Consider the following 71,386-nt stretch of genomic DNA (forward strand, 5'->3'; position numbering starts at 1 on the left):
ATGTGGGGAAGAGGGGGAAAAATCTTACAATGATATTCCACTCAATCATAATGAACTCTACTTGAAAACATTTCTGTACCTTTTCATATTCTTCTAAAATTCCTTTCTTCTTGATATTTCTCTTGGCTAGATAGATGGCTAGAAAAGAAAACAATGACATTTTCCATCATCATCATATTTCAGAACTCCCTTGGCCGCCTCTCTCTCTTCAGGAGGCTGCTGTGCTGAGGTCAGAGTGCTGGAGAGTGCTCAGCCCACCGGGTCCCTGCCCCTGGGGGTCCCAATACAGATGACTTAAAGGTCGTGACGACAACAAGACAAATGTCACAGAATGCTGAAAATAAATAAGCAACGTGTCGAGCACACCCCAAGGCAGAGGTGGGGATGAAGTATTTACCATAATCTGTATCTTCAGCGGGCCACTGCTGTGTGGGCCAAAAATATGGCGTCTACAAAAAAAAAAAAAAGGCAGAGAAACCATGCTTCACCCACTGGGTTCAGACAAAATCACCTTATCCCTCTCCACCACTTCTGCACTCCTGACTGTGAGGACATGAGGCCAACCATTATCTTTCAAATAAGTTCAGCCCCATGAACACTCAAGGTCAAGGCCAAGTCTCACCTGAAATCTGTAGAGACTGCTATCAGGCTTGAGAATGAGATTCTTGGGGTCTTGAAGGGGGTAAATGTAGCCATACTTGACAATGAAGTTACCCAAGTTCTGCGCCTCTGGGGAGAAGCAGTTCAGACATGATGTCAGGAGCAGGGGCTGAAGGAAGAAGCTCGTTGCCCCACTCCCTCACCCACCAAATTCCACGAGAGTGCCCTGTCCTCACATAGCAGCACCTAAGGAGTGGGGTGGAGGTTCCTGAACTTGACTATGGACAAGCACCAGCCGGGGAGCATGCCAAGAGGACCCCCAGGTCCTGTTCCCAGGACAACTTAGTAAGTCTGGATGGGAAGTAGTGAACCTAGATGTCAACTGGTACCGCAGGTGGCCTGCTGCAGGTGACTTGGGGGTGATGGCTGGGGAAGCCCTGATTCTTTGGATCTAGGTTCTTTGGATCTAGAAAAGATCACATGAATGGTTGCAAATGTCTCTGCTTAACCAACGGACACTTCCTCAATCAAAGAGGAAACAGGAAGGAGGCCATGTTTACTGTCAAGTGCAACTCACCTGCACCATGGGTCCAGATCTTTCCACTCCTACCCGCCTCACTTTAATTCCCACCCCACCTCAGTTGTTTTGGAAGCAAGGGCTTGTTTCTGGATTTGCATCAATTAAGGGAAAACTTTCCTGTTCTTTTTCAGAAACACCAGTGGAAGCAGGTAGCTTTTCGTGCTCAAGAGAGGGATGCATCCCTCTGCCTGCAGGCCCACCCTGCCCAGGGCCCCAACCTGCAGCCCTATCATCATTGAAGGTTTGGGATGACTTGTTCCCCAGACCCCACCCTGCAAGTCCCACTCCCTCCCACACACACCAGACCCTCGGTTTTCATGCCTTCTTTTATCAACAGCCTTTTTTCTAGGGTGAAGTCTGGTCCCCAGATTCTTTCTGCTCCAACATCCCAGCTTGAGTACCCTGATCAGACACACTGCCAGGTTCAAAAGCTGCCCGTGGCTTCCTCTCACTTATCTCCAGATAAGGCGGAATCTGTCAACCTGCTAAGTGGACTCCCACCCTGTCACCACCCTCCAGAGTAAGCTGATGTCACTCCTCCCAATCCCCCACATGACCCCTCCATTTCCTGTTCATTCCATTCTGACATCACTGCTCCTGCTAGTCTCTCCTTCCGGAAAGACCTTCTTAACTCTCCTTCCCCCATTCAGGAGCATCACTTCTTTCCAGAGCAGGGGCATGCAGCACCTATTCTGGGAAGCCTTTCTAGGTATTTCCAGCTTCCCACTATTTACACACTCTCGATATTTTGTATGTAATAATAACTATTTTGTCCCTAAATTATCATGCTTTTGCTTCTGATTATTTTATGCATGGAAGTGATGTCTCTCCAATTTTACAAGGGATTGAACCTACAGGTGTTTAACCACTGAGCCATACCCCCCAGCCCTTTTATTGATTGATTGATTGATTGATTGATTGAGACAGGATCTCTCTAAGTTGCTTAGGGCCTCACTGAGTTGCTGAGGCTGCCTCTGAACTCGCAATCCTCCTGCCTCAGCCTCCAGGGGCCGCTGGGATTGCAGACATGTACTACCAAGTCCAGCAGGTTTCTTAGAGATAGGCAAAGCCTCCATTTCATTTCTTGTGTGGTGCAGTGAGCACCGCAAGTCTGCCATAACTGCCCATGCAGGACGGACCCTCACCCAGGTTGGAGATCCAGAGACGCTGGATGATCCATTGTAGAACATCGCCTCCTGCAAAGCAGAGAAGTATCTGGTCATTGTCACAGCATCCTGACCTATCCTTGGACAGCCATGACCTCTTCTGTGAGGTCACCTGGCCAGTCCCTCCCGGCTCGGCTGTGATCATCCCCACCACCACCTCCCACTTGTATGTCCAGTGCAACTCTGAAGCCTGCAAGTCAGCAGACCTGGAGTGTAACCCGACCTTCACACACTCACTATCAAGCTCTGTTGTTGTGCTTATCTTTTACCTTACAAAAACTTGTGCTTGGACCTCCGTTCATCAGCCAGACAGCAAAGAAACTAAGACTAAACACTGGGAAAACAGACCCAAGGCCAGCTGTTGGAGGGGCTCTAGATAGAGCTGAGACACATGGAAGTAAAACAGAACCAAAGATGGGAAGAGAAGAGGGGGCTGAAGGCCCTGATGGCTCCCCCACACCCCATCTCCCAGGCAGAAGGCCCAAAAGGCAGAAAGCTAAATTCCAACCCAGCCTTCAGGTTATCGTGAAGGTGTTTTATCAGGGTCGGAGGAGGGTACCTATTTGAGTAACGGGTTTCAGGTTGATTTCTATCTTTGGACTGAGTGGGGCTTCATTTGTGCTCTTGCAGGAGGCCCTGCAAGTCTTAGAGGCTGGTCGGGAAAATCACAGAGTGAAGATGGGCATGGGGTGAGGCAGGAGAGGCTGGCAGGGGAGAGTCCAGAGAGGACGTGCACACCAAGGGCTCAGATTTATCTAAGGCCGAGGCAAGCAGCCAAGTTCCACCAATGGGACCCCACAGAAGCGCTCCCTGTAGGAGGGCAGCGGCATCTCGGAAGGCAAGGTGCTCTGGGAGCTCACTCAGAAGTCCTCTTCAAATGCCAATGGCCACTTTTTCCAACCAACTTCCTCGCTTTCCAAGGGCCACGTAGGGTCCCTGCCTGCAGGGGAACTGGCATAAAACACATCAAAGAAGAGAGCCAGAACTCAAGACCCCTCTGCTTGCCTCCTCGTGGCTGGACAGTCATAAATGACACTTCTCTCTTCCGAGGCAGGGAAGAGACGTTACTGGAACGCTCCGGGGAGGCCCCTGGGGTCCACTCACATGTTCCCTGGGCTCATCTCCAGATAACACTACCCTCCCTCCTGCCAATATCCCCTAGGGATGCTCTGCAGGCCCTTGGACTCACACACAAGGAGGAGACAGCAGCTCCATCCCTGTGGGGACCTCAGAAGGCCCAGGTGTGAATTAGAAGGTAGGGAAGGGTGGAGCAAGACAAAAGCCATTGTTTTTTTTTCTGCCAAACAGCACTTTGTTTTCCTGCTGATTTCATTAAAATAAAACAAACAGCAAGCAAACACAAACCTGACATGAGGCCTTCTGTGATGACCTTCTGGGAGAAATGGCTTCAAGTGACCCCCTGAGTCCTTTTCTCTTTCTTTTCTAACCCTTCTGCAGAGGAAAACTGTACTATAGGAATCAGAAAACTTATTCTGTAAAGGGTGAGCGAGTAAATATTTCAGCTCTGTGGCTCCTGACGCAGCCTCTGCATGGTGGATATTCCAACTCCCCCAGTATGGTGTGAAAGTGGCTGTAGACAATGCCTAGGTGCATGGACATGGATGCGTTTCAATAAAACTTTATTTACAAATACAACTGTGGGCCCCATTGGGCCTGTGTGACCAAGTTTGCCAACCCCTTTGTGGGGATCTGTTCCAGGCCAAGATTAGGCCACGAGTTACATCACCTGTCATGGCGTGAGGGACACTGGTGACCAGGACCCTCTGGTTCTGCATCTTGACCCCCGTCTCTGGGTTCTGCATGTCCTTCACAAGCGCTTCAATCTGCAAGACAGAGCAAGAGAAGTCATTTCAGAGGCTTTTCATGGCATTGAGTAGGATCCAAAGATACAAAGGAGGACTCTGGGGCGTCCCATCTGGCACAGGAACCTCGAGGGCATTGGGCAGCTTTGATGCCACCACCCACAGACGCAGACACCTCCCCGGCTGGGGGGCCCAGAGAGATTCCTCCTGACATGGAGATTCAGGGAGGCTTTTAAGAGCAGGTGAGAGAACGTCACTGTGAGGGCATGGAGGATGACACTGTCCCACGGAGCAAGAGGGACAGAGAAAGAGAGAGGGCAGATCATAGTGGCCTCGCATGCCACCCCCAGGTGTGGGTTTTATCAAGCAGCCATTGCCAGAGAGCATTTTAGAGGTGTGACCATGACAGAGAGAAGAACACAGAGATGGGAAGTCAGTGGGGTGACCCGTTCAAAGTCACCGCATGGTCCAGGCATAGACTGCTGGACTTCTACCCCGCCTCCTACCACTTGGTTTCTTCTCAGCAGGGCAGCCAGATGAGCCTTCCAGTTCAATTAGGATAATTCCTGGACCCTCTCTGCTTGGCCATTCACTGCCACAGCCATTTCTCCTGGAGTGAATGACTGGGCCGCCCTGCTGGTCTACGTGGTTGGGATCTCCTTTCTTCTCTGATTCTTGTCCTACCACTCCCCACAAGCTCCTTCCATATTGGTCCCCCTGCTGCTCCCAACAATATCAAACATGCTCCCAGGCTGCCACAGGGCCTTTGCTCTAGCTATTCCCTCTGCCTGGACCAGTCTTCCAAAAAGATCTACTTATCTCACGATCTCACTTCCTTCTCCTCTGAGGTCCCCAGGAGACCCATGCCGACGATCCAACTCAGAGCTGCAACCCTGAACTCCATGGTTGGCTCTCTTGATCCCCTGCTTACTTCTATAGAACTCACCATCTAACTTGCAAAGTGACTTGCCTATTTATTAAATGGTTTATCGTGTGGTCCCCTTGCTCTTGGAAAGTAAGCTCTGCAAGCACCTGTCATTAGACTGTGGTTGCTTGCTACTGTGTTCCAAGTGCCTGGGAGAGTGCCTGGCACACACAGGGTACTCCATAAACAGTCGATGCATGAATTAATAAACACATGAAAACAGCAGCGAGAAGATGGAAGGAGGCAAGACTCTCAGAGCCCTCGGAAGTGACCGTCATCTGCACTTGCAAGGGATCCGGTAGTTCAGCGAAAGGGCAGAGAAGAATGCCAAGGTCATGACCTATAGGACCAGAGTTACCAGTGAGCAAAATGGAAAATGCAAAAGAAGGACTGAGGGTGTGGCTCAGAGGTAGTCACCTGCCTAGCGTGAGCAGGGCCCTGGGTTCTACCCCAGCAAGGCAAAAAATGAAAGGTGGGGGCGGGGGAGGAGCACCTTCTGGAAGCACAGGCTGCTGCTTTGGTATGTGAGCTGTGAAGGGGCCCTGAGACACCCGCAGTGTCCGGCAAGGGACTGGAAATGGCTGCCCCAAGCTGAGAAGGACAAGGGTCAGAGCTATGAATTACAGAGTCATAAACATCCAAGAGAGTGTGGAGGCCAAAGAAAATCGACAAATTCTTCCAAGGAAGACTGAACTTCAGGAAGACGGCCACAGGACAGCTCTGATTGTCCTCAGCATCGTGTACCCCATGTTTACTGTGGTTTTCCCCATACATACCCAGCTGTGGCTAAGCTTAGTATGTGAATTAGGCCCATCAGAGATTAATAATGACTAATGATAAAATAGGACAACTCTAACAATATACTAACAGCTATGTGAATGCCCTCCCCCTCTCTTCTCTCCAAATAGGAATTTTCCATTTAGTGCTCTCAGGCCAAGGTTGATTGTGCATATCACATGGAATGAAGTGAAACCACTGGAGTTCGATCCCTAGTACCAGGGAAACAACCAATAAAGTGAAACCATGGATAAGGGGCCACTGCACAGGACGACAGGGCAGCTCAGGAGGCACAGTGACGAAGGCAGGTTCACGATATCAGCAGCACCTGTGCAGTGGGTCAGGAGGACAGAGCTCCCGAAGTGGACCTTACAAAGGTGAGCAGGACGTGGGCAGCAGAAATTGGAAAGGAGGGTGGGTGTCCCAGCAGGAGCAGGGCCTCAGAATAGGCACCAGCAAGCGGGAACAAGAAACCTCCCCCTGCCCCGGGTCCAGCGCTCTCTAGAGCACAGCTGGACAGATCCTCAGGGAGGGCTGCACCTCAGACCAGCCTGTCCACACCCTAGCCGGTGCCCAGAGAAAAAGAGCGCCCCAACTGACCTGCTTCCCCTCAATTTAACTGACTTGGTCATGTCCTCATTTTTCTCCTTTCATTTAACGAAATAGCACCCCAACACCCTACAGCCCATGACAATGAATTTCAGGAAGGGCCTTTTATCATTCGAAGGTGAACCCCAGGGTCCCACATCCCCTGTGGAGTTTCTTTCTCTCCCAACTGAAGGACTTGGGGCAACACAGTGACCTCTCTGAATCTCCTTCCTCCATCATAAAAATAGGGACCAAGATAGTACATATCCCACTAACAGATGTGCTTCTGTAATCTCATGGAATCTAATTAAGTAACTGCACAAGAACATTTTATAAGAAGAAATATATCACATATGTATAAAGATAGGTTGAATATCTCTTATCCAAATGCTGGGACCAGAAGTGTTTGGGATTTCAGATTTCTTTTTTTTTTTTTTCGGGGGGGGGCGGTTTCAGAATATTTGCACATACTGCAATGTCTTAGGGTGGGACCCAAGTAAATACACACATGAAATTCACTTAGGTTTCATTTACCCCTCATGTATATAGTTGTATATATGGTGCACACCCTGTGCAAATACCAGAAGGTGATTTTATATAGTATTTTAATAATTTTGTGCACAAAACAAGTTTCGACATGGACTTTTCCACTTGTGGTATCCATCATGTTCATGCTCAAAATGTTTCAGAATCCGAAGCATTCGAGATTTCTGATTTTGCCGCTTACCTCTGTAAGCATAAAGATGTATGCTTTATAAGGAGACACACATGTTAGTTGTTATCATCATTAATAGTAGCAGACTGAGCACTGTAATCCCAGCTACCCACGAGGCTGAGGCAGGGGGATTACCACTTTGAGGCCAGCCTGGGCAACTTAGCAGGATCCCATCTCAAAACAAAACGTCAGCAGCATTCATATGATTAATGTATTTTTGAAACTTTGTATGCACCGCCATGGTCAGATGCCCAGGAATAATAACCCAGTTTTGTTTCTCAAACAAAAACAGGTACTTCTTGAGCACCCAGGCAGTGCCCCGGCACTGTAGGGGATACAGCAAGGTAAAAGGCATACTCCCAGTCCTTGGGGAGTTGCAGAGACAAGTATGTGAAAATCAAGAGGGCAGGCACCATGGCGCACATCTACAGACTCAGCATTCAGGAGGTTGAGATGGAAGATCGCTTAAGCCCAGGAGTTTGAGACCAGCCTGAACAACATAAGGAGACCCTGTCTTGAGAATAAAGAATCAACAAAAATAAAAGCAAAGAGTCTGGATGCAGAGAGAGCTCAGTTCAAATCCCTGCGCCAGTTAAGATGCTAGAGGCCTTAGGTAAATTCCACTAAGACTCATTTGTGTAAAATGGAGATTACGATAGCACCTACATTATCATAGGGATGTTGTTAAGATTAAATGAAATTAAGCATTTAAAGCATTTAGGACCAAGCTATGCATGAAGTAAGTATTTATGAGATTCCAACTGCAGACTAAATTATACACCAAGAAATAAGAAGGCACTGATGGGCGTAACAGCCAGGAGAGGAGGATGGTGTGGTGCCCTCCAAGGGCGCGTGGCGTGGAGAGGCCTGAGCTTCAGGTGAAAGGGTGGATTGGGAATCCTTGCACACCGTGGGTGGGAGGGAAACTGATGTGACCACTGTGGGAAGTAGTTTGGATACACCTCCAAAATAACAGAAAGAAATTCAACAGTCCTGCCTCTGGGCATAGATCCCAAAGAACTGAAATCAGGACTAGAAGAAGGGTCTGCCCTCCATATTCACTGCAAAAGCTGAGGTGTGAAAACCACCTAAGTGCCTGCAGACAAATGGACAAAGATAACTTAGAGATACATAAGAAGAAAATTCTGCCATACACAATATGCATGAACTGTGGGTCATTACAGTTCATGAAATGAGCCAGACTAGAAGACAAATGCCTCCTGGTCCAACTTTATGAGGTCCCTTAAAAACAGACAAATTCCCAGAATGGTGTTTGCCAGGGGCTGGTGGGAAAGGGAATGAGAACTTGCTAATCAATGGATATAAAAATTTCAGTTATGACAAATAAGTTCTAGAAATCTGCTGTACAATATAATACTTGAAGTTAATAATGCTGTACTGTACATTTAAAATTTATTAAAAGGGTAGATCTCCTGCTAAGTGGTCTTACCACAATAAAATGAAATTGAAATTAAAATTAAAAAAGAGAGACTGACCCAGCTGTATGCAAGGTAAAGGCCATTCCAGGAAGCCCTGAATCGCAAACACTCTCCCTGTGTCTTTCCTCTTCCCTATACAGTCTACTCCTGCCTGCACCTGGAAGGCTTCTCGCCTTTCCAGGAGTGTGGGACAAGGTCCCAACTCAAGGCTGAGGGGTGGGATTTACTAGTTCCGTCTTTGATGCAAAACCAGCATTTGCTTTTGAACCCAAATCTCTAAGAAATGGGCTGAGATCAGGTCACAATCAAGACCGCTCCCAGGCACAGAGTGACTCAGCCGGCTAGCAAGACCCAAGCAGCATCAGGGACTCCCTGAGCAAGACAGACTGCAGGCTTCATCTGCAGGCTGTCCTGGCTCACGGAATTGTCTGGAATGGAGGATGTTCATTTCAGATCCACTGGAACTTATAGCCCTTAGCCTTCTGCAAGGTCAGAGCTTGTCAGAGTCTGGAGCCATGGTTCAGACATGAGGGGTGGCAGGAGACAGAGAAGCAAAGAGACAGGTGGGTGCTGCAGAGAGGCCGGGAGGCTGCTGCCCCTGGGGATGGCCAGGGGAGATAGTGGACTAAAAGCCCATATAAATCTGAGGGCTGTGGAAGTGACTTTTCTTAGAGTTCTTAGCCAACAATGCATCTTGGATTTATGTATTCCAAGAAGTCCTGGATTTTCTAATGTCAAACTTCAAGACTCCCCTCTCTCATATTAGATGCCAGAAGAAACGCTGTATTCATTTTAAATATTTTTATTAGGTGAAACAACAGCATTTTGTGGAAATAGGGGGCCCATATGGAATCCCACCTTGTAAGTTAGAAATCTGAGATTCTCAAAAGTCAGAGTTGATTCTTTGTCTTTGCATTTTAAAAAAATTATTATAAAGGGTTCGAAAATAACTTTCAGAGGAGGAATAATGAGAGTTATTTTAAAAACACAATGAGAGGAGTCAGATTTCTTTCTAGCAGGTGTGTCACCCTTCACAGAAAGAAGGAGCTGTGTCGGAGGGGGCCTCACATGGACCTTGGGAACATTTTGAGGGAGTTCAGCATGCTGAGTTTCCAATCAATTTTCTTTTTTTTTTTTAATATTTTTTAGTTGTCAATGGACCTTTATTTAATTTATTTAAATGCAGTGCTGAGGATCGAACCCTGTGCCTCACAAATGCTCTGCAAGTGCTCTACCACTGAGCCACAACCCCAGCCCCCTCCAATCAATTTTCTTCAGACTTTTCTTGATGCAAATTCTTGTGAGTGGTCTCTTCAATCACCTGAGCAGGAAATGGCAGGATTCTAACTCATGGCACTGAGAGATGCTGTCATACACTGAACTGTGTCCGCCCCCAGCCCCTTCAAGTTCATATTGTGAAATCCTTACCCCCAGTACCTCAGAATGTGACTGTTTGGGGACAAAGGGTCTTTAAGGTGAAATGAGGTCATGTGGACGGCCCTAATCCTATATGGGTTTGGGAGGCACTAGTAGGAAAGATGACATGAAGACTCAGAGAAAACAGGCCAAGGAGAGAATCCTCAGAATAAAACAACCCGACCACAACTTGCTCTCAGACTTCCAGCCTCCATAACTGTGAGAAAATAAATTTCTGTTGTTTAAGCCACCCAGCTGTGGTGCTTTGTTATGGCAACCTGAGCTGACTGATACAGACTCTTTTCTATCCTGAATCAGAAAAATCCCTTCCTCTCACAAAGAACACAAACTCAGTTGCTTCCCATGTTGTTCAGAAAGCCTTGCCTTTCTTCTCCAAACTGCTGCAAACTTTCCTACCAGCCTCCTATGACCTGCGGGGCATCCCTCTGGAGATGAGAGCGAGCCACGGCCTTCCCTGCCCTTGAACATCAGTGCCCCTCTTCCAAGCCACATCAGCTCCCAGCTCCTCACGAGATGAAGAATCAGCCCCATCGTGTTCCCAGGCAACACATAAATGCCACACAATCAGACTACCACCGAGCCCCATCAGGCCCTGAATTGGGTGTGGGGGGTGGAGGGGGAAATATCAGCCCCACAGTTCTTCTCTTGGATGCGTGACTGCAGGTGTGCCTGGGACCCTGACATCGTGAAGGGATCAGAAACGCTGGCTTTGACATCCCACCCACCAGGCCCACGCTGCTCCAAGAATTAAGAAGCTGTCACTCACTGCAGAATATCTCAGGGGCTGGAATTTTCCTTTAAGCTGGAGAAGGTTCCCAGGGGAACAATAATAATCATGACTTCCCCATATCGAGATGGGGGAGGTGACCTCACAACAGCTGTTGTTCTAACAGGAGGGTGAGCTCTTTCTAATAAACCCAGCCACAAGGAGTCAGTGGCCAGCCCACCCCAGCCTGCACCATGCCGTAGCCCCTGTGTGATGACCCCAGCCAACAACAGTGACGGGTGACTTCCAGGGACTGTGCTTTTATATTTCACACATCTCTTTTCTGCCCATTAAATCCGGCCTTATGAATGTCTGTTAACCCCCTCCTGGACCGTCAGGTTCTGGGTCTTCACTGGCACCTGCCTCCAACCTCCAGCATGTCCCCTGGCCCGGGGGCCCTCAACCACAGCCCCACCAACATTTTCAGCAGGATCACTTTTTGCTTAGGGGCTGTTCAGTGCATTGTTGGATGTTGGATCTCTGGTCTCTACCCACTAGATGCCAATACAAGCCCCAGTTGTAATAATCCCCTAGTGCATCTACACATTGCCAAATGTCCTCAAGGAATGTCATCTTTGTTGCACTTCAAACCGCCTGGGAAGCTTTCTTTCAAAGACCAATGCTTGCCGGGTGCAGTGGGGCATACCTGGAATCCCAGCAACTCGGGAGGCTGAAACAGGAGGACTGTAAGTTCAAGATCAGACTCAGCAAGTCTGATATTGAGGCCCTAAGCAACTGGGCAAGAATCTGTCTCAAAAAAATAATAATAATAAAAAGGGCTGGGGGTGTAACTCAGTTGTAAAGCGCCCTGGGTTCATCTCCAGTACCAAAAAAAAGAAAAATTCCTTAAGCCCCACCCCAGGCCAGGCCAACGTAATCTGAAACTCAAAGGACTGTGACTTGATATTGACATTTTTAAAGGTACATCCAGAGTTGGAAAGCCTCACACTGTCTCATCAGAATTATCCTTCTCGAATGTGAATCACCTCATCATATTCATCCCTGGTTGACATCAGAGAGCTTCTTGTTAAACACATAGAGCACCAAATCCTCAGCATGTCATAAGAAGCACTTCAGTTCTGGGCCCTTCTCACCTACCAGCCCTGCTGTCCACCAAACCCAAACACTTCTTCTGCCCTCTCTGGGTCAGCACTCCTGACCACTGAGCAGCCTCCAAAACGACCAGACTATTTCACATGTTTTGTGTTTTGTACCTGCCTAAAATGTCACTCATCTTCCCATTCTCCTGCCAAAAACAAAAGACTCGTTTTTCATAACTCGACTCCGTTGCAGGTCCCCCCGAGAAACCTGCCCTGATTCACACCTCAGCCCCCAGGTGGAGCTGACCTCTACCCCTTGATGGAGCCTCCAACAGTGTTTGCCATGGTGCATGGAACGTGTTTTTCTCCTAATTTACACATCTGCCTGTCTCCAGAGACTCTAATCTCCTTGGTATCCTAACACTGGGACTTCAGTGCTCCATTATCTACACTGAATGATACAAGCAAGTGATACCACTTTCTTCCCAGGTGGTCAGTGTTCCTCTTCAGCAAAATATTCAGTATTCCTCCTTCCCAAGCAAAAAGAGGAGGAGGAGGAGGAGGAGGAGGAGGAGGAGGAGGAGGAGGAGGAGAGAAATGGAGCCACACAGGAAAGTCAAATCATCTCACAAGGCTTCTTTCTCCAAAAAAGTCAGTCCTATAGTGAATCCCGGTAACTGGAACCCGCTGGGACGTAGTCCAGGACCAGAACTAAAGCCCACGGTGCTGGAGCCACAAGAGTCCACTCAGCTGTGTCATCAGTCCCCTGTGTGTCCTCAGCTAAACCCCCAGCAATGCGCCTGGGCAGGCTGGCCCTCCATCTCTTCCCACCACATCCTAAACCAGCCCAGGCATCACAGGTGGGCAGCGTCTGGGCTGAGGGGCAGTCTCCCCCGCATGGAGTATGAGGTGAGCACACAAAGCAAGAGCCTTAGGAATCGCAGAGGGAAGGGCCCTTGACTAGCTCCACTCTCCCCAGTGTGAGACACCGCCATGTCCTGGGTAGCTGGAGTTGGGGGAGGCACAGGAGACCTTGAGTGAACTCTCCTAGCTCAGGAAAAAAGAAGACATCCCTTCCATCCTCTTATTCACACCAGGAGTCTTCTTAATTTGCCAATCTGTCAAAAAGCAAACCACCTTCAAAAGTTTCCAAGGGCACTGTGGTCCCCTCTGTCTCACCTACCTTTCCACACTCCTCTCCCCTTCCCTCCAAACTCCATCCATTACTGAACAACCATCCTCAGACCCACCAGATTTCCTGAGCCTCCCTGCCTCGGCCCATGCTGTTCCCTCTCCTGGAACATCCTTCCCCCTCTCTGCTTGGAACGCCCTCATATATGTTCTTCAGTCCTCACTCTGTGTCCCCCAGACACACTGAGCCAGGTCTTCCCACAGACACCACACTCTGACCCACATCATGAGAATTTCACAGCACTGTATCACTTTGGGGACAGATGGTGGCCAGTCCTGTATTTTTTCCTGGTTCCATCACTTTGTGACTGTATGACTGGCAAGTGGCTTAACTTCTCCAAGTCTCAGCTTCTTCCTCCATAGAACAGTGACCCTCCCCACTGTCTGACGGAACAGATGAGAGGAGGAATGTGAGTCCTCTGCCAGGAACACGCACAGGCTTTGAACCGGTGGAGAATGACACTGCACCCAAGGCACATTTCAGGCTTCTCCAGAAGGCTAGATGTCACCTCGAGAAGGTGGACAGAGTGTGACAACTGTCCTGGGATGCCCAGGCTAGTGCATTGCTGAGAATCCCCTGGCACAGGCTCCCAACACCTGTCTTGCAGCCTTTTGCCCTGCTCTCACTTTAGGAAATCCGTGATGTGATCAAGGGACTCAATATATGCAGCAGACAGGGTTGTTGATGGCATGAGGCAAAGAAAAAAAAATATACTGGAGGTGGGACAGGGTCTGTAGGCACAAAGAAGGAAGTCACTCTGCTGAAGGGTCAACAGAACCTGCCTTCAGAGAGGAGTGGCTGGGAGTGGGGCATGAGAAGAGGAGGAGAGGGAGGTTGGCAGAGGGGAGATAGGACTTAGAGGGGGCTGGTACATGAAGGGGCATGGGACAGACTCCCAGAGAGCAGGGGAAGTCACTGAGTCAAGAGCCCCTGAGAAGCATCCTAAACTCTCCTGGTCTTCCACTCCTGGCGGTGGAGGGCAGGGGGAGGGAAAGCTGGAGCAGGGGGTGAGAGCAGCGTCATGAGTGGCCACACTGAGAAGGGTGGACGGAATCCTGAGCGTGGGAAGCCACTTAGGGTTTTGGGTGAAGGAGATCATCGTTGGTTTGGGAAAGGAAAACAGTGGGTGTATGCCATGGAGGAAGGGTACATCGAGTGGAAAGGGAAAAGTGGGGTGAGAGCAGAGGCCAGGGTGGAGGAAGGAGACTCGGGTGGAGGAGGGGAGGCTGGGGTGGAGGTGAGGGGGGACTGAAATGGGAGGGGAGGCTGGGGTGAAGAAGGGGAGGCTGAAAGCAAGACACCAGGTAAAAAGAGAAGAATCTACTAGATTCTCTTCCATCTTGATGGAAAAGAATGCCCAAGATTCAATAAAAGCAAGCTGAACATCTCCGGAAAATTATTCTCTGAGTCCCCAAGTCAGAGCTGCCCTGCCTGGGAGAAGAAAGCCGTCCTGGGATAAAACCCAGAAGATGGTGTTAGGCTCTCAGACACTAGACTTGGGCAGTTTCTTTGGCTTTGAGGAACTGGCATCTGTGATACTGGCTTTTTGGTTCTTTTCCGGCAGGACAACATTCAGCCACCCTCAGTGGACAGAGCGTGACAACTGTCCTGGTGTGCCCAGGATTGTCCAGGCTTTAACACATTTAGCAAATCGAAACGGTTGGTCACTGACTACGCCAATTTGCTTAGCTCCTGGGGCTCAGGGCAGGGCCCAGCTTGTCAAAAGCATTCAGCTAATTCTACTCAACAGGATAAGCCTAAGAGGATGGACACCACACGGCGAAAAGTGGCTGTGCTTCGGAAGGGCAGACGGTGACCTGGGACCTAATCCTCTGTCGATCTCTTCCCACACTCGATATCTCAAAAGCCCAGAACAAAACGAACCACTTCATCCCCAAACACATCACTCTCCAAGTGCTCTCCACCACCACGCCCTCCGTGTCCATCCAGAATGGACACCCTGTGCCTGGTCACTTGGTCTGAGAAAGCATTTACAACAGACGGGACAAGGTTGTGATGTTGCTGCCAGCCACTGTCAGAGGGAGATTCAAGTGCCCATCCACAAATGAGGGCTCTCTGCACATTGTAAACAGGGTGGCCTTGATCCTACCGATCACATCATTTTCATCGTCTATGTATACACACAAACATACTTATTTTATAATACTGCAGTTTAGGATCAGAAAAACATGGCCAAAAGACATGCTGATTTATCATCCGGATGTCTTACAACAATACCGGCAGGTTGTGTCAAACCTCACAGCCTCAGCTGAACTGCCTCTGGCACCCTCCTCTCCGAGTAACAGGTTGTTTCCAGCCTCCGGCAGACCATCATAGCTGGCTTCAGATTCTCCACTACAAACAGTTTCCACGAAACCCTCATTATTATAGTCTTCAAAAGCAACACACAAAGCAAATAAGTCATTTCATACAATCTAGCGGCGCGAACCGCCCAAAAGGGATGCCCAGCACATCCTCGGACTCTCCCCAGACTCGGACCCCGCCCACCTGCCAGGGCCCAGGTGTGGGCACCCGGGTTACCTTTTGGAGAAATGCCATCCTCGGCCTGTACTGCTGGCCCTGGTGTCGGATCGTCATCCTGGACCCTGGATGGATCTACCACCACAACACAAATGGGAGAGAAGAGGGAAAGCCCCAAGTTAGCAAGCCAGCCTGGCCAGCCCAGCCTGGGCGTCGACCGTGATGCGCGGGGCGGGGAGCGCGCAGAGCTCCGCTGCCGCCCGCGGCCCCTAGACTCTCCCTCACACCCGCCGACTTGCAAAGCAGCTGGAATCCGCGCCAGCCAATCAGCGAGCGGCGCCGCGGGCTCATTAGCATGCGCTGCGAGGGCGCGCACCTGCCACCAGGGGGCGGCGTCCGGTCCTACCTGTACCCCCGCGGAGCCTCAGGTGAGACCTCAGGAGGGAGCCTTTTAACCTGGGCGAGTTACGTACAAAAGTGAGAGAAAATCCTCATCAATAAAGTGTGGTGGAAACACAGGCTTTCCTGCACCCTCTTTGCCCCTAAGCAGCTAGGCAACCTTGGGCAACTTCTTTAAATCTCCAAGAATCAATATCGTCATGAGAAAAGTAAAATTTTTTAAATGGGGTAATAATATCCAATAGAAAGATTCCCCTACCTGTCAATGGAGAAATGTATAACACAGTGCTTGGCCCTAAACAAATGTTTGTTTGTTTGTTTTTTGGTTTGTTTATTTGTTTTTGTTTTTGTTTTTGTTTTGGGGGGGCAGGATGGGGGGAGATCAGTAATGATGACTTATTGACACAAAATAACAGGAATTTGTAAAATGATGGCTAAAATATAGAAGTGAAGAAGAGAGAGGAAGGCTGTAGTGCCTACTGACCCAGTTGTCTAGCCTTGGGAAAATTATATTTTACTTCTTTGATTCTTGGTGTTGGGCTGGTTTGTTTGTCCATTTTTAAGTAAACTTTTAATTTTTGAAGCATTTTTAGATTTGCCACAAAATTGAGCAGAAGGGTGTAGTATAAAGATTTCCCATATATTCTCTCCCCGACATTCATGGTTTCCTTCTTTATCAACATCCCTACCTAGAGTGGTACGATTGTTACAATTGACGAACCTAAAATGATGCATAATTATTTTAGTGTTTTCATCTCTAGAAAAATAAAAGGTTAAAGACCCTAAGTAATCAAGACCCTTCAGCTTTGTCATATAAAGCCCTTTGTCCTATTTACACTGGGTGAGTGGACACTAAGTGTAGCAATAAAATGTTTAACATGGAAGAATAGAGCTTTGCCTTAGGAAGGCACAGTCAGCCAATGACCTTTTAAAGTAGAGGTTGTTATCCATTTTTTTTTCCTTTCAGGTAATATTTACCTTAATGATTTGATGAGCACTATAGACATTCTCTCAGGAAGACGTGCACACATTCGGCGCTGACTCAGGGTTGCAGACAATCTCAAGGGGTTTGTGGTTTGTTCCCTGTGGAGCCTTTCCAGTAGCCCCTGATTCAGAGCCTCCAATGCAGAGGACCTGGATGCTGCAGGGGTCTATCTGTGCAGAGGAGGTCTCAGAGGTCTGGGAAGTATGTTCACGGAGCAAATTTGTGCCTAATGTCATACAGAACATGCACAAGCAGACAGTCCCTGAGGTTCCTTCAGCTTCAACACGCCTTAATCCTTTAATTCCTAAGAAGAGAGAAGATGATAAGGGACTTTCCTGATACGAAGGATGAGAAAACGTAAATTATTCAGGAGCAAAGAGGGGCAAAAATACAAGGAGTTTTGCTCAGTAATAGGATAGGAGAGATCTCAGAAGGCCTGCCACAGTCCTGCCTACCTCTTCTATAGTGCTCTGCTCTTCAAGCAACCATGTTTTGTGGGACCCACCCTTAGGGATACTGGACATGTAACCCTGAGGTCAGTTCCTGGCCCATGATATGGCTAAGATGTGGATCCAAAAAGCTTAGGTGAACTTGCTAGATTATTACCTTCACAAATGTCAAGTCAAGCCAGAGAGATGTAAAGTCAGGGCCAAAGAAGCCAAGGTAAAAATGCAAGCTGAAGTTAGGAAACCGCAGATGTAAGATGGGTAGAGGGGGCCAATCAGAAAAGGGAAGCAGCTGGGCACTGAGCACCGTGGTGCACATCCGTAATTTCAGCAGCTCAGGAGGGGGAGGCAGAAGAACCTCAAGTTCAAGGCCAACCTCAACAACTTAGCAAGACCCGAAGCAACTTAAAGAGACCCTGTCTCAACATAAAAAGGGCTGGGGATGGCTCAGTGGTAAAATGCCCCTGGGTTCAATCCCTGGTGGTGGTAGTAGTAGTAGTAGAAGAGGGGGAGGAGGAGGAGGAGGAGGGGGAGGAGGAGGAGGAGGAGGAGAAAAGGGAAGCAAATAAATTGCACAAGCCAAGAGCAGCCAAGCTAAGCTGGGTCAGAACCCTTCCAAGACTAAGGGCATCTTCCTATCTGAGTCTCTTTGTCTTGCAACTAAAAGGGCCCAGTGTATAATGTGGTGGTAAAGGTTTAGGAAGTGTCCTGGAAGTGGGGTGGGGATGGATATCATTACCATATTTATTTTAAACAGCAAACACTGTATGCCAAGCATTGTGCTAGAGTCTGGAATTCAAAGTAGAATACGACCCAGTCCTCACCAAGGATCTCATCTGGTGGGCACGGTGGAGAGAATACTTGCACACAAAAAAATGGCATAAAACAAAATCTGATGGGGATCCAGACGACACAATACAAGGCTTTGTAGAAGAGTACCCTCATCCAGGCTGAGTGGAGGACAAGATCAGGGAGGCTTCCTGGAGGAGGGGTCTTGAAGGAAGATGGGGAGCTAACCAGGTGAGAGGGCACACAAAGTTACCCCACAGACAACAGCAACCAGAAAAGGGGCAGAGGCAAGGATCAGAAGGCCTGGAAGGTGGGGACAAGGGTTCACTGGACATCAGCCCACAATAGTGGTGCCGTTTGGAGAGGCTGGGTGTGGGGTTAGAGAGGAAAGGACGTGAGAGAACTTGCCAGAGTGACAGAAATGCTCTACTCTTGACAAGAGCAAATTCACCTCCACAGGTAGATTGTGTGTTAAAACTCATTCAGCTGTACTGTTAAAATCAGAGCATGTCATGTATAAACCACGCCTCGGTCAACTTTACCTTGCAATAAGGCAGAGGGCACGGTACTAACTTCCAGTCCTGTGACTCAGATGAGCACACATGTCACCAACGTCAGGGCCACTGTTGTCCTTGGTGTTCTCAACAGCATCAACAAAAGGGTGTGACTCAGGGCCTCAAGTGGAGTCACGCTGCCCTGATTATCCCACACTGTGATCCATGTAGTCCTGGACCTTGTCCCCAAAGAATAAGACCTCGTCGTGGTACAACGATGTGTCATCCACCAGAAGCATCGATGCCCTTTAAAACCCGGGTCCAAGAGCCTCTCAGTAAAGTGTCTCTCCACCCCCAGCCAACTCAGTGCTTGAGTTCAACCCACTGTGCCAAGTGCTGGGCTCTCAAGCTTAAGGCACACTCCCCACTCCCGTGCCCCTCTCCCAGTCTAGGAGAAATGATGGACAGAACCTTAAATAGTTCATTCCAACATGAGGGAAGGGTGAGACCACTTCCAGGCAGAGACTTCCATGAAGGAGCCACTGGAGCTGCAGATGGGTCCAGAGGGGAGCAGATGCCAGAAGCCATAACCATTTCCCAAACCCAAAGGGAGACAGAACCAGAGCCCTGGTGGAAGGACTGCCTTCTTGGAGGCCAGAAAGGAAGCTGGGGAAATAAATGACCATCTCTCTCTTTCATTCTGTCCTCAGTCTCCTGTGGGTGCCTCCCTTTGTCCAGCCCTGACTTGAATCCATTGAAGGCTGGGTGGCCCAGTCTTTTAGGGTCAGCCCTTGGGAGCATGAATTCAGGCAGCAAAATGCAAAGGATGTGGGGGATGGAGGGACACTGGGAAGGAAAATTATGAAAAGACAGGACAAGGGGTTAAATATCTATTATGGTGTGGATGCCAAGAGATGTCCTACATTCTGTTCATCCTATGTCCCACTCATGCTGTGTCCCCAAGCACTTTCGACAGCTCCATGACAGCACTGTCTACACCTCCGTGAACAGCCATCTCCCTGACTTAGACAGAAATGGCGTCAGGTCCTCCTGACTCCCTGGGCCACTGGACATGCTGTACCACCATTTACATTCATATAATTCTGACTCATTTGAAGTTGTTACAAGTGTTTATTACATTTGCCATTCTAAAAAATAAATCATACAGAGCAGGGAAAACTCTCTTAGATGCTGAATGTTTCTTCCCAGCTCCTGTTAGAGAGGTAACAGCTCTTGAACACTCTGGTAGGGAAGCCACAGGGTCTTATGTCCCACAAAGTGAGCCTGCAGGGTCCACTCTCCGGTCAGCTCAGCTCGAGGAAACGGTGGTAGGGCTAACTACACCCACCCTTCTCTCTAGTTCCACCTTCTCCACAGAAAACCTATTTTAGCCCTCCAGAAGCTGGCCCCACCTGGTGGCTCATGTGCTTGATTATGTAGAGGGGAATAAAGGAACTGCACTTTCTGGAAGGTTTCCTGCCTCTCCCTCATGCAGGGGTTGGTTATTCAGAAACGGTTTTAGCCCAGTAGCCACCACCACAAAACACAGTCCTGTAATAAAAACACAGACCCTGTTATCCTTCTCATCCTAAATTAAATTAACTGGATGCATTCAGAGATGAGAGCTTTCACGAGCATTGCTAAAGAGAACAAAGTCAGGCCTTGCTCTCCCTCCCCGCCTCCCAACTCAGCAGAGTGGCCTTCCCTCTCTCCACCAACCAAGTCACGTTGCAAACGTTGAATGGCATCTGCTACTTTTTCAAAAGGGTATAATCATTTCTCATTATGGAAAATTTGGAAGTATAGAATTCTTTTTATATAGCACTGTGGGAAAGGTATTTTTACAACTTGAAATAGGCTTTGGATTTAAGGTGGAGCTGAGGTCAAGGTGGAGTGTGAACCTTCAAGATGCAGGATGTGCGTCCTGGTCCCCACTCGGCCTCTGACGAGGTGGGTAGCTTTTTACAATATAATTTTTGAAAGTTTACCTTCATTTATCAGGGTATAAGTAGTGGTGGCACAAGAAACTCAGGAGGGTGACGCAGGAGGATCACAAGTTCAAGGTCAGTCTGGGCAACTTAGAAAGACTCTGTCTCCATATAGAAAAATAAATAAAAAGGGTTAGAGATGTAGCTTAGTATAGAGCACCCCCGGGTTCAATCCCCAGTACTAACCACAATAAAAGATGTAATTGGTATACAGTAAACTGTTGATATTTAGAGTGTACAATCCTGTAAGTTTACACACACACACACACACACACACACACATATGCACACATATAAAGTAATGCATTCAATCAAGATCAACATAGGGAATATATCCATTATCCTCTAAAGTTTCCTTGTGCCCTTTTTGACTCCTTCCCCCTCTATTCCCCCACAATCACTGATCTGCCTTCTGTCATTATGGATTGGTTGGATGGGTGACTTTGATCAAGTTACCTATCTCTTTGAATCTCTTGTTTTTCACTAGTAAGAAGAATCACACTTAATAAATGTCAAAATCCCCACCCCATTTTAAAATCCCATTATTTCAATATTCTAAATAGAATCTTTAAAAACTCAATGATCCCTAAAGGGTAACAGAGTGAGATTTAGTGATTCCTACAGTGTGAGTACCTCTGGACTTAGAACTTGGCACCTTACCCACATCCTCCTCAATCTATATATATTGCAATATATCAATCTTTCTATCATCTGTCTATTGCTGTCTCTCAATACACCAACCAAACCTTGAGAAAGCTAATTCTGCTCTTTCCCATTCTCTCTTTTGTCTTCAGTAGATAGCCCTTCTGGGCTCAAAACTCAAGCTACCCTGCCGACACAAAATTGAATGTTTTGCAAAAAGTACAAACCCCTGTAATCCCAGTGGCTTGGGAGGCTGAGGCAGGAGGATCGTGAGTTCAAAGCCAGCCTCAGCAAAAGTGAGACACTAAGCAACTCAGTGAGACCCTGTCTCTAAATTAAATAAGAAAAAAAAGGACCAAGATGTGGCTCAATGGTTGAGTGCCCTGAGTTCAATCCCCAGTACCCCCAAAAAAGTACCAACCCTTATGAGAGGAGGGAACGGGGGTGACTGCCAATAAGTCTGGGGCATAACCCTCGGAATAGACCAAAACCACTAAACTGTTCACTCTAAAGGGGTGAGTTTCACAGCATGTGGATGATATCTCAGTTTTCTAAAATTACAAACCTAGAGAACACTGCCGTTTACCAAGTCTGAATTTCCTGGGGAGCTGTGCTATGCTGCCCCTCCCTTGCTCAGAGGCCTTCGGTGCCCCCCACCAGGCTCCAAGCATGGAGTCCTTCTCTCTGGTCTGGCCCAACCTGACTTTCCAGGCACAGTGTCACTGAGTCTCCGTGTGAAGTTTCCTTTCTAGCAAGGCTTGGGGTTTGATTTTCCGCCAGCCAGCAGGGGTGGAGCCCCACCTTCAGCTCTGTTCTCTTGCTCTGCTCTGTTGAAAATTCCCTCCTCCGTATTTCTGACAAATGAAACCCACCTCTGCTTCCCTGCTTCAGACCCCAGGCCAAGTGGCGCCATCTGAGGAGACGCCTCCCTTCTCAGGCAAGAGCTGTTCCCCCCCCCCAGTGACTTGGGGCCCTAGATCCTTGTCACCTATCTTACCCCCACCCCCCATCAGTGACTTTCATCCAGAGCGAGGGCAGCCAGGGACTTCTAAGCAGTTGTTTCCAGGTTTGTTTTGGAGCAAGGAGCAGATGTGATTTGTGACACTGCCGATCTCTGGGACATCACTGACCGCAGTCGCTGGAGCAGGGTGGAGAACTGGTGCACATGAGAAGCTCTGGCCAACAGGCACAAGCTGGCTGCCGGACGCGAGGGTTCCTAGGACTTTCTCCCAGGCTACTCCACCACCCCTCACCGTCCCCCCTCCCGCTGCTGGCCTTGTCCTTCTGCTGGGCCCTCAAGAGCATTCTTCATGAATGGTCCTCTCAGTCCTCATGGAACATTCCACCACATCTTCCCCCAAAGTGCACCTGGGCTTGTCCCCTGAGATGTCACGCCCACTGCAGGAAGATTGCTTTGCTCCCCTGTCATTGCCCCTACTTCTAGGCTGGCATTAGGAGCCCCTCCCCCCACGTTGCCATGGCCACTTCTGTGCCATTACTCTTCCCCCTTCATGCTGAACACTTCCTCCTCGAGGCTCAGGCACCAACTGCACCACACCCCGTCCTCCTTGCTCTCATTTGTCTTCCTCCAGAATTCCCCCAGAACTTGGCACCTTACCCACATCCTCCTCTTATTATCCTGGGTGATCTCACTAGTGAGTGACCCAGAAAACTCCTGAGTCTCACGAGCCCTTGACCTCCTCCCTGCCACTGATCTTTGCATCTGTTTCCCTTTAGCCATCGATATACAGGGCCATATGTTGGCCCTTACCCAAGCTGGGCCATCTTTCAAGCTTGAACTCCCATAACTTGCCCTCTAAGCCCAGCATCTACTTGCCCATTTGCATTATCTTAAAACCTCCAGGCCTCCCAGCCTCTCCAGAAATTGAGGCAGGAGGATCATAAGTTTGAGGTCAGCCTCAGCAACTTGGTGAGACCCTGTCTCAAAATAAAAAATAAAAAGAGCTGGGAATGTAGCTCATGATAGAGCACCCCGGGTTTAATTCCTAGCACCACAAAAAAATAAATAAAAATAAAGACCAATTAGGACTTGGTTCAAAAACAGATTATCTCAAGGAGCAGGGAACTGGGAGTCCTTAGGGTGTTTATAGCCTTGATGTTCGTGGTCCAAAGTTGTAAATGAGATCTACACTATATTCATTTGTAAACTAATGCTCCTGTCTATCTCCTCCAACTCTAAGAATTTTTTAAGTCTCAGGTGGATGTGGGTCCAAGAGAGTTTTGTATGGCAGAGAAATGGATGCTGATATTACCAGTCCGGTATCATCAAAAGCCAAGCAATCACCAATTAGAAAGGGTTTCTAAGTTAGCCTGACCCACCTCCTCCATCCAGAGTATCTTGCTCTATCTTAAGACCATTCTCCACTTTGCCATGCACTTGTGAGGCTTGCAGATCTCCTGATGTAGATTTGATCTCTGTTGAGAGAATAGCTCTCTCTCCTGCCAATCCACAAGGGAAGAGATGAGTTATATGGCAGAAAAGGGCAGCCATTATTCAAAAAGTGGGCCATAGGTAGGTCCAAGTCTGTTCCTAGAAATCATCTGACCACATATGGGAACAAGTCCAGGGCTAGGAAGAACTAGAGTCTGCAATCCCTGAGGATCAAGGAGTTTTTGCAAGAAAATTTTCTAGCTTCCTGTGGTTCTTTCTGTTTACCCTTTCTTTAATCATCAGGATCTATTACATTTTCATTAATCCAACTTTCTATGTTGTGTTAGAGAGTATTCAGTTTGTTCAACAAACATTTATTGAGCATCATTTTTGGAGCAGGATCTGTGTTCAGCACCCAAGGTACAAAGGTGGATAAGACACAGTTCTGTTCTCAGGGTATTTCAGTAGGAAAGGAAGATATGGAATTTAATTCTTGGGAGAATGGAGTAAAAGACATTGAAGTATGTGGAAAGAAAAAAAGAATTAAACAAAGGCAATTTGATAAGAAACTGCCAGAAATAGGAAATATTGGCCAGAGCCCTGGAGGTAAAAAAAAGAATAATGGGCCAAGAGCAGTGGCTCCCACCCATAATCCCAGAGACTCAGAGGCTGAAGCAGGAGGATTGCAAGTTTGAGGCTAGTCCTAGCAACTTACCCAGGCCCTATCAAGTTAGTGAGACCCAGTTTTAAAATAAAAAGATAAAAAGGGCTGGGGATGTGGCTCAGTGGTTAAGTACCCCTGAGTTCAATCCCCAGTACCAAAAAAAAAAAAAAAAACAGATAATGGTACATGAGCATTGTAACTGCTTCACTCATTCAGTCCTCATGGTAGCCCTATGAGGTAGGTGTCTCTTATTAATGTGCCCATTACACGAATGAGGATACTAAGACTCAGAGAAGCTAACAAGAAGCAAAAGTTCCTGCACCAGTTAAGCAGCAGAGCCAGTACTGGGGCCCTGTAGTCTGGCTCCTGAGCATGTGTTTTACTGACCAAGCCTGAATCATGTGCGGACCCCAGAAGTGTGCCAGCCAGTTTCCCATAGAAAAATCCTAGGGTCCAAGTCAGGAAAAGGAAAACTGGCACGTTGGGCAAGCAAAATAAACAGTTGTCCATTGTAGAATCACTTCATAAATGCACCTTCTCCTCTCAGTGTCCTTCTTGGCTTAAAGTAAACCTTCCACAGGTGGTATCCCGTGGGTCACAACGTAAACACAAGGAATGGCTTTTGATACAAAACACCAAGTTCCTCAACAGGACTCATAACTTACATTCTGTTTGCCCAGAATCTCACTTTTTGTGTGGGATATAATGCATAGTTTGAACCTTCTAACTTTGCTAGACTGGGTAGTTTGTTATATATGCAGAGTTTCCCCTTTCTTTTTTTAGAAGAGAAAATAAAAATAAGAGAGCTTATAAAATTTGGCTAACTTGAATCTTTGAATTAATAAATGAGCCAGCTGAGGGCCCAGGGTGAGTGAAAGTAAGGACAAGTGTGCCTGCTCATGCCCGTGGTATTGGGGCGGGGGATAAGAAAGGGGGGGGGGGCTCCATGAAAAAGAGACCAGAGCATTGGTGTAGCACCAGCTGAGTTCAAGTTCGAAAGACGCTTCACATGTGAAACTATTTTTTTTTTTTTCGCGGGGGGTGGGGGGCATTTCGGCTGTATGGTTCACGAAAGTCCGACTTCACCTCAACTTTTTAATAAAGTACGTACGCATACACTGCAAGAGTCAAAAAAAAAAAAAACAAAAAAAAAACAGAAAATTGTTGAATTTGGGGGTGGTCTGTTGTCTTCGTGCATCTTGATTTTTTAAAATCGTGACAGAAGCAATTTCTGATCCTCTGCTGCTGGTGCTGCCAGGTGCGTACTGGTAGGAAGGGATAGGAAAGGGGCCCTGGAGAGCCAAACCCACGCCTTTGGGTCTCCGCCCCTTTTCTCCCAGCCAAAGCGCCGCGGGGGAGCCTGGACCACAGAGATGCGGAACCTCCCGTCTCCTAGAGGGGAAACAGGCTCCGGGGGCGGGCTTCCGCCAGGGCCTACTTCCGGCTCCGCCCCCGCGCCGGTTCCCGTCTTGGGCGGGATGTCGGCTTAGGGTTCTTGTAGCCGCTGGCTCCCGGCGCACAAGCTGGTGAGCTGGGTGGGCGCGGACCCGCACGCCGCGGAGTTGCGGGGCGGAGAGTAGGCGCCACCTGGAAGCTCAGGGCGCTCCAGTGCCCCAAGCGCCGGGCCCTTATCCTTTTTATAACCCCTCGTAGAAAATAATGGTGACTCTTCAGTTTAAAAGTACGTGGTTTAGGACCCATTTTTGTCTTGCCCACTTTAAAAATTTAAAAGAAAAAGCACTTTAGTATTTAATTGTGGACAGATAGATGCCTTAGGTCAGCCGATGAGGATTTTGAGCCTGGAAGAATGCGGGGGAAGGAACAGTGCGCCTTGGAAAGAGGGTAGGTAGAAGGGGCTCCTAATGCCCTCCCTAGGGGACAGAAGGGTGAGGACATGAAGTCAAGGTCTCTTTCGGAGAAAAGTGGAACTCAACATTTTAGAATACTTGCCTGCGTTCTTTCCCGATCCAGACCTCTTTCAGAAAGCGCCAACCAAACACGCAACCTTTTTGAACTCGGGTGTCCTCCGTTTTTAAATGAAGATCATCTCTGCCTTCCTGTCCCCTGTATGTGATTGTACAGAGAAGTCTGGATTCATTTGTGAAACTGACATGCTTCTGACACTGTCGTGTGAGACCGTTTTGTATAAAGAAGCGTTGCCACAGTGTTCCTGTGGGGGGAAAACGAGACAAATAAGTTTGGGATGTGAACTCTATAATTTCTTTTTTTTTTTTTTTTTTTTTTTAAATATTTATTTCTTAGTTATCGGCGGACACACATCTTTGTCTGTATGTGGTGCTGAGGATCGAACCCGGGCCGCACGCATGCCAGGCGAGCGCGCTACCGCTTGAGCCACATCCCCAGCCCAGGACAACCTATAATTTCTTAACTCAGTTAATGACTATTAAATTGTTCTGTAGAGGCCTGCGGTAATGGAACTCACTTTGTTTAGTCTGGCGTTTGTCAAGCATTTTGACCATAGACCTTTGAGTAACACCCTATTAATATCTTCCAGCGTGTTTTTTCCAAGAACACATTTTGGGTAATGCTGATGTAAACAAATCAGTCACCTGGGCACAAGCACTCTCGGTTCCCAAAAGGCAGTTCTACTTTTTGGAAATGGTCTGACTAGATTTCAGTAAGGATAGTTTCAGTCCTGTGAGCATTCAAGAAAAAGTACCACAAGCAGTGTAAAGGAAATAGTCTATCCTCCTTGCCCTTCCTCTTACATACATCATAGACAGTAAATAATGTTACAGTATTGAGCAAACATTGCCAATATGCAATTATTGATAAAACAGTGGGAGTAATTAATTGAAAATAATATGAGGTTGGCCAAGTGGAAACACTGGGTTTGTAAAGGAATCAGCATAGAATTATGATGAGGATCCTAGAAGAAAACAATATTTCCAAGAATCAAGAAAATAAAAAATTGAAGCCAAAGTCTTAAGCTGTAGGGAAGACTCTGAGAAAGTCAGAGATCACAAGCTTAGTCCAGCCCGCTCAGACCTACATTGCTCTGAAGACTTGGATGTAGATAGAGGACCCACTTCGAAGAAGATGTACTGGCATAGCCCTTGGCAAAAGTCCTCTGTTCCTACTCCATGGGCCTCTTAGGGTTGCTTATGTTCTCAAAACATGCACTGACTTGTGCTGAACAAGTGATAAAAGAGACTGAGAAGCTATAGTATCTTTTTTGACAGCTGCAGAATTCTCACATCATCATTTTTCCCCAGTAGCTTAGTGATAGCATAGGTTGGCCCTACTGAGAGTGATAAGGCATGAATACAGGACCCAGGGGGGGTCACTGGGAGCCATCTTAGAGCCTGGCTACCATTACTCTCGGTTCCCTTGGTAACCTATTAAGGTGATATGTCAATTTAGTTGCCAGGAATGACACTTGTGGTAAAAGTGGCCCTGATTGGTCAACTGCATCTTGTTGGAAGAACTAAAATTTTTGATAGGAAGCCACAGCTGTGGGCTGCCTTCTTATTGGTGACTCTTGTAACTACAGGGACTCTGGAAGCCACGTCTATAAAGTTGGAACAGAAATATATATACATAACATATATAAAATACATACATACACTATACATATATACCAAAAAAATACACACACACACACACACGGCATCTCCTGTGGGAATGAGGCATTTAAGATAGGTTGATTTCTATATCTGCCTGGTATGGTCCTCATCTCCTTACATCTAAGCCTTCAGCTGGGGAAGAAGGAACTTTATGGACTGCCACAAAGACTCCTCTAGAAAAGGAAGGCTTATGTTTACACCGCTAGATATCTGTTTCCTGTTCTCTTATCCTTCTGAAGTGTTGGGTTACAAATGTAGCTTCTGAAGCCAATATTTGTGAACCGTAATGTTTAGATGAGCCACCTGAGAAGACCCTCAGATGGGCGACAGAACTGAGTGTCATGCTAACCCAGGAGTGACAAAGGTAAATAAGACAAACACCCTTTGTAACAACATGAATTAGGGATATGGAAAGTAGAGCATTGAAATGTTCAAGGTGAGAGGTGCTCGCCTATAACCCCAGGAGCTCAGAAGGCTGAGGCAGGGGGATTGCAAGCTCAAAGCCAGCCTCAGGAATTTAGTGAGACCTTGAGCAGTTTAGTGAGATCTTATGTCTAAATAAAAATATACAAAGGGCTGGGATGTGGCTCAGTGGTTAAGTGCCCCTGGATTCAATCCCCAGTACCAAAATAAATAAATTTTAAAATAAAACAAAAAAGAGAAAGGTTCAAGGTGTTGATGCAAGAAATATGTATGTAGGCATGTGGTAGAACATGTGACAGGTACGTTGGGGATTCCTAAGACACCCCAAGCTCAAGAAATTTGCTTGCACTATTCAGCATATAGCCATTCTCATGGCTGTGATTGTTACAGTGTACAGAATCCAAAGCAAAATTAGCAAAGGGATAAGGCCCAAGGGGCAGTCTGGAAGCCACTAGGTACAAGCTTCCAAGAGTCCTCTCTCAGTGGACTCAACACAGGACATATTTCATTCCTCCAGCAGGATGAGTTTGAAAAGTCTATTAGGAAAGTTCATTATAAATAGTTTCCAGAGTTTTCTTTGGGGACTGGTGGTATAGGTACCCTCTGCACAGCATGTATTAGGAGGCCTACTTTCCTCCAGAGTCTCAGAAGGAAAGCAGGTGTTCAACGTATACCACAGTTTGCACTAACAGCCTAGCCAGAGTGAGCCTCTGTTACCAGGGAATCAAGGAATGATCTCAAAATTCAAGCTCCTAAATCCCAGCCAAGGGCCAACCTTGGAAGCAGCTCTTCAAAAAAAAAAAAAAAAAAAAAAAAAGTAGACAAGCACAATAGAGCAGTCTCAGGCCTACTAAAGAGACTCTGTGCACAGTAGAAATTGTTGTCTCTGGGCAGCAGAAACTCAGGAAAGACTTTAGAGGGAAATGATGCTTGGGGTGAGCCTCAGAAGCTGAAGAGATGATTATCAACTTGAAAGGATGAGATGGGGCTTCCAGCAGAGGGAGCCTTAGTAGCAAAGGCAGAGAGGTGGGGACTACTCATCTTTGGAGAAGTGTGGGTAGTTTGGAGTGGCTGCCACTGGGTGTGGGTAGTATGGCAAGGTCTTTGATGACCAGCTCACACAAGGCCAAGTGTGCATGCAGAACTGGATGTCTGGAAGTGGAGAGAATTCCAAGAGGGGACAGTATAATCATATGTAAAGGCTAATAGTACTATATTCATTTGTAAGGACTGTCATAATGAAATAACAATAGAAGTTATTTTCTCACAGTTCAGTAGGCTTAGAGTCCAAGACCAAGGTGTCATCAAGTTTGGTTTCCTTTGAGGCTTTCCTCCTTGGCTCTCAGTGGCTGCCTTCTCTTCCTCACATGGTCTTCCCTTGGTCTGTGTACATGTTTGGTGTGTCTCATCTCCTCTGCTTGTAAGGACACTGGTCATGCTGCATTAGGGAACACCCTGACAACCTCATTTTACCTTTTTAACAGTCCCTGTCTCTAAATACAGTCACATTCTAAGTTACTAGGAGTTAGGGCTTCAGCATATGACTTTAGAGGGAGGACAAGATTCAGCCCACAAAGCTTCTAAATATTTGGAATTTGTGGAATTGTGCTAGAGGCCTGATAGGGCTTTCAGATTCCTTTTTTAGGTTTACTTAAAAAAAAAAAAAGTAGACAAGCACAATAGAGCAGTGTTTTCCTACTGCCCATGATAAATGGGGGGTCCTAAAATTAATTCTATGGGGAGGGGTTAATACTTTTTTAATGGAATAAAATGGATTAGAATATAATACATGTAATTAAGAGCATCACAAATATTGTTTCATAAAAGTTTTGTTTCTCTTATATGTGAATGTAGCCAGGTTAATGTTATAAACTATGATATTTGAAATAAGATACTGAATACTTTTCCCACTGATAGAAAGAGGAAGTATCTTATCCTTCAGAGACACAAAACCAATAGGACATACAGAGAGATCAGAGAAGAGGTTTACTTTGGGAATTGGTTTGCGTGACTGTGGAGGCCAAGTATTCCCACAATATGCCATCTACATACCGGAGAACCAGGAAGTCACAGGTGCAATTCAGTCTCAGGTTGAAGGCCTCATATGGGTGTTGTTCAGGGAAGGGGCTTATCAGTGGTTAAGTCCTGGAGTCCAAAGATCCAAAAACCAGAAGCTCCCACGTCCAAGGACAGGACAGAATGAAAGCGCCAGCTCAAGAACAGAGAGTTCACCTTTTCTCCATTTTTTGCAGGGGGGAGTACTGGGGATTAAACTCAGGGACACTCAAAGACGGAGCCACATCCCCAGCCCTATTTTTGTGTTTTAATAAAACACAGGGTCTCACTGAGTTGCTGAGCACCTCGAAGTTGCAGAGGCTGGCTTTGAACTCATGATCCTCCTGCCTCAGCCTCCCGAGGTGCTGGGATTACAGGCATGCGCCACCACCCCAGCAACTTTCTCTATTTTTTGTTTCATCTATTCTTTCTACTGATTGGATAATGCCCACTCATGCTGGTGAGGCCAACCTATCTTTCTCAGTCTACTGATTCAAATGCTAATTTTTTCATGAGACCCCCTCACAGACACACCTACAAGTAATGTGCTACCAACTATCTGGGCATCCTTTGGCCCAGACAAGTTGATGCACAAAATTAACCATCTCTGTACCATTTTCATGTGCCACCTCTAGGAACTCTTGTCAAGGCACAAAAGGACTACTGTGTAGAATAGGTCTTTGCTGCTACATAAGCAAAGACCAAGAAATTCTGGCTTGGCTGGGTCTTCTCAAACAGACACTCATGATGGCCGCAGCACTGTGACCTCAGCCAGTGCCAGCAAAGTGGGAGAGACATCATCACCCTGAAGAAGGGGATGGCCAGTGTCATTCCAGAGCAGCTGCAGCATATCCACATCCAGCCTGGTATGACCTCGAGTGCAAAGCTGCTGGGCAGACTTGGAAAGTCAGTGTCAAAAGAAGACACACTCTGAGTCAAGGCTTCAGTCCCTCCTCGCCAAGTGTGGAAGAGGTGGGAAAAAAACATAGGTAGTAAAGAAGGTCATGGTCCGTGCAGAGTGCCCCACCTTGAGAGTCAGAGAAGCAGTCATCACACTGGTGGTCCAAGGTGAACTGTTGTTGACACCTTTCTGGGAAAGAGAAATGGACACAGAGACCAACATATTGATTAGGTCCACAGAACAGCCAAAGTTCCCCATTGTAGGAGAGTAGTCCTCTAATGACGGCCAACAGTAAGAGAAGGGACTCCAGAGACATGAGAGTGAGGACCGGCCTGTCCATCATCACAGTGTGACCTTGGTCAGGCCACTAACCTGCTCCAAGTCTTGGTCTCCTCATCAGAAACAAGGGGCTTGGCTGGGCCAGCTCTCTGATCCTGTCCAGCTCCTGCAATTCCAGGGAAATGGGAGAGCTGAGTCGCAGGGTTTCAGCAGTGAGCTGGTCATGGAAGTGGCACTAGCCCTGGAGTCAGACCTGATTCAAGGCCTCTCTGCACTGACCACCGGTGTCCGCAGGCACATTACTTCTTGGAAGCTCCACTTCCTTATTCAGAATTGGGCAGTAATAGCATTTTCCTCAGAGTTATGGTGAAGATAAACAAGACACCACCCAGAAGTCTCCAGCAAAGAACCTGGCATCCGTAGGTGCTCAGTGAATAGCGGCTGCTAGGATGTTAACAGTCCGCCTCTCTCCCAAACAGTGCAAGCTCTGGTTGCCAGATCAGTCGTCACTGACAGGAGCCTTTTCCATTCTCTCCATGGGAGGCCAAAGCACAGCTGACAAATGGTGCCATCAAAGGGAAGCCCTGCTGCCAGGCCCAGGCCACTTCTTAGAGCAGCCTGGACACCGGGCTCCAGACCAACTCGGGGAACAACATGTGGAAAGAGACTGGGGAGCTTGAGGAAGGACTTCCCTCCAGAAGGAAGGAAGCCAGAAAGCTGCCTGGGAGGCCCTGGCTGGGTTGGCCTGAGCAGAGATGAATTGAATTGAGGGGGACACCTTGGCAAGAAGAAAGAAACCCGGTCACGGTCGGGAGGTCTGTGAATGAAGGCCACACGATGCGAAGTCACACACGTTTCTTCAGAAAGCCATCTGCATGGACAGTATTGTATTTATGGGATACAAAGTATATCTTCTTTTAACAGAATTTTTTCATTTTTATTTTATTTGTTTGTTTTACTGTGCTGGGGAACCAACCCAGGGCCTCATGCCTATGAGGCAAGTGCTCTACCACTGGAACTACATCCCTGACCCCAGAATTTTATGTTCTAAAATATATATACCACATTCTGTTTGTGAAAATGTATTGACCAATACAGGTTTTCTTTTCTGAGTGAATCTAAAATTTCCATTCAAATACATGCCTGCAACCCCAGCAACTCAGGAGGCTGAGACAGGAGGATCACAAGCTCAAAGCTAGCCTCAATAGGTCCCTGGAGGTGTGCCTTTGGGATATAGATTTTATCCTTGCTGAGTGACGCTGTCTCTCTCTACTTCCTGGTGCCATAACCTGAGCTGCTTTCTCCCACCACACTCTTCCACCACAATGTTCTGCCTTGCTCGGGCCCAGAGCAATGGAGTTGGCCATCTATGGCCTGAGATCTCTGAAACCATGAACCCCAAATAAACTTTTATTCCTCTTTAAAAAGAAAAAAAAGCCAGCCTCAGCAACTTTCCAAGGCCCTAAGAAACTTAGCAAGACCCTGTCTCAAAAAATAAAAAGGGCTGGGGATGTGGCTCAGTGGTTAAGCACCCCTGGGTTCAATCTCCAGTGCCCCAAAAAAGGACATTACATGAAAATTCATGGGATATAGCTAATGGTAGGCATACAGGGAAATTTATAACCTTATAAAAATGGAAAGGCTGAAAATGGTTTGTTCTATATTAAAAACAAAAGAATAGAAAAATATATCTAAGGAAAATAGAAGGAAGAAAATAATAAAGATTATGAATCAGTGAAATAGAAAACAAATATACATTAGGGGAAAATAAGAAAATAAAAAGTTGGTTCTTTGAAAATAGTATATTTTAATGGATAAATTCCTAGCAATACCCATCAACAAAAATAGAAAACACAAACTTCCAAATATCAGAAAGGACGTCACTATAGACCCTACAGACATCAAAAAGATAAAAGAATGTTGTCTTACATCAAAAAATTGACAACTTGCCCCAGCACCTCAAAAAATAAAAACTTTATTGTTTGTTTGTTTTGGCAGTTTGAATGAAATGGACAAATTCCTTGAGAAATGCAGCTTTCCAAAATGGACTAGAAAAAGAAAAGAAAATCAGAATATCCAATATGCAATAAATAAATTGAATCTATTATTTGACAACTTGATGGCTTCATCAATTAATCCTTTCAAATATTTAAAGAATAACAATCTTGCACAAACTCTTCCAGAAAACAGAAAAATCCATGTACCCTTCCCAACTCTTTTTATATGGCCAATATAACCTCTATAGGAAAAAAAGAAGAAAGAAACTGGACTAGGATACTGCACAAAGGAAAAAATCATAGACCAGTCTCAATCATTGTGGTATAACAAAAAAAAAATAGTTGGTCTTTGTCCTTAGTTCCTCTTGGTTCTAAGAACTCCCCAAGCTCTTGGAATCTTCACAGACAAGAGTGTCTTCTGTACGCTAATGAGAGGCCTCTGGGTAGCATCAGGATGGGACATGGGGGTCACCAGAACAACCTAGGCGTGCTTAGACAGTTGGAGTTTTCAGGCTCCTCCACGACCTCCAGGGAGGAGAGAAAGGTGAAGGGTTGGAGGCTGAGTGAGTCGCCACTGGCTGTGATTTAATTATTCATGGCTGTGTAATGGCACCTCCATAAAAGTCCCTAAATAAAGGGGCTCAGGAAGTTTCCAGGTTAGTGAACATATCAAGGTGCTGGGAGGGCGATGGACCCATACTTTGCCCTCTGTATCTCTTCAATTCAGCTATTTCTGAGTTGTATTCTTATGATAAACCAGTAACATTAAGAAAAGCACTTTCCTGAGTCCTGTGAGTTGTTCCAGCAAATGATCGAACCTGAAGAGAAGTCATGGGACTCCCTGATTTATCGCCCGTTGCTCAGAAGTACAAGTGGTCCAGGACTTGTGACTGGCATCTGAAGTGGTGGCAGTCTTGTGGGACTGAGCCCTTCAATCTGTTGGAACTGATGATGACTCTGGGGAGTTAGTGTCAAAATTGGATGGAAATATAGGATGCCTGGTTGGTGTTGTAGAATCCAAAAACTGGTGAGTGGTGTCAGGAGAAGAGAAAAAAATTTTTTTTTGTTAGTGAGTATAGATGCAAAATCTAGCAAATAAAACCAAGCTTCCATCTATAGAGTTTATTCCAGGAATGCAAGGGTGATTTAATATTCTAAAAATCAATCAAAGTAATTTATCACAATAGTGGAAAAAAACAAAATCATAAAATCATCTGGATACATACATAAAAACAATGACTTCAGGGAAAGTGGTTTGAAGCGGTAGATCTAATATCTTCCTCCCTTTTAGAGTTCTGTCCCAGCAGAAGGAATTAATTTGTAGGAGAAAACTATAGCCTATTGCAGACCTCACCTGGACCATGAGCTACTCCACCTGGTAGGTTGTAGAAGGCCTCTGATTTCCTGCCTTTGCATTTTGATTCCCATTTCTGGTTCTGCGTGTCTTTTACTGGTGCTTCTGTCTGCGAGACAAAACAGAGACTGGCAAACAGGTACTATTTAACAATTATCATATCAGGTACTCTAGTGGGTACTGAGGGGACAAACATGTACCAAGGTCCTGGAAGATTAAGTAACTCATTGAAAGTCCCAATGCTAAGTGACAGAGCTGAGATATGAACCCAGTCAGTCTGGCTCTGGAATTCACACTCTTAATCATTCTGTGTCACTAACCCTGCATGTACATAACCAACCATGATAATATGCATTAAGCATCAAACAGACATGACTTACACATGCTGTGAAAGCACAAAGGGAGAGCCATTAATTCTGACTCGGGATGGGTTGGTTCTGAAGGCTTTTAAGAAAGAGTTAGCATTTAAGTTGGGACTTAAAAGATGAAGCTTTTAGCTGGTAGAAAATGAGAGTGTATTAGGACAGATTAGGTCATGCTGCAGTAACAAAGGTTTACCACATACACTAACTCAAGTTGAGCAATGCCCAGGTTCCTCCTTTGATGTAGTGACTCAGCAATCTGGGCTGGTACCACCTGCAGCTCCTCTCATTCCATCCTATGCATTCCTGATTTCTGTGCAGGAGAAAGAGTGAAAAACATGAAGAACTCACATTTCTTTAACTTGGAAAACACACACATACGCGCGCGCACACACACACACACACAAATGCGCACACACACATCACCTCCACGCGTGACCCATCAGTTCTAACTAAAAGAGCACATGGAATGTTTGTTTGGTGAGAATGTATTGTCTGCCACAGAGAAAGGGGGCATTCCAGACCAAGGGATATTGTGCAAAGGCTTGAGGATATAAAAGGGCATGGTGTGGGTGGGAAGAGCAGTGGGCCTAGGACATGGAAGGCCTTAACATCATTCTGTAGGCAACAGGAAGCTCTTGGGGGAAAGGGGACCATCATAGTTTGCCTTGTTTTGCAAGATTATAGATGATAGCCAGAAGGACTGCAGAGATGGCAGGACAGCCAACTGGATATAGCAAAGGCCCAGGCAGAAGCAGTGAGGACGGGAAGGCAGGGATGGTCTCTGGAAGCACCCTTGGAGATGGGGACTCTCTCGTACTTGGAGACTGGATGTGATTTGAGGAGGACAAGAGAACAGGATTCCAAGGTTTCCTGCTGAGCAAATATTGGTATCAGTGTCTAAAACAGGAAATTCAGAAGAAGCAGCCTATTTTGGAAGAGAAAGATTTCCGTTATGCCCTGCTGCTGGAACATATACACACACACATCCATGAAGTTTCACTGGAAATACAACCTTGAACTCTGATGAGTGAGGAAGGGCTTCCCAGAATGAGAGAATAGAATAAGCAAAGGAAGGGAGGCTAGAGCTCCCAGGTACACTCAGGGAACTATGGTAAGAACCCAAGTCTCTCCTTCCCATGAACTCCGTCCTTCCAGCCCTGCTCAGAGCCACTTCTGGCTGCCTGTTACATATCTGCATCTGGCGCCCCCTCAATGCACCCAGCTGTCTAGGTCCTATCAACCAAATCCAGAGGCTTCCAGATTGTCATTCTGATTTCACTGTTGCAATCTTATAGTAACTATTTATTGCAATTTATTATAATTCCATGTAACATTGCATAGGCCCTCAATTCACCAAGTTCTTTTAACATGCAGGAATGCACCTGTGCTCTCAATGAGTTCAATGTTTTTCCTCACCTCAGTGAAGTTGAGAAATAGAAAAAGTCAGCTGTGGGGCTGGGGTTGTAGCTCAGTGGTAGAATGTGCGAGGCCCTGGGTTCGATTCTCAGCACCACATATAAATAAATGAATAAAATAAAGATGCATTGACATCTTAAAAAAATTGAAAAAAAATGTCAGCTGGGTGACCCTGGGCTGATTATTTGACCTCTCTGAACCTCAGTATTTTCATCCACTAGGGAAAAAAATTAATACATGACCCATCTATTTAAAAGAGTGGTTGCAAAGATCAAATGAAAATAATGAATGTGAAACAGATATGATCTCAAAGGCAATAACAGGAAGGGTGGCAGCTGGGGTGAGAGTGGTACTGATAGAAGTTACTGTTGTCACAATATGGCCTTTAGGGACCAGCCGAAAGCTCCATAAGAAAAACTCAGCTGGACAACCTTCCTGAAAGGATCTGACTGATGCTTATGCACCCAAGGGCCATGACTGTAGCAAATAAAGGGCATAATTTCTGTCCTCCAGGAGCTGGATAGCAAAGTTAGACAGAAAGGGATGACCAAACATACAGCCCAGGTGAGCCATGCAGGGCAAATGACCCAGGAGCTCAGAAGGGACACTGATGACAGGGTGCCCAGGGAATGCTTCCTACAACAGGAAGTGTAAGACATGATGCAGCCAGGTAGACAAGAAGGAGGCGTGGACTCACCTGGTTGCATCAAAGAGGAAAAGAATCAGGCAGGAGAGAGCTGAGTCGGACAACTTCCACCTGCCACCAGCCTGCTCCTGTGGCTGGAAGAGTCCCACCTTCTCCAGGAGGGAAGGAGCTCGGGGCAATGTCCTAGATCAACCCCAAGGGTTGGGACTTCCTATTTCGATCTGTTGCTAAGCCAGCACTTGCTGCTGACCACAGTCTGGAGAAAGATCAGGTGCTCGGTGCAGACTGTGAGGACGCCTCAGCCCTCCGCACTCTGGGCACAGTGCCAGGGGCTCAGCCAGCATGCAAGGCCCGGCTGGGGCTCCTCGTGCAAGACTGCACGCTTCATCTGCACAGACACTTTCTTGGCTCACAGAGTTATTTTGGAAAAGGAACTCTTCATGGTGGCTCCACTCGGAGCTGCAGTCCTTGGCCTTCTGCAGTGTCAGGGCCTGGCAGTGTCTCAGGCCACAGGGTCGGCTGTGGGGTCAGCAACAGAGAGGAAAGCAAAGAGACAGTCCCAGGGGGGATTAGAGAGGGAGCTGGGAGGCAGCCACTGCTCCTGGGGATGGCCAGGGACCAAGGAGCCACCAACCTCAGCATCACTGAGGATCCAGCAGCAGCCACCTGCCCTCTCCTCCCTGCCCAACACACACACACACACACACACACACACACACACACACACGGCCTGTCATGTTAGTTTCTGATGACAGGGGTTACAGCTTCTTCATCCTCTCATTGGTAGCTTTTCAAGTAATAAATAACTTTCACTCCAAACATTGTCCTCCCTTGCTGGAGGGGCAACCATCTTCCTGGTAAGGAGGCAGAGGGCGCTCAGCAGAGGATGAAGAGGATGAAGGATGAATCTGCTTTGCCAGTTCAAAATTTAAACTTCTCTGATAAAAGTATCAGCCATTTCATTCCCTTCTCTTTGTGTTAAAAAGAAAAAGAAATCAATCTGAAGACTTTGAAACTAATTCTTCAATGAGAATTGACAAGAGTTATTTCAAAAGCACAAAAAAGAAAGGTAGATTTCTTTCCAGCAGGAAAGTCTCACTTTGCACAAAACGCATTTGCTGGAAGAAGGGAACATGTGCTCCATGGATATTTTTAGGGCCTTAACATTAGGGTGCAGAATAGTTTTCCTCTGCCCTTTCCCCATGTAAATTCATTTAAGGGGTCCGTTTTAAAAAGTATAATGAGTCCAGCCAGACGTGGTGGCGCACACCTGTAATCCCAGCAGCGTGGGAGGCTGAGGCACGAGGATCACGAGTTCAAAGCCAGCCTCAGCAAAAAAAGCGATGCATAAGCAACGCAGTGAGACTCTGTCTCTAAAGAAAATACAAAATAGGGCTGGAGTTGTGGCTCAATGGTTGAGTTCCCCCAATTCAATCCCCAATACCCCTGCCCCCCCAAAAAAAAGTATAATGAATTAAGACAGACACAGTGGCACACACCTGTAGTCCCAGTGACTTGGGAGGCTGAAGCAGGAGGATCACAAGTTTGAGGCCAGTTTCAGCTACTTAGCAAGGTCCTGTTTCAAAATAAAAAATAGAAAGGGCTGGGGATGTAGCTCAGTGGTAATACACCCCTGAGTTCCATCCCCAGTGCCAAAAAAATTAAAATCATAATGAGTCAAAAGTACAAAAAAATCTGACTGACTGAGGTCTGGAATGGTCTTGGAGCAGTGGTCTTGACCTTCTTGCTCAAGCAGAAACAACAAAATAAAATCTACCTTGATTTTTTTTTGTAGCTTTATTTTTTAATCATAACAGGTATTACTTTATTTTTTTCCACATTTTTATTGGTGCATTGTAGTTTCACCTTGATTGAAAGCTCTCTGGAAAGGGTGCATACTGGGACCTTTCCAGGCCCCAATATCTTCACATTCTGCGTGCATCCCTCTGGGTTGGCCTCTTTCAAGCACAGTGAAGTGTCCTGGTCCTTCTGCACAAGGTCCCCTCCACACTCCACCTCCCCTCTATTGACCAGATCATAACTTCCTGGTTCTTCCAGAATCCCAACTTCTCCATAACTATTTCTCCAGGCCACAGACAAATGTTTCAAGAAATGGGTCATCAATGGATCTCATGGGGCCCCATCCCAGGCCTAGTGTTCCCTCTCTCAGATTCCAGTTGACTGAAGCAGGGGGTTGAGGGTTTGAAAGACTCCAGCCAGGGCAGGGTTGGAGCTCAGTGGTAGAGTGCTTGCCTAGCACGCATGAAGCCCTGGGTTCAATCCCCAGCACCCCTACTCCCACCCCACCCACCCCCAAAAAAAAACTAACCTCAAAGAACCCAGACAGTCACTAAAGTGTCAGAAATCAATGGCTTCTGAACCCATCTCACCCAGACGAACTTTTTTTCTCTCATTCAGTGGCTGTCACCCTCCATCAGAACTCAGGGACTGGAATTTTCCTATAAACCAGAGAGGGCTCCCTGGGGGACAATCGTCATCATCTACTTGGCTGTGCAGAGACATCAATCATAATCCCAAACCACTCTGTTTTCTAGAAGATGACTCATCTCAGTGACATCCCTGTCACAAAGTGCCCAGGCCCAGTATGCACCTGTTAGCTGGGCCCAGCCTGTTCTTGTTACATCCTCAATGACCTGTTCGACGTGTGTCTCAAGTCTTCCAGAATATTCCTTGAGAGAAAAAACTGTCTGCCAGACATTGCCACTTGGCTCCAATCAACAGACATGTACTAGAGCCACAGTGAAACCCACATTTCCCTTCTTCTTTGTCGCAACACCCCCTTCTGGCACCCCATCTGCCTGAAGAACACCCTCACATCCTTCTAGGCCCACCTAAAAACTCAACAAGCTTCTCAGAATCTTCTCACAGAAAGAACTCCTTCCTGCATAAAGCAAATACCCATACTTAGACACTTCCTTAGCCTCCAAGTGTCTGCCATTGCAGCTGTGACAGGCCACAGAGTGTCCATGGTCATCTCCCACGACTAAACTGTAAGTTACCCGAAGACAAGAACTGGGTCTTGAAGTCTTTGTTATTCAGCATCTAACGATATCTGAGACCATAGTAAGTGCCCAATAAACGTTAAGCAGAGAAATGTATGAACGATTCAAGCAATTCCAACCCCACCCAGACCTCCTCAAGATCCCTACTCCTTGTAGCCCTCACCCAAGCCCAACTGTTTCCTTAAGCCAGGTACAAAAGTACTTTAGAGGGCTGGAGAACTTTTCTTTTTTTCCATCTTATCCTAGGGGCCAGGACGGCTGGAACACAGCAGCTTCCAGGAGCTGGAACAGGAGGCCCATGGTTGCTGGAGGCCACGGCAGGCTGCCTCCCCTGCTGCCATCCACTACATTCCTTGGCTGACTCCCCCAGGCAAAGCCCCTGGCAGGCGAACTCTCCCCTTCTCTCTACCACATCTTAAACAAGTCCAGGCATCACTTGTTGACGACTTGGCTGGTGGAGAAAGTCTCCCCAGGGGCAGCCTGAGCCTGAGATGGAGGAGGTGGAAGCATGACCTTGAGCTTGCTGGGAATCCCAGGAGAAGGAAGGGCCCTTGGACCACACTGCTCTCCCTGGCCTCACGAGAAGCTGCCATTTCCTAGGTGGCCAGAGTTGTGGGGGACACAGGAAGACTCTACAGCTTGGGAAAAACAAGAGACATCCCAGCCACTGCTCTTGCTTACATCAGAGTGGGCTCTTGAACCTGAACCTGACCAAGTCACTCTTCAGCTACAAATTCCTCAGTGGCTCCCTTCAGGCAAACCTGGAGCACATTTGTAAAGCTCAGGGGACCTGATGATCCACCCCCTTCCTGCCTGCCCAGCCTCACACTCCCCTTGCACAGTAAGCTCAGCATTAGTGAACAACTTGCCCTCAATCCTGCCGGATTCTCACACCTGGGTCCTGGAGCACATGGCACCGGCTGCCTGGGCCCCCTGCTCCCCCTACCTCAGTTTCCTTACCCTGTAAAATGGAGATAATAGACTTACAGCCTTGGTGGGGCTATAGACCCTAAGAAGCCATAGTAGGTACTTGGGGAACCAGACAGGGAGCATAAGGAGAGCAACACAGACACATTTATGAGCAGGTTATCCCTCTGGGCCACTGGAGTGGCATCCTACTGGGAGGAGAAACAGGGGAACACTGTCAGAAGAGCCCCACCTGAGAGGGGAGGAAGCTTCATATTTACCTTCAGTGTCATTTGCAGGCTGCTCCTGGGGCATCTACTCAGGTCACATAAGTGCCAGTCATGTTCACAGTGCTAGAGTAACCCTCCTGGTCAAGAGGTTCAGGAGCTTGAAGCTGAAGTCCTTGGTTTGGGGTGGGAAGCCAACAGCATCTATATGGCCTACCTCCGGCTCTGCCATTGGATGGAGAGAGCTTGGCTTGTCTGGACTAGGACACCACAAGATTCCTTGTGGTGGGCCTAGCCCTCAGTCCACCCACATTGCCCCAGGCTGGACACCCTGAAGCTGCCCTTGGATGGGTCCCTTAGCCTCTGGGGTCATCGAGTGCAGGGTTGCTCCTGTCATGCTCACCATGTGTCCCCAGAACATGAACAATGCTCAGCACAGTATTTGTACACGTGGACGGCTGACTGGCTGACTGAGAGGAAATGGTGCAGAACGAGGTTGGCACCAAGAACCCCTGACATTTAGCCCCAAACCCAACCAAGGGATCCAAGCGACAGGAGACAGTGACCACTGCCTTTGGAGCTGCGGGCATGTTGTGGTCTCTGTGTGTGGGATAAGTTTTTACTTTCAAATATCACACTTCAGATCCAGAAATGGCAACCTATAGAAGCTGCGAAATTGACACGTGGGTGACTGGGTTCCTTATGTGACTCAGAGCAGCCAGGGGCCCGGCTGAACGGGTGTCTGCCCCTTGCTCCTGGGGGCAGGCTCTGCCCCTCCCACATTCTGCCCATGCAGTGCTGATTCTTCCTTCAGGATCCAGAAGCAGATTGGAAACCTAAATAAATACATTTTTAAAAATATTATTGAAACACATATAGTCAATACGATGGAACCCCGAGACCGCCCCGCAGGGCTGCCCGCCCCTTCTGCACAGAATGTCCTGGCTCCCTCTCCCCAGACTCGGACCCCGCCCACCTGCCAGGGCTCAGGTGTGGGCACCGGTTTATCTTTTGAAGAAATGCCATCCTGGGCCTGTACTGCTGGCCCTGGTGTCGGGTCGTCATCCTGGACCCTGAACACAGATGGGAGACAAGGGGAAAGCCCCAAGTTAGCAAGGCAGCCTGACGTGGCCCGCGAGAAGCCGGACTGGGGGGATCACCGAGCCTCGCTGCCGCCCGCGGCCCCTAGACTCTCCCTCGCACCCGCCGACTTGCAAAGCAGCTGGAATCCGCGCCAGCCAATCAGCGAGCGGCGCCGCGGGCTTATTAGCATGCGCTGCGAGGGCGCGCACCTGCCACCAGGGGGCGGCGTCCGGTCCTACCTGTACCCTGCGGAGCCTCAGGTGAGACCCGCAGGTCAGGGACGCGCCAGCAGACGGATCTGTCCCAAGGAACGAGACTTGGCTGCACCGCTAAAGCCTGAGAAAATGAAAACCGTATTTGGCGAGCTTTGGAGCTTTGTCTAGCGGACCCTCATGTCAACCAATGACCTGGAGTGTGGTTGGTGGCGAAGACGCTGCTCACACGCTAGATGGGGCTGGCTCTGAAACCCAGATTTGCCACTCAGCTCTGGGCTTTCGAGTCAGTTTTGGTAGCTCTCTGGGCTTCCTTTTTCTCATCTGATCAACAAGAATAACTGCTCCTTCTTTGGTTCTGGTTTTGGTTTTGAGATTACTGAGCCAATGCACGTACAACCCTTTAGAACCAGGAATAACCCGCGGTGAATGTCCAGTGAGTAATATTTCTCCTTTGCCTCCTGGGACTGTCTTTGCACACACAAGCTCAGTCCCAACCCCCTACCCCAGGGCTAGCAATAGAATCTTCACTGTCTCCCAGGCCAAGGACAGCTTTACCACTGAACTACACCCCAAGCATGTATGTATGTATATATGCATATATACACACACATACATATATATGCACATACATACATACACATATACATATATAATATGTATACATATATAAACATTATATGTGTGTATGCTGTGTATGCACACAAACACATATTATAGTCGTGTGTGTGTGTGTGTGTGTGTGTGTGTTTAAGCTTATAAACTGTTGGAGTAAAAATGGAAGAAGAGTATAGTCTATGGAATCAGATTACTTGGAGTCAAACCTCAACCCTGCTTACTATTTGTGTGACTTTGGGTAAGTTGCTTAACCCCTCTGTGCTTTGATTTCTATCAAGTGGAGATGGAACAATGACAGTGCCTACCTTGAATGGTTATATTAAGGGGAGATAAGAGAGTAATGATTCAATAAATATCAGTTGTTATTACTATGATTAATATTAGAATCATAAACAGAGCACAAAATTTGAAATACTAACTAAACCTATGACAGAATGAGATGTCCCAGGTCTGACACCCAGGATTGTCAGGACCAAAGACATGCCCGCTTCTTATTCCCAGAGCTGAGTGACCTAAGTGGGGCAGATAAAGCTGATGTCAGAAGAGGAAGGGTGGGCATTTGTGCTGAGAGGTGCACCTGGCAGATCATCTGGACTCCGCAGACCTCTGCACTGAGTTACGGTGTGGGAATAACAGTTCAGAGAGCTGCTCTGAGGGTCTAGTTGACTCATCGGGAAATGACTTGGCAGACAGCCGTGATGCTGGATGTCACCCTCCAACAGCAGGGAAACTACTGCTTCCTCCAGGTTCCCATATTTATTTGAATTCACATTTCAAATCTATCAAACAGGATCAGCAAAGTATTTTTAAACTTGTGCACCTCTCTGATTGTGTCTCCTGCATCTTGTTTTACTAATTTGCTCCCCTTTTCTCAATCTGATCAGATACTGATTTTTCCTATTATAATTAGATCTACTTTGTGTATGTAGGTGGGAGAGTGTTGTTGTCATTTTTGTTTGTTTGTTTGCTTAGTAGTACCGAGGTTTGAGCCCAGGAGCACTCTACCACTGAGCTACATTCCCAGCCCTTTATTTTTTATTTTTCATTTTGAGGCAGGGTCTCACTAACTTGCCCAGGCTGTCCTTGAACTTGCCATCCTCCTGCCTCAGCTTCCCAAGTCACAGGGAATATAGGTGTACGCCACTATATCCAGCAGAGGATCAGGTTTTTATTTTTTTTTCTTTAAGTTGGAATTTTGAGACCAAAATCTAGTCACTGGGTATTTGTGCTGCTTAGCTAACAAGCTGGGCATGGTGGCACACACCTGTAATCCCAGCTACTTAGGAGGCTGAGGCAGAAAGTTCATACGTTCAAGCCCAGTCTGGGTGATACAGCAAGACCCCACCTCCAAACACTAATAATAATTAATCAATTAATTACTCTGTAAACTAGAAAAAACTTCAGGTACTGGGTGTGGTGGCTCATGCCTGTGATCCCAGCTGCTCAGGAGGCTGAGGCAAGAGGATCGAAAATTCAAAATCAGCCTCAGCCTTAGTTGCTTAGCAAGGCACTAAGCAACTTAGTGACACCCTGTCTCCAAAGGGCTGGGGATGTGTCTCAGTGGTTAAGAACCCCTGGGTTCAATCCCTGGTACCCCATCCCCACCCGCCGCCAAAAAAAAAAAAAAAAAGAAAGAATAGAAAAGAAAAGAAAAAACTTCAGGTATATAAAGTGTGTCTGATGGCAATATTGTCCTGAAATAGTTAACAGTGTCCTCTTTTACTCTCAAAAGTGATTGTTTGGAAAATAAGTCATATGGTCACCCAAATTATATGTTAATTTACTACTTTAACCATGATCTAATAAAGGCTTTGTCTCCCCCACCCTTTGGTGTGAGAGAGAGAGACACTGGGGATTAAACCCAAAGGTATTCTACCACCAAGCTATACCTCCAGCCCTTTTTCTTTCTTTCTTTCCTCCTCCTCCTCCTCCTCCCCCCTCCTCCTCTTTCTTCTTATTCTTCTTGTTATTGTTGTTGATGCTGATTGTTTAATTTTGAAACAGGTTCTTAGTAACTTGCTGAGGCTGGCCTCAAACTTGCCATCCTCCTGCCTCAGCCTCCTGAGTCACTGGGATTATAGCTGGGTGCCACTGTTCCCAGTGGAGACTCCTTGCTTCCTAAGTGAAGGTGCAGCATCTGGAGATGCAAAGTGAGTGTGACCAGGACTCTAGACCCCTGGATTCTGATCCTAAATCTACTACTGACAATAGGGGACTTCAGGCAAGACACAACCCTTCTGGAAGCCTCAGTCACTTACTGGAGATGTTCAATGTTTCCCAGAGTGTGCTCTACCATCTGTGCTTCTCAAACCCTAATGCCCATCACAGTCTCCTGGAAGTCTCGTTGAAATGCAGATTCTGATTCAGTATATATGGGGAGAGTCTGGATTCTGCATTTATAAAGGTTGCCAGGCGATGCCTCTGCGAACCTCCATCTGAGCCGCAAGAGTCTTAAAGTCAAATACCCTCAGAAATCCCTGTGTTTAATACATTTAAGAGGACATGTCTACTGCAGGACTCCCCAGTAACTTGAGAAACTCAGGATAGCTTTGCAGAAAGATAAAAGTCTTTATTTTATAAATCAATGCAAGAAAGATAAGTGGGCTGCTTGTTTTCCCACGCTAGTACCCAATCCCTCTCCCAGATGAATAGAAGATGTGGCTTGCCATACTTAAGCCTCACTGCAAAGGAACTGCTTCCCACACAGCTCCTTCCACATCCCCACTGCACCCCCGGGTCATATTTTGGATGATGTAACTTGACCCATAGACTGGTGATCCACCTAGAACCTAGAACAAGGTGTCAAAGATGAACTGGGCCAATGAGATTATTATTCTTGCAAATAACTTGACTCAGTAGAGGTAGGCAAATTTGAAAAGACCCCAGGGTGGAATCTGGCCCATGATGAGACAACGCCACATGAGAGCTCAGGTTACAAGGAAGGCACACTCTGCGCATATAACAGAAGCCTGGACCGGAAGTGGGAAAGGGACAGAGGCACAGAGCAGTGCAGAGGTGACCTGAAGGCAGTTAGAAGTTGAAGTGCACACCTGTAATCCCAGCAACTGGGGAGAATGGCGAGTTCAAGACCAGCTTGGGCAATTTAGTGAGACCCTGTCTCAGAGTAAGAGATGAAAATGGCTGGGGATGTAGCTCGGTGGTAGAGTGCCCCTGAGTGCAATCCCCAGTACTGCAAAAAAAAAAAAAAAAAAAGAAAGAAAGAAAGAGAAAGAGAAAGAAAGGAAGGAAATGAGGGAGGGAGGGAAGGAAATGGAGGTCACTGGGGCTACAGTTGGTGACAAAGAGCAAATTGTGTCATCTCAGTTAGTTTCTCACAGTGGTGATGAGCTATAGATTGGAGCAATACTAGCTGTATGTCAGCAGGCCTTTTGCCATCAAAGGGAAAAGAGTCAACTGTGCCCCTCCTTTCCAGAAAGCCCAAACCCAAGCTTCAGCCAATGGGTAGCAACAGGAGGACTTCGTTGTGATCCTGTCTTCATTCTATCCAATCTACACTGTACCCACCTGGTCTTGACTTCATGTTTAATGTGTTTTCCTTACTCTGGTTCTTTTTTTTTTAATTTTTATTTTTTAGTTATAGGTGGATACAACATCTTTATTTTATTTTTATGTGGTGTTGAGAATTGAACCCAGGGCCTCACGCGTGGTAAGCGAGCGCTCTACCTCTGAGCCACAACCTCAGTCGTCTTTTTTTTTTTTAAACTGTTTTTTAGCTGTAGTTGGATACAATATCTTTATTTTATTTATTTTTATGTTGTGGGGAGGATTGAACCCAGCACCTCGCATGTGCTAGGCAAGCGCTCTACCACTGAACCACAACCCCAGCCGCCCTGGTTCTTAATTTATGCTTTACCATTTTATGTTATGCATCTCCTGTATGCCTCATTGGCTCAAATGTAAAAAGAAACATGGGATAAATAAACAAATAGTTTGGGCACGATGGCGCACACCTGTATCCCAGGGGCTCAGGCGACTGAGGCAGGAGGATCACAAGTTCAAAACCAGCCTCAACAACTCAGCGAGGCCATAAGCAACTTCAGGAGACCCTGTCTCAAAATTAAAAACAAAATCCCATTCCTCAGTCTATACCCAAAGGACTTAAAATCAGCATACTATAGTAACGCAGCCATATCAATGTTTATAGCAGCTCAATTCACAATAGCTAAACTGCGGAATCAACCTAGATGCCCTTCAATAGATGAATGGATAAAGAAACTATGATATAGATACACAATGGAATATTACTCAGCATTAAAAAAAAAAGAATAAAATTGTGGCACTTGCAGGTACATGGATGGAGTTGGAGAATATCATGCTAAGTGAAGTAAGACAATCCCAAAAAACCAAAGGTCAAATGTTCTCTGGTAAGTGGAGCTGATCTATAACAGGGAGGGACGAGGCATGGGAAAAATAGAGGAACTTTGGGCAAAGGGGAGGGCCTTAGATTGGCAAGAAGTTTTGGATGCAAATGCTATTTTCTCAGGTATTAGTCATTCCTTTCTTTTACATCTTTGTTTGAGGGTGCATGGGGGCAGAAAAGATGGTGGAATGAGATAGACATCATTACCCTAGGTACATGTATGACTGTATATATGGTGTGATGCTATATCTTGTACAACCATAGAAATGTCAAGTTGTGCTGCAATTGTGTACAGTCATTCAAAATTCATTCTGCTGTCATATATACCTAATTAAAATAAATTAATTATTTAAAAAATTAAAAATAAAAAGGGCTGGGGAATGTGGCTCAGTGGTAAAGCACCCCTGGGTTCGATTCCTAGTACCAAAACAACGAATTAAAAAAATTAACTTAATAAATAGGTCAGATGCAGACCAGGTTACGTGGAATGGTGTCTGAATCATCATTGCCCCAATTTCTCCTGTTAGTCATCATCACAGGCAGAGAAATAGGTCTCTAGCTGCACATCACAGGATTCACCCCAAACTGGCCATTGATCCACAATGTTCACATTGTCAAACAAAGATGTGAAAGAAAGGAATTACTAATACCTTAGAAAATAGCCTTTGCATCCAAAAGTTCTTGCCAATCTAAGGTCAAGCCAGGTGCTTTCAAATACCCATCAAATGTCTACACTGAATCAGCATCTCAGGGCTAAACTTCAATGTTAGGATTTCCAACTCTTGTGAAAAGTCCTTATAAGAACCAGTCTTGCGCAGCGTGGTGATGCACACTGTCATCCTGACAGCTCGGGAGGCTGAAGCAGGAGTATCTTAAGTTCAAGGTCAGCCTTAGCAACTAAGCAAGGCCCTAAACAACTTTGTAAGACCCTGTCTCAACGTTAAAAACTAGAAAGGGCTGGGAATGTGGCTCAGTGGTTAGGCACCCTGGGTTCAATCCCTGGTACAAAAAAAAAGAAGAAAATAAGGGGAAAAAAATGTTAATACTATCAAATCTGAGAAAAGAAGTTGAACGACTTGAAATTGAGTGTACGACAGGAGGGGACATAATGAGAAACAACTTGGACCTGAAGCTTGGTTCAATCTCTTCTAAAACCAGCTGGGGTGCTCCTGGGCCAATCATTCATCCTGGGTGATTTTTTTTTTTTTTTTTTACTTGTAAACATAAAGGTTGGGCCAGCCACATCTGCTCTGCTAGTATTTTGGGATTGTAGGACAAACAAGACACATGGTACCTGGACTGCCTGGGTCTAGATTCCAGGCACTGTCACTTGTAAATTGTTTGGGTAGTTTTGGAGCCTCTCCATGTTTCAGTGTCCCTGTCTATAAGCTAATAGCAATAATAACTCTCACATGGAGATGACTTGAAATTGTTGGCTACCATTATCTTAAAGGTGGCCCAGCCTGCTTTTCCCACTATCCTCTTTTCCAACATCCTCTTTTCTAAGAGCCACGTGCCCACTGTGTCTACCCAGCAACCACAGCCATGTCATTTGGAATCTCAGCCCTGTGACGTCTAACACCAAGTGAATAATCTCCATACACCTCCAACCCATGTCTCCTCACTGTTCCCTGTCACGGCAAATAACACAACACACACTCACGTGCTCATCCCACAAACACAGGGTTGACCAGATATTCCTTTCTCCTTTATTCCCCAAAATCTATCTAATCAATCATCAAATTATGTTGACTTCTGGATGGCTTCTGTTTGTTTTGTGTGTGTGTGTGTGTGTGTGTTTCAGTCTTGGGGATCGAACCCCAGGTGCTCTACTACTGCAGTCTGCCCCCAACCCTTTTTTATTCTTGTTTTGAGATAGGGTCTTATTAAGTTGCTGAGGCCTCAAACTTAGGATCCTCCTGCCTCCTGACAGCCTCCGGTATCACTGGAACTAAAGGTGAGCACCACCACATCTGGCCCTGAATGTTTCTTTAATACATCTATTTCTCTCTTCTTCTCTGTCACCAGGTCAATCCTGAGTACCAGCTTCTCTTGCCTGGACAAGCACCATGGTGCCCAGTAGGTCTTCCTGCCCCACTCCCACCACATACCCCCTTCCAACTTCTGGTTCATTCCTCCCACTAGGTCAGAGTGATTTTTCAAAAAACTATATATTTGGACATTTCCCTCTTTTCCTTAAAAGCCTTCAGTGATCAACCACAGTTTTTAGGGGAAAAGCTCCCCCCCACCCACACCACCCCATTCCTTTTTTTGGGGGGAGGGGGTACTGGGATTGAATCTGGCGATGCTTAACCCCTAAGCCACATCCCTCAACTTTTTAATGTTTTATTTTGAGACAGGGTCTCACTAAGTTGCTTAGGGCCTCACGGAATTGCTGGGGCTGGTCTTGAACTTGTGATCCTCCTGCCTCAGCCTCCTGAGTTGCAGGGATTACAGGCATGTGCCCACCATGCCTGGCCAGGGAAAAGCTTGTTTTTAATGAACCCTACAAGGCCCTGTGGTCTCTATCCCCCAGTCAGGCCAGATCCGTTTACATTTCTGGAACAACACAAGTCTCTTACAACCTCGGGGCAGTCACATGTGGCCAGAACTATTCTTCAGTTAGATTCTTCCTGGATGACTTCTCGTCCTTTAGTTTCCAACCAAAATGTCACTTCCTCAAAGGGGAGCCCTATGTGGATTCTCTTCCTCTACTAGGTTAGGTCCTTCCATTATGCATTTTTTTTTATGGTAGGGGGGTCCACTCTCCTTAATTATAATTTTTTTTCACGTGTGAAAGGGAGGTTAGGTTTGTAAACCCATGTTTATTGTGGGTCAGTCACAATAGCCCAAAGGTAGAAGCAAGCCAAGGGTCTATCAGTGGATAAATGGATAAACAAAATGTGTTTTTTATATATATACAGTGGAATATTATTTAGCTCCAAAAAGGGAGACAATCCTGGTACAGAGTTCTACTACCATGTGGATGATTATCATGTGGTATCTCCACACAGCCTTCTTCTTGGGCCCTTTGGGGACAGACTCTGAATTCTCATAGTCATATGCACTTCTTGGCTCCATGCCAGGGATAGAGCAGTTTCTCAACAAATTTATGAGAGAAGGAGGAGATTTGTAAACATGCAGAGCAGAGCACAGGTTAGGGAGTCCATGGCCCCAAGAGCCTGGTTTCTGCCTGTTCGATGCCAGAATCTGAAAAGCTCTGCCGTCCCTGCCCTAGTTGTCTGTGAAGTACAGACTTGTAATTAAAATTCCTCTGCTTGAGGTGGCCTGAGCCTCCCTCTCCCTGGAGAGCTGGAACCTGGGCTTCTCCCTCTCCAAACCCCCCTTGAGGCCTTTCAGACAACAGTATAGACCACAACACACACTCCTGAAGTCACCCTGTTATAAACCAGGCACTCTCATCTAATCTTCATTGCCACCTCCTGGAGAGAGAGTGGGGGACGGTGACACTGATCCCCACGTGAGAATCCCAGGCCAGAATAGGAAGGAAAAAAGGTCCCATTCAAACCTGTGTGGAGAGTGACGACGGTCTTTCTGACTCTCTCTCGGCTGCGTTTGCTCTGGGAACTCCCTGTGTGAAGGTGCAGGTCAAGATAGCCCAGTTGCTATGGTGATGCCCGGCCAGAGGAGGCACGTGGGCTGTGTGCGAAGTTGAGCAGCTGTGTCAGTCGGAACCCTGAGCGCAGTCACCAACTCCTGGGAACAGAGAATTCTGGGCATAACAAGGTAACTCCAATGACTCGCCAGTCCTGTGTCCTGCAGATGGATCGCCTGCTCTGCTAAAACTTTCCCACAAATAACCTTTTGGGGAAACCTATTTAATAAACATGCAAGCTAGCTCTGGATCTGTCAAACTCCACCCGAGTTTGGCTGCCCACCTGGCCCCACTTTTGTCTCTCTCTGTATGTCTGTTTGGCTTTTCTTCATCCCCCATGGCCACTCGTCCGGTTTCCTCACTGAATCCCTGGCCACAGTGAGAGAGATGGGAGGGCTGCGGTACAAACTCAAGAAACCCATCACGCTCCTTTCTGTGAATATTAAAGACATAGAGGCAGAGTAGCTGGGTGTTCAGGGGAAGGCTTGTTCCCCCCTTCTCTCCTGCCATTTTCTTCCTAAAATCTGATCCCCTAGATGTACAGCCCCCAGCACTGCCCCTTCCCTGAATGGGCGGGGTGGGGGTGGAATGACTCTGGATTAGCAATTTGGGAAGAACTACCTCCCATTCCTCTTAGGCATTGAGCTTCCTGCCCCTGCATCTGCTGTGCATTATTCCACCCCAAGAAGCCCTGCCCTGGGCCAGCAAGGTGGCCACTGACCAGGTGGAAGACTGTGCCTCCTGGTATGAGCAGGCTCACTGAGCAATCTAAGCCTTTCTTTTTTTTTTTTTTTTTTTTTTGGTACTGGGGATTGAACCCAGGGGCTCTGAGCCACATCCCACCCCATTTTATTTTTTTATTTTGAGACAGGGTCTCACTAAGTTGCTTAGGCACTCACAAAGTTGCTGAGGCTGGTCTCAAACTTGTGAGCCTCCTGCCTCAGCCTCCTAAATCGCTGGGATTACAAGTGTGCATCCCCACACCTGGACGACACAGCCTTTATCGAAATAAAGGTGCTATTTCCACGCTCAGTTAATCCAACCCAGGCAGAGAACAGGGGCTCTCCAGGCTGTCTCATCAGAAACCCCACACTCAGTAGAATCCTCAGGGCGGTTCAGTAGAGGAACAAGTTTAGTGCTCGGCCCCTCTGAGACATGCCAAGCTGAATTCCAGTGGCAGCTGTGGAGACAGGTCCCACTCTCATGGGATCCCCAAGTCAAGACACACGCTGCCTTAGCCAAGTCCCCACCTCCCACTATCCATGCTTCAGGTAAGGAAGACCACAGTCCCAGGGTGAGAAGTCCTTAGTACGCTGGTGCCACACAAGCCCTGGCTGGCTGGGGCTGCTGCCACCTGATCCCAGAGGCCTCTCTGATTTGCGGGGTCTCCCAGGGCCAATGCTAATGGCAATGAAGGATAGCATCCCTCCTTTACTGGATGCCCATGTCCACGGGGTGTTGAGCCCTCACACCTTTCAACTCATCCAACCCTCACAACTTTCCTATGAGAAACCTGCAATTATAATGAGTCCCAGAGGCTTTGAGTCACTTGTCCAGCTCCTGTGGCCTTGAACAGTAAGCAGCTCGGCCTCGGCCCAGCTGGTTCTGGAATCCACACTCCTAAGCCCACTCTGGGCAATTCGGGCCAAAGAACAGTTAACTGATGACCGCCACTCCCCCAGGACACTGGCCACCAAGAATTCCCCTGGGGCTTTGGCAACCCAGATGCTCTTGTGACAGGCTCAGGCCCAGCCTTCCCCGCGTCCAGCCCCTCCTCCTGCCACCAGCGAAGAGGCTCCTCAGGCAGCTGCAGATCTGAAGCCAGAGCAGTGGGGCGCATCCCACTGTGACTCTCAGGCAGGGACTTTCCAAAGCTCCATCCCTCCCGCCTTCTGCCTCCGACTTTCCTGGGAATGGAAGGGTACAGGAAGATGACTCCCAGCGCACAGACAGGAAATGAAGACAGAGCACCTGTGAGAACGTGAATTCTACGTCCACCAGTTCCACTTTCTTTATTTAGACCATTTCACATTCCACCTCGTTCACTCTCGGGGTCCTCCCACTCTGGTGGTTCTGATGACTCACTTTCAAATCCCCCACGACGACACGACAGTCTATGGCTTATCACCTGATCCGGGTCCCCAAACCACACATCCCTTTCTTGAACTTGGCAGCTCCCCCTTCCGCTCTTTCCCATGACCGCGTCCCTTCTCAAGTCTCTGACCCAACTTCCAGTCCCCCAACTCAGCAGGCAACTAGGCAGCTGGGCTAAGCAGCTGGTGACCCAGACTCCAGCCATCCCCACCACTCACCTGCGCCTGCCCGTGGGGTGGCCTTTCCCCTGCTCCAGGCCCCCCTCTCCAGCTGTGTAGATGAGCCTTCGTGTGTCCTCCTATGTTCTCCTTAAGCCCACCCTCCCTGCTCTCCAAGCCCACCTCCCCCATCCCACAACCACCTGATGTGTTGATGACCCCAGTCTCCACTCCAGCCCTCCCTGTACATTTTCTAGGCTAACACTGCCCCATAGAACTTGCCATGAGGGTGAAAATGTTCTACAGACTGTGATGTTCCATGTGGCTCCTGAGCCCTGGAAATGTGGCTACTCTGACCAAGGCTGAACTTTAGATGCTATTTATTTATTTTTTCAGTACTGGAGATTGAATCCAGGAGCATTCTACCACTTAGCTATATCCCCAGCCTTACCTATCTATCTCTGTCTATCTACCTATCTATTTTTGAGACATCATCTCACTAAATTGTCCACCTTGAACTTGAGATCCTCCTCTGAGTCCTTGGGAGTACAGGGATATACCACCATGCCTGGCTGTTGTTTAATTTTAATTCATTTAAGTTTGAATCGCTGCATGTGGTTAGTGGCTACCCTATGGGACAGCTCGGTTCTAGAAGTGCATCACCCACTGCCTGAGGACATCCTGACTAGGATGTCATTCCTACTCAGCAAGTCCCAAAGAGCTTCTTAGCACCCCACCATCCCCAGCCCCCTTCCAGGCCTTGGAGCAAAGTGAAAATTTCTCTTCCTTTTGATTTCTCTTACTGAGTTGACAGTATCAACAGACAGGTGTGTCCCCAAAGCCTGAACTCCTAGATTCTTCCTTTTCCCTCATCTTCCACAATGATGTCGCCACCAGGCATGGTCAGCTCTTCCTCTCCAATGACTTTCAGCTCTGTCCTTGCCTTCCCAAGCTTTCTCTGAAGCTTTGGTTCAAACCAAAGATCTCTGGCCGGCTTTCCCGGTTCCCTGAACCACCCTCCTCAGTCCATCAGCTGACCCTCGGGGCTTCCTCTCTCCTTTGCTTAGGCAGCTCCACCCTCTCCCACGTCAAGCCCCAGGGGAGCTGCATTCCACAGACTCCATTGCCTGGACTGTTTCCTTGCACAAGGCCTTCCATGTAATCAGGAGACCAGGTGGGAAGAGATGGGCATTCAGTCAGCTGAGCTCTGGGAGGGGAGTTGTGGGTGGCCGTCTCCCTCTGCCACAGCCCTGTCAGGTGGTGGCTCCTCCTGGTGCTGGGGATTCTAGTCCTCCCCTCTCCTCTGCTCTCGCCAGCCCTGATGCACTCACAGTCCCTGCGCTGCTAGCACCGGGCCTTACCCTGGCCTGTGTCCATTCCTCCGTCCATTCCTCCGTCCTTCTCAAACCCTTAGATGAAGTCCGTGTATTAACTCTCCCTGGTTCTGTTCCCTTCAGTCCTTGATTGATGGTCCAAACCTTGAGAAGCCTCCCCATCACCCAAGGAGATGGATGAAGACTGTGCTTCTTTGGAGAGCACAGGAAGTAATTCACGGTCTGTCTCCTACCTACTCTCCCACCCTCCTTCCCTTCTCTTCCCTTCCAGGCCTACAACACCAGGCTGTTTGTGACGTCCTGAAAGGGCCGTGTTGTTTCGTGCCTCCATGCCTAGGCCTGCCGAGCTCTTTCTTAACCTTTGAAACCCTTCTCTGTTTGTCACCTCCTCTAGGAAGTCTCCCAGGCCTTCCTCTCTACTTCTATGCTTTGTACAGATCCCCATTTTTCTGGAGTCACATTATTATTATCATTATTTTGCAGTACTGGGGATTCAACCCAGAGGTACATCCTCAGCCCTTTTTATCTTGAGACAGGCTCACATATTGCTGAGGCTGGCCTTTAACTTGTGATCCTCCTATCTCAGCCTCCTGAATCCCTGGTATTGCAGGCATGTACACCCTACCCAGTTCACATACCTATGAGCTGGTGTAATCCACATCAGTAGTGACTCCCTTCTACTAACACTGTGAGCTAAGTATTATTGTCCTTGTTTTTAGAGGATGCTTAGAAGGTTCAGTTTATGGGGATATGTCAAGTTCAGAAAACTAGTAAAAAGTTTCCACTTCATGGCAAACCAAGTCCTTCTAGCTGCACAGTTGATACTTTTGGTCACAATTTCATGTTGCTGTAGCTCTTCCCCAGAACAGTCTAAAGAGCCTGGTGTGATGGGTTGAATGTTGTCTCCCTGCAAAAAAAAAAGGATATATTGGAGTTCTAGTACCGTGTACCTCCACATGTGACCTTATTTGGAAATAGGATCTTTACAGAGGTAGTCAAGTTAGAGTGAGGTCAGGTGGGCCCTCATCCAATATGATTAGTGTTCTTATAAACAGAGAAATTTGGACACAGCCGCAGGGCAGATGATGGGAAGATAGAGGGACGTCTTCTGACGGCCACATGAATGGAGTCTTGCCAAGGATCTGGCAAACACCAGAAGTTAGAGGAGACAAGGAAGGATTCTCCCTAGAGCTGTCAAAGAGTCCTGCCAACCCCTTGGGTTTGGACTTCCAGCCTCCAGAATGTGAGACTACAGATCCCTGTTTTAGTTTTTTGTCTTCTGTTTGTCTGTGCAGTTCTGGGGAATGAACCCAGGCATGCTCTACAACTGAGCTGTATCCCCGGTCCTTTACATTTTTTATGATAAGACAGGGTCTCACTAAATTGCTGAGACTGGCCTTTAATTTACAATCCTCCTGCCTGAGCCTCCTGAGTCGCTGGGATTATACTGCACCCAGTCCCGCTAGATTCCTGTTGTGTTAGCACCCAGTTCAGGCACTTTGTTACAGCATTCCCAGGAAACTCATGTGGCTGAGGAAGCTGCCCCTGAGAAGGGCTTCAGTACCTCTCTCTGAGAGTCTGGGTGTCTCAGAACACTAACTGGGTGTGGAGTCTACCTGAAGTTCTATGGGGTATGTTAAAATTATGCTTCCAACTGGATCTAGGGACCCCAAGGCACCCCAAGGATATATCCTAAGCATGTTCAAATCCCAGCTCCTAGCTCAGGGCCTAACACCCACCGGCTTCCAGGGCTGGACCTGGAGTCAGGACACTCTGCTCAGCTAAGGCATCAGGAGTCTGAGAAAGGTATGGGGGCTCCAGGGGTGTCACCAAGACTGGCGGAGCTCCCGTGCACATTCCCACAGGCCTCCTGGGACATCTGCAGTCTCCTGCCATGGTCAAAACAACCTAGTCAAGTTTGGGGTTCTCTGGTGCGCTCTGTGCCTGCTTCCCGAGGGTGACTCACGGCTCCGTGGAGAGAAGCAGGCTGGGACTCAGCAGCCTGGGCTTTCTTCTCCTTTCTTCTGTCTTTCCAGGAAGCCCTTGGAACAGGATGTAAGAGCAGCACTTTCCATCCAGCCTGACATCCTGCTTCCAGATGTAAGAGGCTGAGCAGTCACTGGATAACACTTGGGCAGCTGTGACCACGATGTTCCAATTTGAAAACCCAAGTCAGGCAGCTTCCATGCTCAGCTCTCACTTGGCCCTCCCCGGCCCCTGTCCAGGCCCTCAAAATGATCTGAATAATTTATCACACTTTGATGAGTCTTCCTGGCTAACAGAGCTTAGGAAGGCAGGGCCCCTAGTCCTTATGGTATAGTCCTCCTACTGGGAGCTCAACAAATGTTGGATGAAATGAATTTTTATTTATTTATTTACTTACTTATTTGTTCATTTATTTATTTATTTATTTTGGGTACTGGGGATTGAACCCAGGCCCAGCGGCACTTCTCCACTGAGCTACATCTCCAGCTGAGGCAGGAATATCGCATGTTCAAGACCAACCTCAGCAGCTGAGAGAGGCCCTAAGCAACGTCCTGAGACACTGTCTCAAAATAAAATGTGGTAGGATGTGGCTCAGCGGTAAAGAGTCCCTGGATTCCATACCCAGTAAGAAAGGAAGGAAGGAAGGAAGGAAGGAAGGAAGGAAGGAAGGAAGGAGGCTGGGGGTGTAGCTTAATGGTAGAGCACCCCTGAGTTTAATTCCTAGTGTTGTAAAAATAAACAAAGAAAGAAACTAAATAATTCATTAATTAAAATGCACTTCTTCTTTGTGCAGTGCCATTGTCGTGGTGCCTCTGTGGGGCATCAGTTGTCCTCACCCCAGAAAAAGCGTCACCGTATTTTCAGAGGAAAGTACCACGGTGGAGCTGAAAGATGGTCCTGGGCTGAGGGGTGCAGAAGGCTGAAACAGGCATCCAGCCCTTATCACTTGCACCCCATGGTGGGAAAGCAAAGATCAAAGCCACCGTCACCAGGAAAAGAGTCCCCAGTGCTGGAGAGCCAAGACCGTGCCCAGAACAACTCACAGGATGGGTGGTTGGCACAGGCTTCCCAGAGAGGCAGGGTTCCAGTCCCCAACTGTATGCCCTGGACATGAGACTCAACTTCTTTGTCTTGATTTCCTCATCAAGGTGTCACTTACTGACCAGGCACAGTGGTGCTCCTGTAATTTCAGCGACTCAGGAGCCTGAGGCAGGAGGCCTGTCAGTTGGAGGCCAGCCTCAGTAATTTAGCAAGGCCCTATGCAATTTAGCATGACCCTGTCTCAAAATAAAAACACAAAAAGGGCTGGGGATGTGGCTCAGTGGTAAAGAGCCTGGGTTTAATTCCCAGTACCTCTTCCCACAATGGTATGACCTATTATACTGAGGGGATTGGTTCTGGGACTTCCTAAAGATACCTAAGTCCTCTGAAGCCCAAGTCCCATATATAAAATGGCACAGGGTTTGCATGCAACCTGTGCAATTCTCCCCTATACATGAAGGATCCAACCCAGGGATGCACACGTGCTAAGGCAAGCAAACGCTCACTGAGCTACATCCTCATCCCTCCCCTACAGTTTAAAAATCATCTCAGATTATTTATAATACCTAATACCATACAAGTGCTCTGTAAATTGTTGTCACATTATATGGATTAGGAAATTATTATGAGAAAGAAAGTCCGTATATGTTCAGTTGCAGATATAATTTTTTCCGAATATTTTCCATCTGCAGCTGACTGAACCGTGGGAGCAGAACCTGAGCATTCAGAGGGCCAGCTGCGCACGGTAGACCACGCGTACCTTCCGTTTCAGTTCCCTGAAGTCAGCGGCTGTCTGAAAATATGAAATGGAAATTTCCAAAATAAACAATTCGTAAGTTTTAAATAACTTGGATTACAATATATTGTTCTATTTTATTATTAGCTATTGTTTTTGTTTTGCTTTGTTCACAATGCTGGGGCTTGAACCCAGGCCCTCCCACGTGGTGGACAGCCACTCGACTGCTGAACTGCATCTCCAGCCCCTTATCATTAACTAGTATTGTTGATCTCTTACTGTGACTAATTTATAAATCAAACTTCATTAAAGACATGTATGTATAGGGGCAAAAAAACTGTGCATAAGCGTTAGAACCTGTGGAGGTTTCAGGCACACTTGGAACATCCTGAAATGCATCACCATGGATGGGGTGGGGCAGGGACTGAGTATAAAGCAGGAATCATAGCGGGACAATCATATTTCCTATTTCAGAGGCCATCATGAGGACCTCATGGAATGATGCATGAGAAGCATTTAGGACAGTAAGGGCCACATTGTCAGTGTTAATTGTCGCTTTTACTATTTTATTTTTATTTTTAATTTTCTTTCTTTCTTTCTTTCTTTTTTTTGTACCAGAGATTGAACCCAGGGCACTTTACCACTGAGCCACATCCCCAGCTGTTTTTATTTTTTTATTTTGAGACAGGGTCTTGCTAAGTTGCTTAGGGCCTCATTGAATTGCTGAGGCTGCCCTCAAACTTGCAACATTCCTGCCTCAGCTTCCCGAGTCGCTGGGATCACAGGCATGCACCTCTGCACCCCACTTGCTTTTATCACTGACTACATTGGTAAATAAGATATTCCATATAAAGTGCTAATCAGTGTCTGACACTTGTCAAACAATCACAATAACTGCTACTATTGCCATTTGATTACTTCAGTTCTGAATTAGTTATCTATTGATGTATAATCAATTACTCTCAAACTTAGCAGCTTAATGTGACAATCAACATTTACCATCTCATGTAGTTGCTGCGGGTCGAGAAGTTAGGAGCAACTTACAGTGGCATGGTGCTAGCCCAAGATCTCTCACGAGGTTACAGACCAGCTTGCCTGGGGCCTGCCTGGGGCTTGACTAGGGTCTGCTTCTGAGACGGCTGGCTTGCTTGCTTGGCTGCCAAGTTAGTGCAGACTATGGGCAGGAGACCTTGATTCTTCACCTCATGGTCCCCTTCAGAGAGCTGCTTGAGCATCCTCACAGCATGGCGGCTGGCTTCCCCCCTGGCAAGTGACCTAAGAGAGCAAGGTAGAAGCCAGGAGGTCTTAAGTAAGTCATACTCTGTGCCACAGTATCCTGGTTACACAGGTTTGTCCTGCCCATTGGGGGAGGGGCTGCACAAGGACAGGAATACCAGGAGCAGAGGCTCAGTGGGGCCATCTTGGAGGCTGGCCACCACAAGTACTGAACTGTGTGGCAGAGGCTGTGAGTCCTACAGCTCAAATGACAGGGAGCATAAGGAAGGTCCGAGTGCAAGGGAACTTCCCATCAGACTCAGCTAGATCACAAGAGACAACCCAGCCATGTTTTCCCTCAGCCTACCCTTCACTAGGACTTGGCAAGAGAGGAAGGGCAAGAGGGAAGGAGGAGAAGTGTGCGGAGATGTTTACCAAGGTGAGCAGGACCTCTGTCAGGGCCGGTGACAAGTAGACTGACATTGCGGGAGGGAAAATAGTTTATAAATAAAGTGAGAGAGGCAGCCGAGCTGATCCAGGAGGGCCCGGAAGGCCAAGTAACCATGTGTAAACCAGCTGGAGTTAAAAAGTAAACGTTAAGGGGATAGGGTTTGGCTGAAAACATGTTCAAAACTTCTGCAGGTTTGTTTGATGTGGGGGATTGGAGGCTGGGTAATGGATTTGGGGAGGTGAAAAAATTCTCCTCTATGGGGCATTTGCTTCCACAGGAGCCTGTGGCCGTGGGGTCAAGGCAATACCAGGAAATGGACTTTCACAGCTTCCTCCTATCAGGGTAGGAAGCTCAAGTTGATAAGTTGGAATGGAGTCTCCCATTTTGAGGAGCCTCCCCAGAGGAAACGCTGGAGTGGGAGATAGTCTCTGTTTACACAGCATGTCGGCATGTCTGCAGTTTACACAAACTGTATCCTCAGGCCAGGCTGAAGATAGAACCGCCTGACCTAGAAAAGCCTGGAGTCTGGGCCCAGTGCCCAGCCAGTGGTGGGCGGAAGTGCCTGCCCAGACCCACCCTGCCCAGGGGGGCTCAGAGCCACTTGGATACACTGTGGGTGGGGGCTTCCCGGCACCCTGCAGACCCCACACTGTGGCCAAGCAGAGCCAAGACAGTGATTTAGGTATCCCCTTCACATCCAGCGCATAGAACTACCTGCTGGATTCTTCTAGTTTATTCCAGTCAGCAACAGGGAGTACCTCGTGACACCCTGAGTACAAGACTTTAGTCCTCTCATCAAAACAATAAAACCTAACATTTGTAGATCAGTGTCTGTTCCCTCAGTGCTCCCGATAGGATGCTTGGTGGTTTGCAGATCTGTGCTGCTTAAGGAGGTTGCATGAGTCAGGCATTTATGGGTTTGGATCAGCACCAGGCCTTGAGGGTGACCTTGGACAAGTGCACTTTTACTGCTTAACTGCTGGGAGCTCCAGTTTCCCCATCTGGGAAATGGGAGAAGGCTAAGAGGCCAGAGCCCTTGGACAGTACCCCACCCATAGCAAGGGCTCAGCAACCACCACCGTCTTCACCCCACTATTCCATATTCACACCCTGCTTCCATGTCTTCACTCCAAGTTGTTCCTCTGCCCAGAATTCTCCCTCTTCTTGTCCTCTTCTTTCAAAACTCATGCCCACCTCCCAGGCTGGTTGATATGTTCCATTAGAGCCCTGGGTAGCTGTCCCTGCTCTCACTGTGGCACAGGGCACTTACATAGTGGCCGGCCGGCTGGCCAGGCTGCTGCACCTCTTTCCCCTGCAACTCCCCACCTTCTGGCCCAGTGCAGGCACCCCCAGGTGCTCCCCCAACAATGCAGCATTGGGCTTGTTTGAGGTCGCAGAAAGCCTGGTCCGTGGGTCAGCCCCCAACCATACCAGCAGCCCCTGGGTGGTCACTTCTGATCTGGACCCTGTCCACATAGAAATGGGGTCGCAGGACTCAGGGCAGGAGAAGGGGGAGCCTTCTCCTCTCTGGGAGCCTTCCTCCCAGCAGGAGCGCCTGAGTTCACCTGGGAAGTCAAACTATCCCCAGAAAAGAAGTTAGCAGTACGAAAAAGCCAGCCAGGGAGCAGAGGGCTCTCTGCCCAGCCCTTCCCCTGACTTCTGAGAACGAAGGCCCCTTGATCTGGCTCCCGCACAGACCTAGCACCTCAAAGAAGTGTTCCCTGGGACTAAGGAGTGTCTCTCTCAATGTCAGACTGGGCAAAGTCCAGGGCTGCCCTGTGATTCAGAGGGTGGGGCTGGAGTTATAAATTATACCTTTGCTTTAAAAAAAAAAAAAATCCATTAAAAAAAACAGACTCCAGAGCTTGGGTTTGGCTGTCTGACTTAAGGAGTCACCTTCTAACCAGCAGGGCTACTCTAGGTTCTTCAACCTCCAGGGTCAAGCATGCCCCACAGACCACCTCTCCTTTCCTCAACCTCTCTCTAAAGAGCCTGGCTGGTTTGGGAGTCCTATGGGTCCTGACTTTGTAAAGTCTCTGGAAGGTCCTGTCCACTCTCACACTAGTCAAGCGTCATCTCCACACACCTGAGTCACCACAGCTGCCTCCACCCTGCTGTCCCTAGCTGGGATCTCTCCTCTCTCCATCCTCTCATAGGCACTGGTCCCAGAAAAGCTTACCTAAAACAGTGCATGTGTCACCCAAACTTGCTTGAAAATACTCCTGGTGTGATAGCACATGCTTATAATCCCAGTGACTTGGGAGGCTGAGACAGGAGGACCACAAGTTTGAAGCCATCCTAAGCAATGTAGCAAGGCCCTAATCAACTTAGCAAGACCTTGTCTCAAAATTAAAAAGGGCTGAAGATGTGGCTCAGTGATTAAGTGCTTCTGGGTTCAATTTTCAGTAACCGCTCCCCTCCCCCAAAAAAAGAGAGAATTTAAGTGACCCAAGACAGAATGTTCATAGATGAGTGAGGTGGCAGAGCTGAGATTTGGTGCTGCCTGCTTACCATTCAGGAGTGCTCTTCCAGACCCCAGCTCTCACCCGCCAGGAGTGGGCTTCCGTAGGTGTCTGCTGGGGAATGGATGGCCCAAGTGGTAGCTTACCTTGTGCTTACAGGGAGACATGACTGTCCTTCTGGCCCCTATGAGCAGGCTTCTCAACTGATGCCTGTCGTGTGCTGACGTAACCCCACTCCCACCCCGACACAGACCCACTTGGAGCCATTCACTAACCCGTCATGTGTATCTAGTCATTCCAAGTCAGCACCTTGTGCAGCAAGACCCAGGGCCCTGGTTCTGACAAGTAGGTTCTGACAAAAGTCCCCACTCTAGTCACTGCCTGGGTTGCTAGGGTCCTGGCATCCTGCAAATCCAGCTTCTCATCCTTAGAAACTCAGGAAGAGGGTTAGTAAAGGTAGCTAGTGTATCCTCATTGAAATTATGTTCACTTATCAAGCCTTTATTATATGTCACATTAAATGCTAAAGATACAGAGTAAGTTAAGCATGTCCCTTGCCTTGAAGGAGGCACATTTTGGCATGGTAGGCAAGGGAGGGGACTGTTGCAATCAAGTGTGACAAGTGCCATGGTACAAGGAAGCAAGGATGCCACAGAACCTGAGGCCAGGAACCTTGACCAGCCAAGGGTAGGAGACCCAAAAAGCAAGGGATAGGAAGGAGGGGAGACAGGTGGACTGGGAGTCAAGTAGGGAGAACTTCCGTTTGTTGTTTGTTTTAACACTGCTGGCCATCTTAGATGAATGGCTGAGAGTTACTAAAATGGGCAACGATTAACTACAACAGCAATTTGTCAATAGCAACATCTCCCTAACGAAATGCTGTTACTCCGTGAGAAGGCGATGCTGGACGTGGGGGAAAGCTTCTCAGAAAATCTCATAGTTTCTAACTTTTTAATTTTATTTTATTTTGGTGCTGGGGATTGAACCCAGGGGTGCTTTACCACTGAGCAGCATCCACAGGCCTTTTTTATTTTATTGAGCCATGGTCTCACAAGGTTGCTGAGTGTCTCACTAAATTGCTGAGCCTGGCCTTGGACTTGTAGTCCTCCTGCCTCAACCTCCCAAATTGCTAGGATGGTAGGCAGTTCCTTCCTATTGATAAAGTACTCACAGCTATTATTGTTCCCCCACTTCAGGAAAAGATGAAATAATTAACAATAGGGAAGAGAGGGGTAAATTTTTCTGGAAACAAGACCTAAATTATAGGCATGTAGTTTTAGACTTTAGAAATCACTGTACTTCCCCTGGTGAGCCTATTGCAATGCCTGACTGTCCAACTAAGAGTTAAACAGCATCCCCAATTCCCAATTCCTTAATTGTAACATATTTACTAAGAGTCTCAGTGATTGGTTCAATTCTAAGAGAGCAAACCACCTAGGGCAGTAGTTGTTATTTTTTTTAAACCTGAGCCCCTCTCCCAGCTTTTTTTTTGGTGGTGGTGGGGTGGCTGGTGCCAGGAATTAAACCCAGGGCTTCAAGCACGATAGGTGAGTGCTGTACCAGGAAGCCATACCCCACCACCTCTCAACATTTCTGAACACATACTTGGCTTATATAAGGAGGAAAGTCTTAGGGGAATCAGGCCCTGCCTGTGGCCAGCCCGTGGAAGGGATGAGGTTACCTCCTCCTGAAAGGCACTTCCTCACTTTGCAGAAACCCAGGATGATGGGGTAACGGAGGCTTACTTAGTTCAAAACATTATACATCTGCTTTTCCATAGTGCTTTTTGGCTTCCTGCCCTGAATGGCTTTGGGAAGAACAGAGACAACCAGAGCCTTAAGCAGGCTCCTTTGGGAGGAGCCCAACAGTCCTGGACCAAGGACTGGCTAGTGAATGACTTAATGGAGTGTTTCAGCTGTATGAAGTGTCCCCATTAGGATCCACTTCAAGATCCTGGGGATTTGGAAGTTTTGGAGATCTATTTTGGCCCTTGTGAAAGGGGGTGATTTAGATGTTATCTCACTGCATACTCTAGCCAGTACCCCAGGCAAGAGAAGCCCCTGCCTGACTGCTTTACTGGGTGTCCTCCCAGACTGAACTGTAGGTTCCAGGACCCCAAAGTTGCTTATTCAAGCAGGCCAAGCCTACTTCTCTGGGTGTGGTCTGTCCTGAAGGGGTCTGTACTATTGAAGTGTCCATCACTAGGCCTGACAGCTGTCCAGTGGTGTCTACATGCACACGGAGAGTGGGGGAGTGGTCTACATAAAATATGAACAGCCATGCCCAGGAGTCACCCCTTCCATTACCCACGGGCTTGATGATAGATGACAGTTCATCAATTGGACAAGTAAGCATTCTGATAGAGGGAACTGATTAGAGGCTGCTCCGCCATCTCACATAGCCCTGATGGAAACACTCTGAGGTTACTGTGCTGATTTTGAAGATTAGAAAACAAAAGCTCATGTTTTTTGTTTTTTGGTTTTTTTTGGTACCAGGGATTGAACCAAGGGGCACTAAACCACATCCTCAGCCCCTTCTTATATTTTATTTAGAGACAGGGTCTCGCCGAGTTGCTTAGGGCCTCACCAAGTTGCTGAGGCTGGCTTTGAACTTGCGATCCTCCTGCCTCACCTTCTCAAGCCACTGAGATTACAGCTGTGCGCCACCATGCCTGGCCACAGCCCATGTGCTTAATGTATAGTGCCAACATCTCCACTTGAACCTCTGCTTTCTGGTTGATGAGGTGACTCCTGAGATTCCTGGTGGATATTAATAAACCCTGCCCCTCTTCAGAGTTAAGATTTGGGGGAAACCTTTCATATGCATGTCTTTCTTATTGTGATCAGAACTTTGAAACCAGAAACAGATCCTGTCGGGGGATACATTGGCAGCCATGAGTGAACCTGAGCCAGAGGCTTAACCCGCAGATTTAGGAAAGATAAAGGGAGACATTCTGACAATGACATTCCTGCTAAGCCTCCAAGCAGCTCGCTTGTTCCTCAGTCAAGCCTTCCATCTGTGGACAGACGCTGAGTGCGCTTGTCCTACAATTTAATCTTCCGGAGGATTCTAGATATAACTACTTCCATTTTACAGATGAGAAAGGCAAAGGTGGGCCTGTTAACTGAGTTCTCACCCAGGTTCCTTCTCCCCCACGGGGCTGCATTCCTTCTCTGGAAAACAAAATGAATAGTGAACACAGTCTGTGATGAGTCAGGTGGGTTTAGACAGGATAGTGGGTTACCTCGCTACTTAAGGAGCTCTTCCTACTGCAGCTGAAGCAATCACAATCACGGAGCCACTTCCCCTGGCTTTTATGTGCTCCCCACCTCTCCCTGTTGGGGGATGTCAAGAGAAGGCTAATAACTGGAGCAGAAGGAGGACTTCTGATGCCTCCTCTTGGAAGCCGCCCGATGCTGTGCTGTCCTTCTGACTCAGCAGTTGCTCCTGTCCCCTGAATCCTCCTATGAGCTTGCTGTTTTTCTTCCTTAGCAGCTGATATAGGAATTTGGAGAAAGACTAATTGATGACATTATTTGTTCTGGGAGCCAGTCTGCAGTAGTCTGGAAAAAGGTCACATGAACTATTTCTCGGCGCCGCTGGGTGAGCTCTTACTGCTCGATAAATTCAACAGCTGACACTTCCTGGCATTTTGCTCTGAGGTCAACTCCAACTCTGCAGGCCGTGACATGTGAGGCTACCTGTAGACCAGCCAGCCAGCCAGTCGGAGTGTGGTTGCTGGAAGCAGCAGGTCCAAGCCTGCTAACCCAGAGTTCCCAGGGAAAGAAGGCTGCTGCTACCAGGAATGAATTGAGACTGCAGACCTGATCTTCTCTGGAGAAACAGAACTTGTGCAAGAATCCTCACTTATTTCTGCCCAAGAACATTTACAGGCAAGAAAATAGCAAAAGCATCCCTCCTTTTAAAAAGTAGCAAGGCAAAATAAAGGAGAGGGAGTGAGCAAGACCTTTCAAGTTTCTCAGAAAGAGTCTCAGACAGACGCAGATTGCCCATAAAGGGTTCTGATGTAGCCAGCAAAGTGCTGCTGTTTCCATGGGTGCTGGTGCATGTCTTTGAGACAATACTGGCTTCTGACTTCTGATGAGCTGACGTCTCCACTGGTCATCAGAAGCTCATGGATCCTTTTCGGAGGCTGAGAAAAATACAGCCAATAATTAAAGTCATGTTTTCCATTATTAACAACAACAAACAAAACCACCCACAATTCAATTCCACATGTCTAGTTTCATATGAAACTTTCCACATGAAAAAATTTACTCTGGTAAGGGCAACATCAAATCTCATTACCGAAAAAAGTTGCCCTTTCAGATCTAACTCCTGTTAAGTGAATAATGTGTGGGGTTTAGACACCAGGTAAATATTGCTATTAGCTCAGCTCCTCTTGACTTATTTCCCCATCAGCCACCTGGAACATATTGCAAGCACTGCCTGAGCTCAAAGTACGGAACATCTTAATAGAATCAGCCTAACAGCTGGGGAGCTTCAAGGTGGCAGGCAGCCTGGAAGGGGATGGAAAAACAGACCAACCAACCAACAAACAAAACTACTGGACTCCTGGTGCCTCAAGTCTAAGTACAGTTAGCCTCTTGTCTCAAGCTTGAACTTCACACACCTCGACATTCCAAGCACGGGGGCTATTTTGGCAATATCAGAGATTGCAGGGCATTAAGAGTCAAGAGAGAGGGAGCTTCCAGTCCCTGCTCTGCGACTGGCCACAGTAAACGAGGCTTGGAGAAGAGAGTCATTCAAGCATTTCCTCCTGTGGGCTTCTCCCTGGGCCCCATGAGAGTGAGGTTAATGCTGGGGTGTTCCTAGTCAGGCTATTGTGAGCAGTGAATGAGATAACTAGGTCAGAGTGCTTTGAGGCATTTAAACTATCATGCATATGTAAGAGGTTTGTATTATGGGACAGCTTGGGGATTCCCTTGCCTTCCTGGCAGCAAAGGGAAGAATAGGAAAAGCCCATGGCTGCTTTATCTGTAAGATGCATCAGAATCCACCTATTTTATATTGATGTGAGACAGAAGGGAGTTGTGTAATAAGACTGCTAGATGTGTCACCAGCCTCATTAGAAAATTAAACCAAGGTTTAATCATCCAGTAATGTGACTGATTTTTAAATAAACACATCTAAATGGGTGTTGCCTTGTTCTGTGTGGAGAGTAGTCACCTTGGCAAGCTAAACATTTATTTAAATTATATTTCCCATCATTCAAAAAAAGATCTTTTTTTTAAACTCCTCATTGGAACTGTTCCTGGAGCCTCTGGCACATTCTTTTGAATATGTCTGAGGGTGACACATTTTTGTCCTTTGTGGATAATCCTGATTTTTATAAACAGCCCAAAGTTATTTGGCACAAAATATGGTAAATAATCTAAGTAATACCATTTTTTAAAAATTGAAAATAACTCGTGACTATAACATAGAAGCCTTTCTTTCAGTTCCAAGAACAAAGTACAAATAGTAGATTTCAAGAATAACAGGATTATTAGAAAGGACTTGTTCCATCCTATGTGACAAGAGGAGAAAAGCCATTTGGAAATGTGTTTCGTTTTTAGTCAGACTTTTCATTATTCATCTTGCAAGACTGTTTGCCACTAAACATTGAGTTTCCAGCAAGAACAAACACTGCAACTCATCAACTGTTCCTGTGCTTTTAACACAGCTCCAGGGGGCATCTAAATAGTTCATTTGCATATGGATTAACTAGCTAGCGACAATACAGATGTTTCCAATGAATTTACATCTGGACCTGCTGGAAACAGCATCCAGCAGATTCAATTCTAATATACTCTGCACTCCCTTAAAAAGTTTGGGATTTTTTTTCCTACTTATGAAACAACTTATCTGAAAATCAAAATATCAATATCCCGTAATGTAATCTGGAGCAACTAGTAGATTGACTTATGTTGTAAATAAGATGTCGTAGGTAATATTTTAAAATAAACATTGCGATATTTCTATTCATGACATACACACTGTGATACTTTCTTTTTTTGGTGGGGAGAGCAGAGTACTGGGGATTGACCCCAGCAGGGCCCTACCACTGAGTTTACAGCCTCACTAAACTGCTGAGGCTGGCCTTGAATTTGTGGTCCTCCTGCCTCAGCCTCTGAGCAGCTAAGATTACAGTCATGTGCCAACATGCCCAGCCCTTACTGTGCCATAACTTCAAAGTTAAATGATGGCGGTGACTAAGGGAAACACCTTTTCCTTATTTTTTTTTCTTGTAGTCAAATTCATATAACATAAAACTCACTATTTGACAATTTTATTATTTTTATTATTGTTTACTTATTTTACTTTGAGACAGGGTCTCACTGTGTTGCCCAGGCTGGGTTTTCAATTCATAATTCTCCTGCCTCAGCCTCCCAGGTATCTATGAGTACAGTTATGCACCACCATGCCCTGCCTTCATTTGACCATTTTATTTATTTATTGGCACCACGGATTGAAGCCAGGGGGTGCTTAACCCCTGAGCCACATCCCCAGGCACTTTTGTTTATTTTGAAACAGGGTCTAGCCAAGTTGCTTAGGGACTTGCTAAATTGCTGAGACTAGCTTTGAACTCCTGATCCTCTTGCCTGAGGCTCCTGAGCTGCTGGAATAACAGGCATGAGCCACCCACACCAAGCACATTTGATCATTTTAAAGTGTGCAAATCAGTGGCATTAAGCACATTCAGTGTTCAGCAAGCATCACTACTATCTAGTTCCAAAACACTTTCATCACAAGCAAAGGAAAATCTCTATCCATTAAGCAGTTATTTCCCATTTTGCCTTCATTCCTAGCTCCTGGCAACTGCCAATGTGCTTTCTGTTTCTGTGAGTTTGCCTATTCTGGATATTTCCTATAAACCAGACCATACAATACATATGTGGCCTTTTTTTTTTTCCTCATTTAGCATAATATTTTCAAAGTTCATGTCATACAAAGGGAGACCAGTAGAGGAAAAGGTCCTAGAGGAGAGAAGCAGGGAGGAAAGAGGAAAGTGCTGGGGGGGGTGATATTGGCCAAAGTATATTGTTATATTGTGTGCAGGTAGGAATATATGGCAACAAATCCCATCATTATGTACAACTATAATGCAACAATTTTTTTAAACTGTGGAAAAAAGTTCATGTAGTAGCATGTATCAGTATGTCATTACTTTTTAATAACTGAATAATTCCATTGCATGGATATATCAGTTTACCATTCATCCGCTGGTCATTTTCACCCTTGACTATTTTGAGTAGTGCTGCCATGAACATGGATGTGCAAGTTTTGTTTGAACACCTCAGTTCTTTAGGGGTGTATATTATATCTCAGGAGTGAAATTGCTAGGTCACATCTATGTTGAACTTCTTTTTATTTTTATTTTTTTGGTACTAGGGATTAAACACAGGGGCACTTAACTGCTGAGTCACATTCCCAGCCCTTATGTTTAACTTTTTAAGGCACCACCAAACTCTCTTCCACTTTTACGGTTATAATTCACAAGATGTGTTGATCACCAGTTAGAAGAAGTAGGATGGCTATAGCCAAACCCTGGGCTGTGCCAAAAGATGTCTTTCAGAAACACTGATTAGAGCAGCCAGGCTTGACGTGAGCCGAGCAAGGTTCCACGCAGGGCTTTGAGCAGCTTCTCTGCTGTCTACATGTCACAACATGAACTGGTGGGGCAGGAATATCTTCCTGCCTCCTAGGCATCCTTGTTTCCCATTACATTGAACACACTTTAGGAAGAAGATGTTAACTAGTCTAACTTAGAGGCTTCCCTCCTGTTTTTGCTGAAGAGTTCAGATTAGTACCTGGAGTAAAAACAGAAAAAGGGCTTGGGAGCTGGCACTATGTCCTTGTCCTTGGCAGTGGCTAGTACTTTCATGGTTTAGGAACAGGCCTCCCTAACATTAGTTGAGACCACAGGGAGATCTTCCAACCAGAGTTGACTTTTGCCATACATTCAGACTGAAAGCATTGCCCAGTGATCCTGATCCTAGTAACCCACAGATACCAGAGGGGAGTCTACCTCACTTTGTAGATTGTAGAATGTCCACCCCATGGGCCTGGCCAGTCCAGCAAGAGATAATCCAACTATAGGCATTGTTTACTGCAACTGAAGAATTGAGTCATGAGGCTTCTCAGTCACTAACCCAACTCAGACTGATTAGCACTGATTTTTAAACTTGTTCATAAGCCTCTCAGAGTGTTGACCTTTTACCCCAACTCCCTAACACAGGAAGTTTCTGAAGCCCAAACCAAGGAGCATTGTGTTGCACTGCCAAAAGTAGACAATCCAAACCACTTTTGGCTTTTCCACTTGAAGCTCAATACCAAGAATGAAAAAGTCGGCTTCTGGGTCCTTGTTACAGTCACTTTGCCAACCCAGCTGTCACTTGTCGCTTGTCTCCTGGCAGCCCTTTCAGGTGTCCTGGCCTTAATCTGTCGTGAGGACAGAAAAAAGTCTCTTGCTGGTCATAACCTCTGTA

At 47.1% G+C, this 71,386-nt stretch overlaps 1 protein-coding gene and 3 long non-coding RNA genes across 5 annotated transcripts in view; 1 reads left to right on the forward strand and 3 right to left on the reverse strand.

Moving 5' to 3' along the window:
• Rgs9 (regulator of G protein signaling 9) overlaps window positions 1-15,825 on the reverse strand; it is a 61,950-nt gene extending 46,125 nt beyond the window's left edge. Inside the window, exons 1-6 of the mRNA XM_015504845.2 lie at window positions 15,590-15,825; window positions 4,094-4,190; window positions 2,326-2,376; window positions 623-729; window positions 398-449; window positions 80-138 (exon numbers count right to left, since the gene is read on the reverse strand). Of these exons, the coding sequence (XP_015360331.2) occupies window positions 80-138; window positions 398-449; window positions 623-729; window positions 2,326-2,376; window positions 4,094-4,190; window positions 15,590-15,646 (423 nt within the window). The 5' untranslated portion in view covers window positions 15,647-15,825. The remainder of the gene's footprint in view (window positions 1-79; window positions 139-397; window positions 450-622; window positions 730-2,325; window positions 2,377-4,093; window positions 4,191-15,589) is intronic.
• A 17,707-nt stretch (window positions 15,826-33,532) lies between these two features.
• On the reverse strand, window positions 33,533-42,848 carry LOC125615090. 2 transcript variants are annotated; one of them, XR_007345648.1, is made up of 6 exons: window positions 42,484-42,848; window positions 41,562-42,343; window positions 38,851-38,927; window positions 35,490-35,599; window positions 34,925-35,033; window positions 33,533-34,594 (listed from the first exon to the last, which is right to left on the reverse strand). It is a non-coding gene; the product is annotated as an uncharacterized LOC125615090 (long non-coding RNA). The 2 variants fall into 2 exon arrangements; XR_007345647.1 differs by having other exon boundaries at window positions 33,533-35,033.
• A 4,937-nt stretch (window positions 42,849-47,785) lies between these two features.
• On the forward strand, window positions 47,786-51,721 carry LOC125615091. The gene is made up of 3 exons (XR_007345649.1): window positions 47,786-47,805; window positions 49,830-49,880; window positions 51,404-51,721. It is a non-coding gene; the product is annotated as an uncharacterized LOC125615091 (long non-coding RNA).
• An 11,647-nt stretch (window positions 51,722-63,368) lies between these two features.
• LOC125615092 overlaps window positions 63,369-71,386 on the reverse strand; it is an 8,165-nt gene continuing 147 nt past the window's right edge. The window contains exons 1-2 of the long non-coding RNA XR_007345650.1: window positions 70,927-71,386; window positions 63,369-67,047 (exon numbers count right to left, since the gene is read on the reverse strand). The exon at window positions 70,927-71,386 is cut by the window's right edge and continues 147 nt beyond it. This is a non-coding gene — a long non-coding RNA (uncharacterized LOC125615092). The remainder of the gene's footprint in view (window positions 67,048-70,926) is intronic.

This window comes from Marmota marmota, unplaced genomic scaffold (assembly GCF_001458135.2).
Source record: "Marmota marmota marmota unplaced genomic scaffold, marMar, whole genome shotgun sequence".
In the NCBI taxonomy this organism is placed as follows: domain Eukaryota; kingdom Metazoa; phylum Chordata; class Mammalia; order Rodentia; family Sciuridae; genus Marmota; species Marmota marmota.